We start from the raw sequence: 72,089 nt of genomic DNA on the forward strand, positions 1-72,089 counted from the left end.
ATTGTAATTAAAATAATATGTAAAACACAAAATCTATATCTACTTATTTTTCATTTGAAATTAAAACACAAAAGCAAAATTAATTAAAATATAGAAATATAAATAAAATTATTATAGAATGAACAAAGAGTAAAACGAAGAGAGTATTAAGGTGATACTCCCTCCGTCCACGATATCGTTTTCACTTTGTGGATGGCACGAGTTTTAAGAAAGTGATGGATAGTAATTGATAATAGTAAGTATTGTTGTGAGTGGAGTTTGAGTCCCACTATTATTGTGAGTGGAGATTTGTGGATCATACTGCTATAAATAAAATTGAAAACGATATCGTGGACAAACCAAAATGACAAAAGTGGATATCGTGAACGAAGGGAGTATGATATATAAAAATCATTAAAGAGAGGAGAGAGGAAAAAAATGAAACTTTAAATTATCATATATTATCATTTATATAACTTATTCATTTCAAAACTATCATTTTATGATTTTTACACAAAATTAACGATTTTTTCATGATCTTTAATTTAAGATACATATTGAATATTTTTTTAGTGAATCAAACTTGACAAATTTTTGAGAGAATAAAAAAAGAATTAAAGAGAAGGAGAAGATGAGCAATTTGCTGGATAATATAGATGGAAAAGAAAGAAAATGTGATTGAAAAATATAGTCGTTGCAACTATGTTTTTATATGTTAGGTCCCGGCGGGTCACTGAACTGGTGTATGGGGGAGGGGGAGAATACACCAGTGGGTTATTTTAAAAATCTTTTGCAAAACTGAAGTGAGTATCAACTGATACTGAAAGAGTTTAGACTGAAGTCAACAATAAAAGAGATTTCAGTTTAGGAAAGTGATTAGACTGATACTGAAATTGTTTCAGTATTTGATTTCAGTTTAGGCACGAAGCTTTAACTGATAATCCACGGAAGGTTTCAGTCTAGATTTTGAAATCAGAGAAGTGTTATAAATCTTACTGACTATCTAAGGATTTGTCAGTTAGACTGATAACACCAGCAGCGAGAAATTAAGCTTTAAGAAATAGCCTTTGAGATTAACACTTTGTCAGTTTTAATTTTAACTTTTCAGTTAACCAGTTTCAGTAGGATATAGAGTTTGAACACACCAGAAGAAAAGAAATAAATGAAAGCAATAAACAACACAACAACTTTTACGTGGTTCGGAAAATAAGTTCCTATGTCCACGACTAGTTGATCAAACTGACAATCACTCTGGGCTTATGCTTACGAGTGCACAGCATACCTTAAACTGAAAATGTACAACAAGATTTTAGTGCCAATACACTGGATTGGACTTCTCGTCTCATTCTCAGCTCGCAGTTTGCAAGGACAACAAACGTCTTGCTTGCGGGGGCTAAGAACTCTTGAGTTCTGATAGCAGTCTAGAACTCTCTCTCTCACACTCTCTTTTCGCTCTTTTGAAAAGGGTTCGAATACCAACTAGATTACAGAAAACAGACTCTCAATAATCGGGACTTAGGCTAAGGGTTTACAATGAGATTGCCTAAGATTGTAAGAGAATTTAAGTAATTAGTGAACTGATTTGGCTTTGTATGTTCTCTTTTTCGATTCAAACTTTGGAAAGCAGTGAGTAGGCTGAGTCGCAAATTTGGCAGAGCTTCAGCTAGAGTGTTTGAATCGGTGAATATTGAAAGTGATCCTCGAGTTCTATTTATAGGCGAAGTTTTGAATAGATCCGTTGGTGAGATGGTCTTCAAGATTTCTGCCGTTGTGAGATAAATTTGAATATTTGGCTGAGGCTTCAATCTTCAAGACTCCTGATTGGTTGAGAAATGGGCGTCCTTAGCAGTAGGAGCATGGTGCTTCTGAAAAGTTAGCACGAAATAGGAAACTTTGTTCAGGTGAGGACGATCTTCATATCTTCGCATTTAATACAGTTGTACTTGGCATGAATATGTGGCTTGTCTTGAATTTAAGTCTACAGTTCGAGGAAAAATGTCTACTGATACTTGATTTATGTATCAGTCCGCTATTTCCACGTGGCCTGCATTAGTATTAAGTTATAATTGAATCTTCAACGATATTTCGTCATCTTAAAATACTTCAGTACTTTGTCTTCAGCCTTTTCAGTTTTAATCTTCAGTCAAGCGTCTTCAGTTCGTCTATCTGCAGCCTAGCTAGTAAACTGAACTCTAACACTTGAGTTCAAAAAGTTCTAGTCTAGTAAAGGAAAATCTAAGGGTTTTGGTATCGTCAGGACAATGATATTTCATTAATTTCCCAACATATATTATATAAATGAATACATATTTCACTTTTTAAAAATTTATTTTTAAAATTAAAAAGTTATAAAATAAACTAGTATATTTTCTTTCTCCTTTGTTTCATTAAAAACTATTCTAATTAAACATGTAAAACACAAAATATGCTAGTATATACTTAAATTTCCTTTGAAAAACACAAAAAAATGCAATTAAAATATAGAAATAAAACAAAAGTAATATAGTATAAAAAAAAAGTAAATGTGTATTTAATATTAAGGAGATATGACATTTAAAAAAAAAATCAGTAAGAGAGGAGAGGGACTTTTTATAAAAACTTTACATTACTAAAAATTGAATTCAATAAATATTTACGTAAAAATTACAATGGCCGACTAGTCTAACCCAGGGACGGAGCCGGGGGGGGGGGGGGGTGGGCTAGGGGGGCTAGAGGCCCCTCCCAAATTTTGAGTTTTTTTTTTTTTTAATTTTAAAATATATATTTATACCTATTATAAAATAATTTTTTTTATAAAAGAGTATTTGGTTATTATATTCTCTCATATATATACTTAATTTAAGGATAATTCTGTTATTTAAAACTATATAATCTATGAAATATTGTTTGTTATTATTACTATTATACTTGTCTTTTAATAAAAAATGCCTAATATGTATGAAATGCTAAAAAAAATTATAATGTATTGAAACTAATTTGTAATATATAGAAAATATATAATCTATGAACATGTTATTTGTTATTATTATTATTATGCTTGCCTTTTAATAAAAAATGTCTTAAATATACGGAATGTCCAAAAAAAATTTTGTGATATATTGAAACTATATAATCTATGAAAATATTGTTCGTTATTATTAGTATTATGCTCGTATTTTAATAAAAAAAATACCTTAAATATACAGAATGCCCCCAAAAAAATTCTCGGGGGCGGAACCCCCGTACAATTTCAGCCCCCCCCCCCAAACTTAATTCCTGGCTCCGTCCGTGGTCTAACCCATCTAGCTCGAGGCCCTTTTGGCAAGGCCATTACGACTGCATGCTCTAACGCATATGCACTTAGGTCTTTCTATTTTCACAGGAAAATCGGGTATTTCTAATTTTACACAGAAATTTCTAGAAAATGTGATACTACGTTTGTCCCATTAATAACGTTTTAAATTTACTTCTGAGTTGTCTTATTTATTTATCATATATCAATTCAAAAAAAAAATTATTTTATCTATTTTTTCTATTGTTCCCTCATTTACTTTATCTTCATTTATTTTTTATTATTTTTTTCTGTTTATCTCCTCAGTTACTATCTATATTTTTTAATTTACATGCTCCAATTTTTTGGACATTATAAATGAAATAGAGGAAGCGTGTTTAAACTAATATTTAAACTAATCTTTTAGATTTAGCAAGTGTGTTTAAAGGTGAATTTTGAGAAAATAACATTTTATAGTATTATATTTGAAAAAAAAAATTTATTTGTACACAAATATATGTCAAAGTTAAAAAAAGTCCATTTTCTTTTTATGCAGTGTTAATTCAAATTGGTCGATCCTTGAGCGCTGACATTGCAACCACAACAGAAATCCTTTTGAATTGAGCTGCAAAACTCTTGGAACTAATTTTTGAATCCGACATCGAGCTAATGTCAGAATTCCACCTCATATAGTTAGACCGTAAATGGATAAAGTTACTCGCAAATTATTTGAGATTCCATTTGAAAAAAGTTTGTTCGGAGTTATATGCGCTAGTAAACGAGTCGAGCTCGAGCCTGATTTCGCATTCAATACTTTTATCGAATCGAGTTCGAGCCTAACAACATTCAATTCATTAAGCTCGCGAACATGTTCAGATTCGATTGTTCGTGAACATGTTTGCGAGCCTATTCACGAACCTTCAATCGAATTAGTACACGAGCCTTAAAATGAGACGAGCTCGAGCTTGAGTAACATATTAATTAAGATTTTTTTCTTAAATTTTTAACGAAATTCGAGCTCAAACATCATGTATACGAACATCTAACGAGTCGAGCTCAAACTCGAATTCGATATTAGTAAGTATCACACGCTTGACCCGAGCTCCAACAACAAGATAAAAGCTCGAATCGAGCTCGAACACCCGAGTATTTAACACAAATCGAGCTCGAACCTGCTAGTATTCGGATCGACTTGACTCGTTTACAACCCTACAAATAGCCACCAGAGTCTAACTTTGTATCATCAATTTCCTAACGTGTTCTGGGGTTCGACCCCCTATATGTTCAACATAAAAATTCGTTGAACATGACGTGAATAAATGTTAACCGTTTGATTAGATAAGATCAACGACTGAGATTTGTTCTCTGTTCTTTGAATATTTAGTGTTCTCCATTGAACTCTTCCATATATATATATATAGGAATGGGATCATATAGATCCCAATGCTTATAATAGATCCCTAGATCCATATCTTGACCACACATTTATGACATGTGGCGCATCAAGATGGTGACACGTGGCAAGGAGCTTCCAAGCATTCCAAGGCAAAATCTGGAGGGGTAAAATTGGAATGTAATTTTCGGATTTAATAATTAAAAAAATATATATATTTTTTTAGATTTTCTCAAAATAGATATATTTTAGATGCATATAGTTTCACACAAAGATGCATAAAGTTTTCACATGAAATGCATAACTTTGAACAGAAAAATGCATTTAATTTTTCCAGTTTTGGTATTTTCACCACCCCACCCCATACCACCCCCCAATCCAGCCCACACCAGCCCCCAACCCTCCCCATTACCACCCCCCCAAAATAGGCATGTTTCACATGCATATAAAATCAAACAAAAATGCATAAAGTTTTCACATAAAAATGCATTAAATTATACAAAAAATGCATTTCATTTTAATAAATCTGGTAGTTTCGCCACCCCACCCCTGCCCCACCCCCCCACCCCCCAATTTTTTTTTTTTTTCGAAAACTGATTTTCTGATTGCTGGCCCACCCCCACCCCCCCAAAAAAAATTTATTTTTTATTTTTTTTAAAACTGATTTTCAAAAGCATACGATGTCATTTTCTAAAACGTGCGATGAATACACGTCGATATTTCGACTTGCCACGTCATCTTTAATTTGAGCAAAAATGAAATTTGGGACATCGTATAGGACATCTCTAAAAGCTATCGCATAAGACATCTCTAAACTCGTAAATCGTAAAATTTTTATGGAGTTCGAATATCTAATATTTAAATTTGTGATAAAATTGCTACAACATTAAAGTTCATGTATTTTTTTACACCTTTTAAAGTTCATGTGCAAAACCAAACTACCCACAAAGTTAGTATTTACGCGCTAATAACCCTTAAAAAAATTCATAATCAGGTTCAAGGTGTTTTTCGTTGAAGCAATCGAAAGCTCAAGTTAAACCCAACGTTCGATCCACAAATAAGACGAATGGCCTTTGCTTCAATGGGAAAAAGTCTAAAGCTCAAGTCAAGTCCAATGTTCAATTCGAAAACAAGGCAAAGCCCTCTGTATCAACCTTATAAAGTTCAAAGTTCATGTAATTAAATTTACAAATATTTAAGTTTTACGTAATTTTGTAATAATTAAATTAAATACATAAAATTTATGTTCATACTTGCGCTATGGATTTCAAATTCCCTTAATCAAGTTTCAATCACTACAAGAAAAATGCTGATAGAAACCGGTTTTTAACCGGTTTCTATTAGCACAAACTACCGGTTTCGTAGCTAGCGGTTTCGTAGGGGTAGAAATAAAGGCGCTGATAGAAACCGGTTAATAACCGGTTTCGTAGGTATGTAAGACACCGGTTATTAACCGGTTTCTATTAGCGCATTTTTTAGCGGTGTGTTTTGCATTGATAGACACCACTACATAATAGGATAATAGAAACCGGTTTTTAACCGGTTTTGTAGGTTATTTGTGGGGAAAAAAAATTATTTTGTAGCCCCTATAAAAAGGGCTTTTAATAAAATAAAATAAAATTTATAACAAAAATAATAAACAACAAATAATTAGTTCCTACAGCTTCCTATCATTTTCAACGGTGTCTATTATCTTCTCCGGATTGCTCTCTTTCTCGATCTCGTCTACCAGTTGTTGCAGCTTTCTATCAATCTCCTCAGATGCCTTGTTTCTTCTGTCTTGCTTTACGACTGGGCTTTTTCTTCTGAGCTTTTAGTTGCTCGAATTCCACTATCTTTTCGGGGCAAGCTCTGCAAGATCACACTCCACAATATGACATTTTTAGAATCTTGAAATGGAAAAGAAAGTATTCACATCATACCTCTCCACAAGATCAGCCGGTACAATCGATGCCTCGACTCCGTCCATGTCTTCCCATGAAACCTTAAAATAGTCCCTTCCCTGGATTTTTCGTTGATACAGGACATTTCATTGGCATCTACACTCACAACCAAAACTAATTGAATATACAGCCATGTAGTCTTAACCAAACGGACTGCTCCCACATACCTCATTAATTGGCAAACGGAGTTCTAATTCCGATGAAGTCGAACGAAGGTTAGCAAATTGCCTCAAGTTTCTTTCTGCAATCTTTGGAAGGATGTACTCATCTTGCAATCTTTGGAAGGATGTACTCATCTAAACCAAGAAAAATACAACCTTTAGCAATGCACAAAGACAACGCACAATAGATTTTTCATTCTAGATAGCTGTTGGAAGACAAGTAATCCAATTCCTTCACAATAAAAACGAGCACAATAGATTTTTCATTCTAAGAGTAGAAGGGGAGAACATAATTCAAAAAACATTCACAGACATGCTTTTGCTTTCAAGATAACATTCCTCTTTTGCTTTTATAAGAATATGGCAGCAACAACAAATGAAGCAGATTTTGCTAATATGAAGCAGCAACAACATATTTAATTATCAAAATAGCATGAAAAGTTGTCAGCAAAATTTTAGTCGTTTAGCATGCATGAATAAGGTAGCTCTCAAATTTTTAGTTGTAAGAACTTTGAACTATATCAGTATCTTTTAGCTCACATCATCTATCCACACATAGGCCCCCCCAACATATAGTGTAGAATTATAAAACTAGAAAGCCAATTGAAATAGCATATTGCAAGGCAACAAAAACACATGGAAGAATTAGATCGACCTTTTTTGGCCCAGATTGACGAATTTGATCCAGTATTGGAGCAAGAGGTGGTCAGGTATTGTATTCATCACCAAATACAACCCTAGTACCCACAGGTCTGTGCACATTCATCTTCAACACACAGTTCACCATATGATTAAACCTTTGAAGTAGAAGTAATGAAATTCAAACATGTTAATATAATTTAAAATAATGATGATAACTTACATATCATCTCTAGTATCAATTTCATTTTCTTCTCCCAAAGGTTGGGCTTTCTTTTCTAAAAGAAAACCCTCTTCCCTTTCTCAGGCCTCATCGTAGTTCCTCTTAAGAGTTCAGAAGGATTCACATCAGAATGGCTTTCTGGCACCAAGCAAGATCTTCAGAAACCTTTTTACCCTTAACTTTTTTTGTTTCGAAAATCGAACTCTGGAAGTCAGGGGAAGACCTTTTGATGCAAAATATCCATCTGTGACATCAAAAAATGTTTTATCGCGCTGTTTAGTGACAACCAAACTCAAGAAACTCAAAAGAAGATATAAACACCTGAGAAAGAATGCGGAAGAGAGAGAGGAGGGTGTGAAGGCAGAGTAGAGCGTCCTAGAAGAAATCTGCCCCTAGGTTTTCCTTCAGTGAAAGAGACGCCAAATTTTTCCCTGAAAGTTCACGGCAGGAGGCCAAATACGCCGGTGAAACTCACAAAATCTGACTTCAGTGATGAGGAATTGACGATTTAGTGAGGGATGGAGGCGAGGCCAGGACGTGTAGCGTCGGCTAGATATGGTGGCGCGGGGAGATGGAGGCGGAGAACATCAGTTGTGCGGCAGATGAGATGAATTTCAAGTAGGGTTTTAGATTTGGGGGCAGGCGACAGAGATGATATTTTGTGGTTGCGTCGGCCGTTGAGATAGTCGGGGTGAGATATGGAGGCGGCGCAGGGGACGTGTGGCGTCGGTCGGGGTGGGGCGGCGCCGGAGAGGTCGACTGAAAGGGGGAGCTCGACTGAAACTTCGAGAAGAACATAGTGGGCGGCTGTTGGTGCTGAATGTGTGTTTCAAAGTTTGATTGTCTATTTTTATTTTTTTTAATCTTGAAAAGTTCTTTAAAACCGGTTTTAAACCGGTATAATATGATTTAATTAAAACCGATTTCATAACATACCTACGATACCGCATAAAAGAAACCGGTACTTAAAAACCGGTTTCTATCAGCGCTTTTTTTTAAAATAGAAACCGGTTATATCTACAAAACCGGTTTTTGAAGCTATGAAACCGGTTTTAAGTAAAAACCGGTTTCTTTTAAGTGGTTTCTATTACAGTTTTGTTGTAGTGAATTTTGACGTCAAAATTTGAACTTTAAACTCGCACTAAAAAGATCTGTGCAGGTATTTTTGGAAAACTCTCAGGTAATATTTTAGATTTAGTTACCATTTACACAGGCATGTGGACTTGATAGGGTAAAATTGTAATAATAATAGTATATATATTAATTTGTAAATTAATTTGAATATACATTGTAGTATATATAATTGTGAACAAGTTCAAAACGTTGTGTTCCAACCTCAAACTTAATAATTTAGCGCTAGTTATTATAAAATAAAATTTAATTATGAAATAATTAATATGATAATTAACTTAAGACTAACTGAGTGAAATTGAACAAATTTATATACCCAAATTATAAAAAACTGAACATAGATAGTTGAAATAGGAGAAAATTAAGAAAAAGTAAAGATACTGAAAATGGTAAGCGAGTCGAATATTCAAATTGGTATATATAGAGGACAAAATTATTGGGATGGGGAATCTGAATTTGAGAGATTAGATTAGAGCATGGGAAAGCACGTATACGGTTTGTGGGAATATAATGGCACGCTGGAATTAAGACATGATATATGAGACAATTATATGATTGATTGTTAAAATTGTGATGACAAAAATAGTGTGAGACGTCCAACGTCGACCATACATATAACAACTACCAGTTTTGACAGTTTGAATCCAACTCCAAAATTGATATGGCCGTTAAAATCTCCCCGCAGTCCTAAAATGTATCTCCATCACTCTCTCTCCACCTCCAACAATCCTTCTTCTCTCCTCCTTAGCTTAGCTTGTGTCTCATTTGTCGATAATAGCAATTAATGAAGCAATGTCGTCTGCAGAGAAGAACAGCATGGCGGGCAACATGGTCCACCCGGATCCCAACTTGTCGTCGTCGAGCGGCGACATAGACGAGTACCGCAACAGCAGCTTCAACGGGTACGAGCCGAACCGCAATAGCGGGGAGGGGTCCCCGATGATGATGTCGCCGTGGAACCAGCCCGGCGGCGCGTGGTCGGCCCCCAGCAAGAACTCGTCTCAGCAACTGCAGAACAGCCTGATCGGCTCCCTGGTCCGCGAGGAGGGCCACATATACTCCCTCGCCGCCAAGGACGACATCCTCTACACCGGCTCCGACAGCAAGAACATCCGCGTCTGGAAGAGCATGAAGGACTTCTCCGCCTTCAAGTCCAACAGCGGCCTCGTCAAGGCCATCATCATCGCCGACGACAAGATCTTCACCGGCCACCAAGACGGCAAGATCCGCGTCTGGAAGATCAGCCCCAAGAACCCCAGCGTCTACAAGCGCTCCGGCACCATGCCCACCTTCTTCGACATCTTCAAGGCCTCCATCAAGCCCGGCAACTACGTCGAGGTGCGCCGCAAGCGCAGCGCCGTCTGGATCAAGCACGCCGACGCCATCTCCTGCCTCAGCATGGACAAGGACACCGGCTTTCTCTACTCCGCTTCCTGGGACAAGACTTTCAAGGTGTGGCGCCCCGAGAATTCCAAGTGCATGGAGTCCGTCAAGGCGCACGACGACGCCGTCAACTCCGTCGTGGCCAGCACCGCCGCCATGGTCTACACGGGCTCCGCCGACGGCAAGGTCAAGGCGTGGAAGAGGGAGCAGAAGGGGAAGGCCTGCAAGCACACGCTCGTCAAGACGCTGCTCACTCAGGTACTAATTTCTATGAATTATCCATGATTATTTGCTTGGCATCCTCATCCCCATCTCTTACCGTGTCCGGCATGCAGGAGTCGGCCGTGACGGCGCTGGCCGTGAGCGACTCGGACAAGGTGGTGTACTCGGGGTCGTCGGACGGGGTGGTGAACTTCTGGGAGGTGGAGAAGCAGCTGTCGCACGGCGGCGTGCTGAAGGGGCACAAGCTGGCGGTGCTGTGCCTGGCGGCGGCGGGGAGCTTGGTGTTCAGCGGGTCGGCGGACAAGACGATATGCGTGTGGCGGAGGGAGGGGCAGGCGCACACGCGCCTCTCGGTGTTGACAGGGCACACGGGGCCGGTGAAGTGCCTGGCCGTGGAGAAGGACAAGGAGTCCGCCGCCGAGGAGAAGTGGGTGGTGTACAGTGGGAGCCTCGATAAGTCTGTGAAGGTGTGGAGCGTGTCGGAGATGGCGCCGGACATGCAGCAGATTCAAAATGGGAATTTTGATTGGGATTCCATACCGTCGGCCAAATATTGACGACTCACATCAATTCTTGAGGTAACTATATATGTGTAATATCGATGACTCGTAGATTTCAGTTTCTACTGCTACCTATTGTATTTAGTTGATTATTTTCTTTCCCAACTCTTTTCCTGTTTCCAACTTACTTTTACATCTTTTTATCCTTTATGTTTACTTGTATGATTCCACATTTGCACCAAACAGACATACGATCGATTAATAAATATTCCTTTAAATGCGAATAAATCTGAATTGAAAATTTAGTTTGTTTCAACATTTCATTCCTTTGGTGGAATGAGGCCTAATACGAAGAAACCATGCTTATATAGAAAGAGTACGTACGAGATAAGAATCAATAATGAGGTGGATCGAAGAAATATTTATAAGTTATATCATGGGGATGAAATAAGTAGGCTCCAATTTTAAAGTAGGTCCTATCCTCCAAATGAGCCCTTACATATATTAATAGAAATCAACGTCTCCAACGTATGTTTTGAATCATTTTCATTCTGCTCCAAAATTCATTTTTTACCAAGCATAATACGACGTTATTTTGATGCTTAGGTGGATAAAAGAAATCCCTGATCATTATTATGTGACCGAATTCTCTAATGCTGGATATAAATTTATTTTTTTTTCATTTTTTCTTTTTACCTTAGGGATTTTTAAAGTGAAACTGTGAGTTGGAATTTTTCATGAAAAATATTGAAAGGGGCCACAAATCATGATTAAATATTCTAACTTGCAATTATGTTTCAATCCATATTGAATTAGGTTAATTAAATTAATATGAATTGAATCAAGAAACTCCGGTGATAGAAAAATATAATCACTTGAAAGAAAATTAATGCTCAAAACATGCAGATCTTGAGTGCCTAATGTGCAATTATTTCCAATGGGTGTAATTTGCAACATATTTGATTATAGGTTGTGATTATTTCGTCAAGAAATCTTTTCTTATATAGATTAACTATATTAAACAAAAAAAATATATTTTTGGCCATAAACATTAACCACTCTACGCTTGACTAACACACACAATATATTTTGTGAACAAATCTTGTTCTAAAACAGCTGGTTGAAATTTATGTTCACGTAGGAAAACTTTATCGACCATAACCTATTTATAAAAAAATATTGATGTGGTAAATAACATACTAATTAAATTCAAAGCTTATGTCATTATTATATAGATTTAAAGTTTGTATTTAGCCCACGTTTGGTTGGGTGTTTTTAGAGATTGAAAAGAGAATCAAGTAATTGAATCCATTACTTGTTGTTTGGTTTGGATAATGAGATAAGTATTACCCTTACTTGAGGGTAACTCAATCACCCAATTCGTTACCCCTCAAAATAGAGGGGAAACAAAAGAAATGGAATCCCTTACTAATGATTCATTTCCATTGTTAAACCAAACACTCAATAAAAGTAATGGTTAATGATACCATTTCACTCCTTTATTTGATTCCATTCCATTTCCATTCCTCTACTTGAACCAAACGAGCACTTAGTTGGCAAGTTGAATCAAATATTGTGATTTTGGGTGTAAGTAGCCCCTGTTATATAATTATGTGGCTTCCGCACAATCTTCAAAATGAAAGATAAGACAAACCTAATTTACACAAATTCTGTTGTAGCTCAGGATGTATATACAGTGCGGCCGGTTCATTCCGATTCCATCTAGTTTATCCAGTCTAATTGTTTTAATTATCTTTTACGAACCTTTTTCAGCCCACATATAAAACGTATTATTTGCGTACATTAAAAATATACATATATAAATTATCATTTAAATTTATATATAATATCATTTGTAAAATATCATTTGTTATCAAAAGTATAATTTTCGGTTATTAGAAGTGTCATTTATAATGTATAATTTATTTTGATATAAAGTATCATTTGCTTTTATAAAAAATATCATTTGTGAAGTATAATTATATTTAATGAAAGTATCTTTTATTGTTAGTAAAAATATCATTTACATGGGCCACACATTAAAAAAAATGAACAAAAAGAAAATAGTTGCAGGCCGGGTCGGATCTGGGCGGAGTCGGATCTGTTACACACTAATATAACTCGTATTTAAAATAATAATTATAACTTTATTGTTCTATATCCTATAATCTATAACTCATAAGTTAATGTTTAATAAATATTTCTTCTATTTATAAATAAGTGTCCACCAAGGAGACAATTAAATTTACACTTGTAACCTTATTTTTTATTTTATTCAAATATTAGAAAAGTATTGAATATAGATTTAATGGGAAGAGTATGGATAGTTTATTTAAATTTTTGAAATGGAACACTTATTGAGGAACAAGCAATAAACCAAATGGGCAACACTTATTAATATACCAAAGGGCTCATTTGGTACGGGTGATTAATGTTTATAATATACATATGACACTCTAATATCTTGTTTGATAAGAAATACACCGTCCTTTAAAAATCAAATTAAAGCCCGAAAACATTATATAGATTTGGTATGGGTGACTTTGTTTACTAACCAGGGCGGATCCAAGATTTAATATTAGGGGGTTGAATTTGTTGAACTACAACGTCTTTGAAAACACTTATGCCCGGATTCGGGGCCGGGAGCCCCCGAAGCAATTTTTTTTAGCATTCTGTACACTTTATTTTCATATTTTTTTTAACAATAACTTAATATAATAGATAATCATTCGCAATTCATTTAATTCAACATCAAGTAGATTGAAAGCATATAAAGACATATTTTTATGCACTATTTTTAAAAGAATATTTCATATTCTAAACAAATAAATTAATTTTCATTATTGTTAATTCGTAATTTTACTTTTAACTTGAGAATTGACTCAAATTCAACATTAAAAATTAAATTACAAAGAAAATTAGGATAAAAATAATATAAATGTAATAAATCAATGTACAATATTAAACAAGTAATATGGATAGTTGGATACTATAAACAATAGTATTTTTTTATTGTATTTCTTATTTACACACACACACACACACACACACACACACACACACACACACACACATATATATATATATATATATATATATATATATAGGGGCGCGCTCCAGTGAGACCCCATAATTTTCGTGAAACACTAGGACAATGAATAAGACATATAATACTAATGAATAAAACGTATATCTAATGAACAAGATGTATATACTGATGAAAAATAAAATTTAAAAAATTCGTAATGAATAAGACATATATACTGATGAACAGGGCCGTATATACTGATGAACAATGCAGTATATACTGATGAATAACAAAATTTAAAATATTCTGCTCCCTCCAGGATTCGAACCCTGCGAAAAAAAATCACCCTCCAGATACAATATCAGCCATAGGATTGATAAAATAAACGCACCAGATCGTACCCTAGATCTCACTAAAATTAGGGGGTCTCATTGGAGCGGCCCCCTATATATATATATATATATATATATATATATATACATAATAAAATAATATATATCTATATTAAAAAAGACTAAAAAATTGGGAGGGGGTCTTCAGCCCCCCAGCCCCCTTGGATCCGCCACTGATACTAACTATTATTAACTTTATATAATCTTAATATATTATACTAAACAATAAATTATATTTTACATATATTTTAATGCATACTATCAAATATGATATTGATATGACATATGATAAAATAGATATATCACAGTCAAACCCTTATCCCACATCATGTACTAAACGAGCCTTAGGAGTAATGGATAATTCTAACAAAAAATCCATAGCCCCCAATAACCTTCCCCATCGTATGCCCCTGCTTCGAGTGGCATGAAAGAGTCAATCCCTTATTGTAGAGCTTCGCAACCCTTTCCTTTTCATTTTCATGGGATATCATTTCGCATGTTCATCAAATTATACATGAAAGCTACATGTTGATCCAGACTTTTCTTTAATATGATTTTCATGTTTTGTTTAGTGATTATTAATTTGTTGGTTTCAGCTCTCCTGTGAAATGTAGAAGAATAGAACGAATAACGAATAATATTGAAAGTTTCAAAAAAAAAAAAAAAACGAATAATATTGAAAGGTAAAACTGCTTCACGTACAGAGGCCTACAGCCAACCTGCTGTAACAAACTAATGTGATCACAAAAGTGAACGATTCCTAACCCAAAACTGAACTATACGTAAATCAAGAAAAAAAAATCCTAACTGTTATCAAAAAAGAAAAAAGAAAATCCGAACTCTAATGAGCCCATGCATAACGTATGAGCTTTTATTCTAAGTGTGCGTGTGTTTGCCAAGTGGTAAGGGGTTAATGCCAGAGGTCAAAGGTCTTGGGTTTGAGTCCTCTATGGCGCGGCCTTTAAAAAAAAAAAAACAAACAAAACGTATGAGCTTTTATTCTAACTAAAAGACAATTGACCCAAAAAAATAAAAATAAACTATTTAATAAAAAAAGACTAATTAAAAGTAAAGATAAATAAAAATAAGGTAAGACTCAATCGTAGTCTATAACAGCCCGCAGTCCTCTCGCATACATACGCCAATATCACATGCTATAAACCAGTATTGGTGCAATTCTAGTCAAATTCAAATGTTGATGTAATAATAGTAATAAAATTAATGATTTGAACAAGTTTGCATTGCAGGACGTCATTCAGCTCAAAGTTCATGAGTTAGCTCAAATAGATTACTAATCATATACAATTAGGATTGAAATTTTTTTGTCTTAACAAATTAAAATTCAAATGGTCTGTAATTGAATAGCCCACAATTGGATAAAGTTAGTCCGAGTCCAATAGAATTGGCCTAAAAGCCAGTAAATTGGCCTAATTGATTGAAATTTTTTTCGTTATTTGATTTTTGGCTTTCATTACTTTATTTTTAAAAGTTAGTAAAGATAAGTTTTTTTTAAAAGATATTCGAAAATTGGAAAATGATAATCATTTAGGAAAAATATGTGTATCAATATTTCTTTAAGAGTTACATATTATTGTGTAAGTGGATGTTGAAATAATATTCATTTAATGTGAATATTAGTTTATTATAAATATATTTTTTTAAATAAATATATTAATTAAAATTTTAAAATAATTTTTCTAACCTGGTTGACCTGAGGGTTAGCCCAAATCCCGAAAATTTAGAGTCAGGATGAAGAATTGTCCGAAAAAATTACATGATTACATGAATGAAATAATGATAACTTGAAATAGTTGGCCCGCGCCAAGCTAGTTGGCCCAATTTACATTCCTTGCGGTAACCTCACGAATGTCAAAATGTGTGAAGTGCGCAGATACACGAAACATAACTCTGCACAAATTGAGGAAGTGTCCCATTAACTTGGGCCGAGTCCATAACTCTTTTCACAATTTTGTGTTTCTACCTTTGTTGCATATACAAATGAAATTAGATGCGAACATATAATTATTTTTCACTTTTTCGATCATCAAGATCTGCAGTAATTGCATTACCTTGCTGAATGAATGCATTATTTAAGTTTGAATCATGGAGAAAGTAAAAATTTTACTACTTTTTTTAGAATACATTAGTTTTAATAGGGGGATGCATTAATTTTAACTGTGAGTACATTGTTCTTACTCACAAAAAATGCAGTTATGAATGTCAATCCAGCGTGTAACCCGTCAATCCGAGAGGATTAGCCCGTAAACGAATAGCCCGACACCTGATGGGGTCGGCCCGAAACTAACCCAAAATTCTATAGGGCTGACCCGAAAATACTGTGCCCGCTTAATTATATGAAGGTTTTCTCGTTATTTGATTTTTAACTTCATTACTTTACTTATGAAAATTAGTATCATAAGATAATTTTTTCAAAAGTTTGTGAAATGTATTTTGATTCAATATTAAAAATTCAATATTAGAAAGTTATACTCATCATTTCACTTCTCTGTATTTTCAATATAATATTTAAAACAAAATATTGCATATGTGTATTTATTTATTACAAATATAATATTTCAAAAAGAACTATAGTAGTTAATTTTTTAAAAATAAAATTTTAAGCCCAATCGATGAACTAGCCCGAAACCCGAACATTAGGATTGAAAATTTCTAACCCAATTTTTTTTTCAATCCGATTAAACCCGCACCTGAATAACCTGTAACCTGATAGGGCTAGCCCGAAACTTGGTGGGTTGGCCGGATTGACATCACTTATCATTATAAGCACACCACATTGTGAATATATATACTTGTATACATCGTACTGCAGTGTACTATTTTGCCCGTGGGCAAGCGTAGAAAAGATGCCATCTTTTAGTGATGGACTTCAAAAATATAGAATTGAAATTGGATTAGTTAATAGTTAATGATATAGTGTATGACTAATGGAAGCAAGAGAGCTGGAAACAGTCCAAAGACGAGAAGATAAAGAATTGATAGACACCAGAAAAAATAGATATTTTTTGGGACAACAGTCGTCAGGGATTAGATAAACAAACATGAAGCAAGAATTAGTTGCTCTCATATCAATTCAATTCACTCTAAAGACGTGCCGGGCAGTTCATGTATAAATATTAGTACGTATTCATATGCATGTTAGGTATTAAAAAACATAGTAAAATGTTGGGATATTTTTTTTAAAACGGTCAGGTATTAAAAAAAATAGTAAAATGTTGGGATATTTTTTTAAAAACGGTCAAATATATATGCTAGAATGTAAAGTGATATTTACCTTTATTATTTCTCTTAAATGTTGGGATTTTTTTAATATTATGTACGTAATTTAATTTATGCTTTTTTTTTTATCTTCCTTTATTCCATTGTGGACATACATATATATTTGACCCATTCCAACTTGGTTCTATATATATGTTTTTAAATTCTTTTTAATGTGCGTTCTGTTCATTTTTATTATAAATATATCTTAAGAAAGAGGAAAATTTTGTACGATATATCATTAATTTTTTTTTAATCTAATTTTCTGAGGGTGGGTGCGTTTATTTTGGATTGTAAAATTTTCATTAGAAAATGATGGATAAGAAAAAATAAGAAAATGTTCTCATTTTTTATCATTTCTTTACAAGAGATGAAAAGATGAGAAATGTTGAAAAATATCTTCACACCACTACGCCCAAAGATAATATTATCCAACATTGTAGATAAAATGAGTGAAAAGGAGATGCCCAATAAAATATTACACCTTATCCGAAGAAATTTTTTATCATAGTAAATATGTGAAAATGATGAAAAATGGTGAAAATATATATTTTCTCTTATTTTCCATCAAAGTAAACGCATCCTAAGGAGAAAAATATGAAAAAATATTATCACAATGTCTCTTTATGATAATATTATCATGAATTGGATTGAAAAGAAGGAAGAATGGGTTGCTTAATTTTTATTTATTTTTCATTTTATTTGAAGACTATCTATTATATAATGATAGAATATGTGAAAAAGGTGGAAAGAAGTGTCATTCTATATTTTTCATTATTTTTTATCAAAGAGAATTCACCCTGTGGGGAGTGTTATATGCAGATTTTGGGTAAATATATATATTAGTATTAGTATATGATAAAATATCTGATCGGAAATACTAGCTTCTACTTGAGGGGATACAAATATGATACAAGTATGAAATATCCGTTGCGCACATAATTTTCAATGAATGGTGTGTCGTACTCGTTGTATACAATCTTCATAATAGGTTGGAATGCCGTGTGTGGAATTGTTGAATCCACCGACCACGCCTGCATGAATTATTGATTAATTAACACATTGATATGTGTGTGTGACATGAGATCCAAACATTTAACGAATTATTATTATTAGTGGTAATTCAAACATTTAATTCTAAATTGGAACAAATTTTGAGTTCTGTGTACATATGCTGAGTGGATCCCACCTGCATCCACCAACGACTTTCGGTTTTCTGGTTTAAGGAAAAAATAGATATGTATCAATTGTTATTAATTTGATTTTATTTGCGTAGTCTGATTTTCCGAGTGAACGTTGTTGAGGGACACGTGTTAGACGTTAGAAACTAATGCAAGTATCCCCCGAGGTTCGATGATCATCTTTTAATATTTTGTGGGATGTTCTTTCTTCTTTGCACTAATTTTCTTAGTATGCTCTTAGAGCATTTACACTAGTAGGTGTTAAGAAGATGCGCTAATTGATCGTCCTCATCTTAGTGTGTCTCTTCTTTCCTATATTGGCTATATAAAAAGTGTTATAATTTTTATTTTTATTTAATTTTATTTTTATTTTTATTATTTTAAAATTCAACATTACATTAATTAAAATAAAATATATAAAAATAATTAATATTAAAATTACAATAATTTTTTTTATGGCTCAATCGGACCAAAACGAGACCAAATGTGTTCCTTCAAATCTGAAATGAGGCGAACGTGAAGGTCGCTGTCTCGCATGGAGGATTGTCGAGCAACATACGCTCGAAATTCCGGCGGAGCTCCGGTGCGAGGACGAGTTGTGGCTGAGCTACTTGAAGCTTCGTCGTTGACATCTTCTTCCCATTCCAATGCGTACTCTCCTTCGTCTGGATGATCATATTGTGCAAAATAATGCACGTGAACATGATATCGCTCAACTCCTCCTTCTTCCAAAGATGAGATGGCCCTTTGATGATTGCCTAATGAGCTTGAAGCATGCTGAAAGCTCGTTCAATGTCCTTGTGAGCCGCTTATTGTATCAACTTGAATCTCCTACTCTCCTCGTCCGACGGAAATGGAGGACTCTTCATGAAAGCGGGCCAATCGGGGTAGATGTCGTTGGTCAAGTAGTACTCACTCGTGTAATATGAGCTATTGGCAAGTAATAAGTGCATTGAGAATGTTGATATCGTTGTATAAACTAGGAATCCCAAAAAACGCATGCCAGATCCACAGATCTTGGGATGCGAGGGTAATGGTTGGCTTCCCCTGATCACCTTATGTGTATGTTCCTTGCCACACCATCGGACAATTCTTCCACACCAAGTGCATGCAATTTAGGCTCCCTAACATCCCCTGAAACCCGTGCTTTTCCCCGTGCAGTGCAAGAAGCATTTGGTAGTCGGCGGACGTCGGCCTCCTCAAGTATTCTGCACCAAAGAGTTGGACGATGACTCGACTGAATTTGCTCAAGCACTCCAACGAGGCAGACTCTGCAATCTGCAAGTACTCGTCGTACTGGTCATGAGCTGCACTTTCATTTGCAAGTTGACGAATAGCAATTGTGCATTTCTACAACGGTGTACGCCGGGTCTGCCAAGTGCGTCCGAACGTTGTTGAAAGTAAGGATCGGACTGCACGACATTGACAATGTGCAAAAATAAGGGGTAGCTCATACAAACGGCGCCGGAAAATCGAATCGATGTAGATAGGATTTTCTGCAAAATAATCCTCATAGAGATGTTGTGCTCCGATTTCATGATCCCAATGAATGTAAGCTTTCTTCTTCGGCCTCCTTCGCCCAAGAAGGCTTTCCTGCGGACACAAGTTGGGCAAAATGTTGAGCACGTCGCTCATTGCCGCTTGAGTCGGAGAAAGATGATGATGATGATGGAGAAGCCATTTTGCCTTGAGAGAACAAGAAAATATGGAAGAAAAGAGATGTGTGATTTATTTGAAAGAGTATTTATAGATATTAATAAAAAAAATTGAGAGAGAGACGTTGAGCTGCCAACGATTATTAAAAAAAAAAAATTGAAATGTCAGCCAACGGTCTAATTTTTTTTAAATCTTTTTTTTTTTAATTGGACGCGTGATTAATTAACACGCGCCCCATAAATCCGACTTTTGTGCCCGGCACCAAGGGCTGTGTCCAGCACTCTAGCGCCAACTCCTCCACGCGAGCCGACTCAGAAGGAATATGTATCAAGATAGTTAGAACGACTTAAAAAAAAGGGTAAATATCATGAAAACCCCTGAAGTATATCTGCTTTATCAAAAATACCCTGAAATTTTTAAATGTTCTCTAAACCCTCAAACTATCAGACTTTTATCAAATATATCCCGCATCTATTTTTCGGTCAACAAAAACGTGATGTGATTCGCCGGATGCCACAATATAATTTATATTCTATTTTTTAAAAAAATGCAATGACAAAAACAACATCGTTTCGTACCATATCATCAAAAAAAAATTCACTCATATCGTGTTTGAAATTCACGCTAATAACCTAGAATTAGGAATAAATACGATAGAATATGGTAAGAAATGAAGTCGTTTTTTCAATGTCATTTAAAAAAAATATATATAATATAAATTACAGTGTGGAATCCGGCGAGCCACATCACGTTTTTGGTAATCGAAAAATAGATATGAGATATATTTGATAAAAACTTAATAGTTTGAGGGTTTAGATAACATTTTAAAAATTTCAGGGTATTTTTAATAAAATGAATATAGTTCAGAGGTTTTCATAATATTTACCATAAAAAAAATATGAATCAAGATAATTGGAACGTAGTAGTAATTTTTTACTTTTGTTTTTGTGGGCGGCCCTCTTTATTTCATCCTAGAACGGATCAATAGACTCTAATTATGCAAATGCAACAGATGGATTCAAAGTTAATGTGCGGGTAGTAGTTTATCAACGAGGAGAAATTACATTATGATATTATTCCTAAAAAAATTCAGTTTAATACCTAAACTATTAGCATTTTCACAGTTACTTATATTTTAAAAAAATAGTAACAATTAAAAACTTTAGTTATCAAACTTTTAACAATTACGTCCCGGTATTCGATTTATGGTGACGAAAATCCTACGTGGCACTAGAAACTGACTTGAATTTTAACAAAAAAAATGATTTGACATTAAACTAACGTCGTTTGATGCTAATTTATTTTTATTTTTATTTTTATTTTTGTTATATCCAAGCTTTGCTTTCAGTGTGCCACATAGAACTTTGATCATCAAAAATCGTATCACAAGATGCAATTGTTGCAAATTTTATATTTCAAATATTTAGATGCTGCTTTTTCTTAAAACGAGACGTCATTATTAAAAGGGTCTGTTTATAATTTGGGCATTAAAGTTTAATTTTCTAAAAACAAGACACCTGTGTAAATAAGAAAATTTTCCACACATTGATCATGTATTGTTGTGTATGTGTATTTAAGTATTTTAGTTTGATGAATTAAATGATTGCTAGCCTTTGAGATTTAACTTGTTGGTAAAAAATGATTGAAAATTATTATTAAATGACCAACCCCACCAAAGTTTGAATATACGACAAAGAGAGCGTAGAAAGAAGAAAAGTATACATCTCCAATTAACATGTATGTTTTTGAGCTTTTAAAATTTCTCTTTAATCTGTCCCAATTTAATTTATGCCTCTTCATCAACATCCATCCAGATGCAATGTAGACGAATTTGTCCAAACTTCTCCACTCGCTCTCTTCCTCCCACCTTCAAATATTGCAATTCTTTTAACAAACACCTAATTCTGCATTCATGTACATCAAAAAATGAAATTAAAATTCCACACTTGTATCATCTTTATTGTAATTCATACAGTTCTCACGATCACATACTCATCGGCAGCGCTGTGCAATCACACATGCGGCGGCCGGAAACTCCCGTTTCCCTTCGGCTTCTCCGCCGGCTGCCAAATACAGCTCAACTGCTCCGCCAACGGCACGATTCTCGCCGCCGGCTTCGCCGTTCAATCCGTCAACGCCGAGACCATCTTAGTCAAGCTCCCGGCCCTCTGCGGCCGCTCCGTGGAGGCGCTGCGCCGCCTCTTCACGGCTAACTTCGCCCCGACGTCCCACAACGCAATCCTACTCCACGACTGCCTGAATCCGAGCAGCGGCTGCTTGATTCCGACGACGATGGTGCAGACTCACTTCGAGCAGCTCGACTGCGACGCGAGGAACGCCACCATCAGCTGCTACTCGGAGCCGGATAATGCGACGTCGTTCATCGACTACGGGAATCTCACGAGGAGCGGATGCAGATCGCTCTTCTCGGCGATATCGATGGCGGCTTATTCAAATAGTTCCTCGGTTTCGCTCGATGTTGAGGTCGTCAGAGTGGGCTGGTGGCTCCGCGGCGATTGCCGCTGCTCCAGGAATGCTAGGTGCGTTCCTGTTTCGCCGCCGCTCCTCGGTGGCGACACGCCGGCGTATCGGTGCGAGTGCTTTAAGGGGTTCGCCGGTGATGGATTTCTCGACGGAGTTGGCTGCCGGAAAGGTACAAGTCTGACGTGGTATATATATATGCTTTTTTACTTTTTTGTTCTCTCCGTTAATTATGCTTCTTTTGGTTTCTCTTTTCTTCATATTTGACTTGACCATTCAACTGCTTTCTTTTACTTTTAAAACATGTGGCGTGATATTAGGTAGTCACTCATCATCAGATAGATGATTAATTATGCTCTAACATTTCAAATTGTAAAACATTCATAATTACTTATTTTTTTCTTGTCAAACAAAAAGATAAGACGAATTAATTTAAACGGGAAAAAAAGAGTTTGAGAAACTTAATTTGCTTGTGATCTTTCGTTTCAAGAGGCTTCTTCAATTTCATCAAAAAATAGAAAGAAAAAAAGGCTTCTTTTAATTTTCAGTACCTAGCATCTGTTTAAGTTCAATATACTCCTCTTATCAATATCCACATAATAGATAATTTGAAAAAAAAGAGAAACGAATAGAAAATTCAATCTTCTTCGAAAAACAGGAAAGTTCTACAGGTTCAGATAATTTTATTAATTAATTAATTTATTTATTTTGTAAGTTAATTCTCGGGTATTCCTATATCGATTTATAATATTTACGTATGTTTCAATAAATTAATTTCACGCACTTAATCATGATGACGTGTCATGGAATATTGACTCGTGGGCAGATACACAGGTATTAGAGGTCTACATTATAAAAATTCATTATAAAATTTGATGGTATCATTTGGTGGTTGTATAAATCTGATCCACTATATAATGTGCCAAATTTTCTTTCATCATTCTGTCGTTGAAAATTTGTTTTCTTCATCATCTTTGATTTGATACACACGTAATTTAATAAAATATTAAGTAGTTACTAGAATGAAAAGGAGAAGTCCGGAAAAATGCATTAAAATGGGCAGTTGAATTGTGATGTTAGTATGTTTCAATTTGGTGGATTTATTAGGCGATAGGATTCAATATTGAAACATACATTTTAATTTTACTACACCGGTTAATATACGTTTCTGGTGATAATATAATAAATATGTTACTAGAATACAATTTTTAATTTATAACTTATTGTTTTTACATTTTAATAACACATACGTGCTCATTTTTGTGGTATTATATTGTTATAATATCGATGACGACAATATTGATGTATAATCAGATAATATATGATCACTAGTATATGAATGCTATGACGTTGGATATATTATTAGATATTGACCACTTAATTGCGTTTCCAACCACATTATTAGACTTCGCAGCAATAAGTGCTGCAAGTAACTTGTAACTCTAAATGATCTCATCAGGAAAAATACATATACGTCTTTCCTAATTATAGGCAGGTTTGATTCGTTTAAATAAATGTGTTAATATGAAACATATACTCTCTCATTCTCAAAGCATAATTTGGGTTTTTAATTCATTCTTATTTTACAACCAATATCGCTTGTCCCAAAATCGATGTGATATGACCGTCTGAATTTTAGCTACATCGGATTATTATGAGTTCACAATAATATCAATTTTAGGGTAATTTGGTCTCGGTTGCAAAATAAAAAATCAACTGAATTAAAAGTCTTATGGACATAAGGCTTATTATGGTATGTAAATTAGAATTTGGTTAAAGTTGAGTAAATTACTCACTGTTATCCCATATATTTATGATAAACTAGGAGCTTTGCTAAACCGAGCGTCCAGGGACTTCTGTAATTTACAAATGCTTATTCCACTTTGATATTTTGTTGAATGAATTTATAGGCTTGAGTTCGAATTTCATAGGGAGAATTTTTTTATTTTTTCAATTCATCACTTTTTACAACGAATTAATTCATTATATTACTCACAAAATTCATCATGATTTAATGATTTGTAGTTCTTTATTAAAAATGGGTTTGTAGCATAACCACTCCCTATATTGAAATAGTCATATTCATATGGGTAAAGATTAAAAATAACAGTCACTTTTTTAGTTTCTAGTACTATTTTATCCTTAATTGGCGAATTAATTAACACTAAATTTACAAGTTTATAAGTTGGTGACTGCAAAATAAGGTTAGTTTCAAGGCATGCATTTCACGATCAAGAATACGTTTGAGTGTAAATTTCTATTTAAATAGGGTAATTCACGACCAAATCTATTCTTGGTCTTAAATTGCCCTATTTAAAGGGTAACTCACAATAAAGACTACAATTAAATCTATCCTTGGTCGTTAATTGTCTTATTTAAAGAGCAATTCACAATTAAATCTATATCTATTCTTGATCATGAATTAAGGGATAAAGTAATAAAAATTATACTTTCTTTTATCCTTTTTATATTAGTGACTATTATCTTAAACTAGCTATTCTATTAACTAGTTTAATCTTGATTGAGTTTATACCTCCATTAAATCGAGGTGTTTACTAATTTATCTACTTGTTCTGACAGAGCTTTATTATTTGGAATTTTCGTATAATGATACTAATTATACATATGTCTGACAACAGAATCACAAGCATGCAATCCTTCGAACTACTTGTCTGGCAAATGTGGAGGAACAACCAGAGTTGGCGTTCTAGTTGGAGGTAACTTTCAAACATGAGACATGAGATGCAAGCAAAGCAAGGATATATATAATGATGCCTCTCTGCTTCTCAGGTGTTGGAGCAGGTGCTTTGTTAATGGTGAGTTTAGGTTTGTTGTTCTGTTTCATTCGAAAGAGATCAAAAGTGAGAAGCAGAAGCAAGAAAAGCAGGAAACTGTTGGAAACGACAGGAATAAATATCCCCATATATTCCTACAAGGAAATGGAGAAGGCCGCCGACTTCTTCTCGGAGAAGAGAAGGCTCGGCAACGGCGCTTACGGCACCGTCTACTGCGGGAAACTGAGCAACGACGAGTGGGTCGCAATCAAGAGAATCCGGCACAGAGACGCCGGCGACACCCTGGAGCAAGTGATCAACGAGATCAAGCTCCTCTCCTCCGTGAGCCACCCGAACCTGGTCCGCCTCCTGGGCTGCTCCATCGAGAAGGAGCAGCAGATCCTGGTGTACGAGTTCATGCCCAACGGGACTCTCTCTCAGCACCTGCAGAGAGAGAAAGGCAGCGTGCTGCCCTGGCCGGTCCGCCTCACCATCGCCGCCGAAACAGCTCAGGCCATCTCCTATCTGCACAACGCCACGCACCCTCCCATCTACCACAGGGACATCAAATCCACCAACATCCTCCTGGACGCCCAATACCGCGCCAAGGTGGCGGATTTCGGGCTGTCGAGGCTGGGGACGATGCTGGAGTCGTCCCACGTCTCGACGGCCCCGCAGGGCACCCCGGGGTACCTGGACCCGCAGTACCACCAGCACTTCCATCTCTCCGACAAGAGCGACGTCTACAGCTTCGGGGTGGTGCTGATCGAGATCATAACGGCCTTGAGGGTGGTGGACTTCGGGCGGCCCCAGAACGAGGTGAATCTGGCGGCGCTGGCCGTGGATAGGATCGGGAAGGGGCGGCTGGATGAGATCGTGGATCCGTTTCTGGAGCCTAGTGCTGATTTGTCAGTGCACAAGGTGGCTGAGCTGGCCTTCAGGTGCCTGGCGTTCCACAGGGACATGAGGCCTTCCATGATGGAAGTTGCGATTGAGTTGGAACAGATAAGGCTCAGTAAATGGAGTGTTGCGGTTGCCGAGAAGCCTTTCAATCTGGTGGTTAAGAAGCACGACTACGACAGCAGCGGCTTCTTCGGCAGCACCAATTCCGTAGATACGGTCACCGACTCTTCCCCTGTTTCTGCGGCGGATTCATGGCAAAGTGATCAAACCTCGCCGTCTTCCAATACTCTGCTAAATCGCTCAGCGACCTGACCTAATTTTACTTGTGCTTTTTAGCTATTAGAAAGTTTGTTTTGTGAATTTTGGCAGAATGAGCAGATATGTGCAGTGATTGCTAGTCTGATATTTAACAAGTATATTTGTCTTACTAGCAGATAAATGATTTGTGATGATTGTAAATGTGTTCGCTAAAAGAGTACAACGATAATTCGATAGATAAGGTTATATTGGACAAAGAGTGCTCAAAATGATTATTATTCTAAACTGTAATCCTTTACCTAGATTATGGAATTGTAATATAAAATTATGACTAAAAACATATAAATTAAATAAACTAAAATACGGAGACAACGTGTATTCAAACAAATGAGAAAATATCACAAAACTTAGTTTAGTGATAGGAGTTAGGATTTATTTGATCTCTCTCTTTAGCACTACACATTATTTCCCTAGTTTAAGAATTGTTTTGTTTACTTTTGCTATAGCTTTTGAACTTGGCGACTACTTTGGAGGAAGTGTGGCTTGGTTCCAATTTGGTTATCTATTTCCAATTCAATTTCTTATTTATTTTATGTTTGCCATTGATTGTTTTATTATTTTTAGTTTAATTATGAGTAGCTAAACTTTTAATTCGGTGAGAATAATGAAACCCTAATTTATTAATCTGTGAGACCTAATTGGTTTTAAAATTGGTCCCTATTGATTTCGATTTATTCCTAGGGTTTAAAGATAATTATGATTTTATTTAAGTATGGCCAACTTAGGTTTAATTGGATTACAGTCAATTAGCACCTCCAATCCGTAATTGTTGGAATAGGGCTGATTAGTAATAAAACTACCGTGTTCGTAGTAGGAATAAATTGGTAGATTAATTATTACTAGCGTATCTAGGATAATTGGTCTAAACTGAGTTCCTTCTTCTTAATGCTAGCTAGGTTATATTTTAATATGGGAATAGGCAGGACTAGCGTATCCAGCCGTCTATCGACACAGTAAGTAGGAATTGGGGTATGTCAGTGCGTATCACGGTATCCTATAACTAGTTGGTTGATAGGGATAAATTAATTCTTGCGTCGATGATCAGAGCTTTGAATCAATGTGGATTTATTCGAGCCGAGTTACCTTTTATTGATTATTTCAAGAGTTATTTTATTTGATTTAATTTGCTTTCTTAGTTATAATTAATTTTTTTCCAAATTTAAGGCGTGGTGGCATCACCAAATTTATAGATTTTTGGGGAATTGAATGATTTTACCTGCTCTCTATGGGATCGACCCTGGTTATCATTATACTAATTAGTTTTGATAATTCTGACTAATTAGTTTTGATAATTTTGCAGGAATTATTTGGTGGATACGACGTCCACCAAAACTTCAGTTTCAATAGAATCGCAAAATCAAACAAATTAAGATCAATTAATCATTCTCAAACTTAATTAAACAAATAAAGTTTAAAATTACCCTATAGTGAATAAACCGTAGATTATGTGCAAAACTAATGTCTTCACACTAATCTCTCAACTAATATTGAAAAGCATGTTCCATGTTCCAGTTCAAATGTTAATTATTACTTCCCGATATCAAATTAACACAGTAAATTATTCAAAATTTTTGATAAATCAATTAAGCAAATAATAAAATCTAAAAAATGAAAAAGAAGAAATTGTCTAGATTAATTAATCAAAATATGTTCAAAATGTTATCATTTGTCTCCTCGATGATCTTAGCATAAAGGATTACTAGTCGGACATATTCATCAAAACTAGCAAACAGTAATTGATGGAAAACAAAATAATTCAATAGTAAAAATCGTAGGAAATTTCGCAGAATTTCGCGATCTCTAGACTTGAATCCATAAATTTTCTATTCTCTCTTCTCATCTTCAAAGCTCCACAAAGTAAAAATCTATCTATTATACTAAAGGAAAGTAGTTTGTCAAAATTTTCCCGCCTAAATACATTTGGATAAAATAGTCTTTTCATATTTCTCTCTAAAATTGGTGGCCAAGTCTTTTCATCTACCCAGATTTTTTCAGTTTTCACGCAAGACTGTCTTATCCCTTCTTTCTCGATTTTCTCTATCGGCTCCTCTCTCCTTCCGACTCAGTCTGCGGCTCCTCCATCTTCCGATTTAACTTTCGTTGCCTCCCATCTTTCTCTTTTTCCGATTCAATCTACATTTCCATCATCGCCGCATAAGGAAATAGCTTCATAGGTGACACATATTTCTCCTTCTCCGATGAAAACAGAAATTGCGATAGCAACTCCTCATTCGCCACCGACCTGATGGGATGAGAGGAGATGACTTCTCATTCGCCGAAGATAAAATCAGGAACACCAACCGCGATTCAGCTGACGCAAATAAAAGGTTTGAAAAAACACCGATAATGACTTCTCTTTCTCCCGCTCTTTGCTTTGTTGGTGTTAATGGGTTGTTTTTGTTTATTGTTTTGAACCGAAGAGATCCCCAATTTCTCCAACAAAAATAATAAATTATAGTGGATGATGACTTCTCTCGGTTTGCTTTTTCTGGGGTTGTTGATTTTGATATATTTCTAACAAGTTATTTTTGTTGAGCTTTTTTTGCTAGATGATAGTAGTTGGGGCCATTTCTCTTAGATGATTGTTGCTTATACTGAGGTCGAGTAGCAGGAGATTTGGATATTGAATCAGGAATGAGGGCTTTGAACTTTCTCTTTTCTTTCCCTGCAACTCACTTATATAGTTATATTCAAGAGACGCATCTCTATCTATTTCTCATATCTTTCTATATTGTCTTTATACCTATTCTTACTACAAGTCTTAATCTCTTGAATATAAGTGAGTTGCAGGGAAAGAAAAAAGATGCTACGCTCTGAATCTCTCATTTCTCTCTTTCAATTCTCATGTTGCAGTGCGAACTAATGGTCATAATGATGGGAGGTGATTTTGGGATATCCGCCTATCATGAGGAAGACAATATATTTTGCTGGAAATTTGAGACATCTTGCTTCCATCCTAACGTCAGATGTTTTATGCTTGGACATATTACAGGATAAGTGGCCATCTTCCTATGATGTTAGAACTATCTTAAACTATCTTACACTTTTGAACTATCTTATACTTTTGTCTTGCTGGAATTGGTGTTTAGTAGTTATTGATAGAAAGTGAATGTTTACTGCTAAGTTTAATTTTTAATGCCCATATTGTTTTACTTTTTTATACATTGTTAAGTTTAATTTTCTTCTTTTATCCATTCTCCCTCCCCTTTACTTTTTTATATTAGTTAAAAAAATTGTATTTGTTTGAGCAATTATTTTTTGATGGATTGTTTGTGGAATGCAAGTTTGCTTAATGATGAAAAATGGGGGTTGTGGTGATCGAAACCTTAAACAAATTCTGGCAATTGCTCTTTCCTTTGTTCCATTTTTAGTGTTTGGAACATTACACAAAGAGATTAAAATTTTTATATTTGTAAAATGTAATTGTTGCATACCACTTGTAGCTTTCTCCTATGTTTACTGTGCCTTCATTGAAATATAGGTGAAGATGGAAGCAGTAGTAGATGCCACCACTCCAGTAGTAGACGCCCATATAACTTGTGTAGCTCATGATGTAGGTTTCTTGAAAAAATGTTATTGTATCTGCAAATCCTGAAAGCCCTCTTAGATGATCATTGCTACTTTGATATTTTCATATGCTTATTTGAGTGAATTATGTGTTATATGTTGGCGCCATGAACCCTAAACCCTTGGGTTTACAAGAATTTGACAATTGTAGATCCTTGATACCGGTACTTGGAACTAAAATTCTTATTTTGGACATTTGAATTTACTGTTAGTTGAAATTAAAAAACATATTCACAGGATATATTTATACGCTTTCATATTCTGCTAGCATTTAAGGAGCTGTATATGAGGCAAAGAGGCTAATGTAACTTGCAGCTACCAGGTTGAGCTGGTGAGGTGAAATCAATTCTAAACTTGATCTATCACCTTGAAATACTTTTGTATCTGATTGGATGCAGACTTTTAGTTATATTCAGTAACATTTTTTGTTAATTTGATTCAGAGCCATGTGACGTTACATGCAGCCATCTTTCTAGCCTCATGGCATTCATTTGATGGTCAATCACCAATAAAGGATTATGGTCGATAAATTTAAGGGACAACACCTTCATTCCTTATGTCATTGTATGGGAAAGTTAACATTTATGGTTGTTTAGTGTATTTGTGATCATGATTCAAATCTTTGCTTGTGTATTCATATTGTTGTGTAGGTTCATTACTAAACATGTCTTTTTTTGAAGCTGTTGCAACAGTTTTTGATGCTGGAAGGTATTGAAAACTAGGGTTGAGAACATTGATCTTATTATGACAGAAGTTGAATTGCCATCAAGTGGATATGCTCAGTGCTCTTCTCACTTTAATTATCGAGTTCAAATTATTTTATTTACTTGAGATTATTTTGTAAGATAAAAAAAAAACGTATATCAAAATTGAGCCATTATATTGTAATTTATTGGGGAAAATTAGAATGAAATTAATCTCTCTCTTTTTTTCTTTTTTGTTCTCTCTTTCTTATTGTATCTAACTAAATTATTCTGGTATTATATATTCAAGTAAATTTTAGCTGGGAAGACACTATAAAGAAAGTGATATTAGAAAATAGTTTACCTATATTATGTGCAAATTAAATTATGGCCAAAGATGGCTTATTTTGGGTGAGCAATATGCTTCATTAGTTGAATGATTATTATTGTGGCAAAATGATACGCGACCGTTTTGTTCCCATGCTTAGTTTTTGACATTTTTGTCCACTTTTAAGATGGAAATATGTCAATATATTGTTAGTTGATTTTAACATAAAAATTAATTAATTATACAAAAACTTGAATTCTTTCCAGATATTTTATTCTTCCTTATTTTTCTTATCAAAACTAACTGTTTATAAATTCTAATATCTTAGTATATATATATATATAGGGGTGGGCTACCGTGAGAGCACATCTTAAAATAAGAAATAAGTGCAATTTTTAATGTATGAATTTTATGTAGAACATGTATGAATTAGCTGTATAAAGGTATGAATTGTGAAAAATAAATTTTTGCTACCTTTGGGATTCGAACTCAGGACCATAAATCCATCCAACAGGATTACGAATCAACCGTAGATCTTGATGATCTGAGGGCTGAAAATGATTCTTATTTTATATCTTAAGAAATGCTCTTATTTTAGACATTCCCTATATATATATATATATATATATATATATAAATTGTTTTATATTATTATAAGTGTACTCTCTAAACAAAAATAAAAAATTATGGGCATGGTATTACGTAAAACGTCGTTATCTTACCAATCTGGCAATACTTTTAATGTTTAAAAAAATGAGTTAGTTTTGTTTATATTAGAAACTAACACATTATAATTTTTTTATTTTTTTTATAAATTAAATACATTAAATTAAGTATTAAATTTAAAGACTGTGTGATGGTGAATTCAAATCCATGATCTTTGATTTAGGCATTAATCACTTTATGGCTTGGTCAACTCACGCATACTTTATGAATGATTCATTGATTTGTAATGAGTTATATTACTACTACTTTATGAATGATTCGTTGATTCGCAATGAGTTATATCTATAAGTAATAAATATGTAAATTGTAGGACATCAAATTATTGATTCAGTAAATAGGTAAAATTTATGATATAAATGTTACAAAAATATTTTGTTGTAATTTTAAATCAACTAAAATTAGAAGCTTCTTGATTTGTAGTAAATTGTAGGACATCAAATAATTGATCCATACTTTTATTATTACAGGAAACTTACAATATATTCAAATGTTTTAAATTAATTTACCAATCTCTATACTTCAAAGTTGTAAAATTGTAAAACTAAAACAAAAAAAAGAGTTGACCGTGCGAAGCACGGGGGCAACACTAGTCATAACATAAAAGCTAGGTGTTTTTCTTGAAACGCTCAAGGGTATTTTATAGACTAGAATGAGAAATAGTAAATTTTTCTAAGTTAAATTCGAATTTAGGCCTAAAATCCTCAAATCTCGTCTTTTCACATGGCCTCGACACCATAGACATGCGACCGCGTACCTGAAATACGCTCAAATTAACGCCAAACGCAGCCACATGTTATGTCAAACTATAGGTTTGATTGTGACCGCATGCTTGAAAAGCGCAAGAATGGTGTTGCACGCGGCCGGGTGTTTTGGCCATGTGCAATTATTTAATTTGCACAACATTTTTGTTTCAGTCCATTCTCTCTTGTTTGTGATCTTATTTTTAATTTGTTTTCCATACGAATTCGTATCGAGATAAACTTAAATCCTATTAAGCTCAACATTTTTGATTTGTATCTAATAGTTTTGCATATTCATTCATACAATAAGAAAGTAATAAGTTTTAGACAACAACCAAATTAAAATAAAATTAATCATTAAATACATAATTTCCTACAAAATTAATTTCATATTGATTTTTTTTTAGGGTCAACTACATATTGATTTTAGAAACATAGAAATACGCGCGTTTATCAAAATATATCACGTTGGATTGTCAATAAACATTCAAACTTACACCTTTTTGTCTTTTGAAAAGATAATTTAAAGACTTTATTTCCTTTTATTTATGAGAAAATAATTGTCACATTGTTTCGCAATTGTGAATGCCAAAAGTTCAATTACTCTATATTGAAAACATTAATATAATGGATCAACGATCACGGAACGCATTGTTGCATTTAATTTCGTGTTTTATGAATGCATATAGTTGACATAATTAATATGCCAACTATTTTGGGCTCCTGGCCAACCGGGCCCCTCATGTCTAACCAGATCCACCAAAATTTTCGGGCCCAAATTACTAGTTTTTAGGAGGTGATTGGTATGGTGGAATGGAGGTGGGAATGGAATGGTGATTCCTACCTCCATTCCATTCCTATGCTTGGTATAGTTTTATTTTAGGAATCACCATTCTTAAGGGAATCACCATTCCTTTACATATAGGAATCATCATTCCTTCCCTCCAACATGGTATTACCCATTCCATTCCATTTCTAATTCCACCTAAATTTAGGTTTTGACAAAATTACTCTTATATATTTTGCACCCTCATCCCCAACCCCCCCCACCCCCCCCCTGCCCCCCCAAAATTTTTTATTTTTATTTTTTTTAATTTTTCTCGCCACCCCACCCCCTCACCCCCCCCCCCAAAAAAAATATTTTTTTTTAATTTTTCTCGCCACCCCACCCCCCCACCCCCCCAAAAAAATATATTTTTTTTAATTTTTCTCGCCACCCCATCCCCCACCCCCCCAAAAAAATATACTCCCTCCGTCCACGAAAAACATGCCACTTTGCTTTCGGCACGGGTTTTAAGAAAATGTGAGTAAAGTTGGTAGTGGAGTAAGGGTCCCACTTTAAATGTGAGTGGAGTTGTGTGGACCCTACTACTAAAAATGGAAGTGGCATATTTTTTGTGGACGGACGAAAAAGGAAATTGTGGCATATTTTTGGTGGACGGAGGGAGTATTTTTTTAATTTTTCTCGCCACCACCACACCCCACCCACCCCTCCCTCCCCTCCAATTTTTTTTTCTCCCCACCCCATCTGCCACCCACCCACCCCCCCCCAACATTTCATTTTTTTTTTCTCGCCACCCCTCCCAACCCACCCAAAAAAAAATTAACCTTTTTTTTTAGTTTTTCTCGCCATCCCCCACCCCCAATTTTTTTATTTTTTTAAAAAATTTTCTCGCCCCCTCCCCCCCACCCTTACCCCCAATTTCTTTCTTTTTTTTTTTACTCGCCACCCCCACCCCACCCCACCCCACCCATCCTTCATGATGCCGAAATGCGACAAAGATACATGCCCCATTGGTATTGCAACTCAAGAAGATCCAATTCTTAGGGAAAAGTTTGCTGGTGAACCTGAACATGCAATAAAAAAGGGGTAAATTTGGTATAAAATCATAATAAATTTCTAAATTTTAGTTTTTCCCACAATCTTTCATTATTGTTTCAAAATTCATGACAAATCATTTTTTTTTGGAATTTCCCACGATGACATATTTCGATCAAAAATTTAAATGACGTGGCAATACAATGTAATTACATGAAAATTATGTGACATGACAATCGAATTTCCCCCTGCGTTTTAACGGTGATTGATCCCATTAGAGCAGCGCTTGGGCCGGCCTTTAAAACGTGGAGGCATTTTGCTTTAGTTTTGAAACGTTGAGGTAGTAAACAACGTCAACCCTGACATTAGGGTGTTAAAGGTGACAGGGGTGTCAACGTTGAGGGGGAAAGTGGTACTTAACCCTTAAATATGCCACATCATTCAAGTTCGGCGCCACGTCATTTAAAAAATTCGCCGAAAAATCACACTATGGAAAATTTCAAAAAAAGTGATTTATTATGTATTTTGAAACAAGAATGAAAGTTTGTGGGAAAAACCAAAATTTGAAAATTTATTAATGTTTTAAACCAAATTTACCCTAAAAAAATTGGGAGGTAAGGGGGAGGGAGAGGCGGGTTAGTGGGAGGTGGGTGGGAGTGGCGAGATTTTTTTTTAGAAAATAAAAAAATAAATTGAGGGGAGGTGTGGTGGTGAGTAAAATAAACAAAAATTTGGGGGAGAGGGGGGTTGGGGGTGACGAGAAAAATTAAAAAAAAAGATAGGGGGTTGGGGGGGGGGTGGGGTTGTGGGTGGCAAGAAAAATTTAAATTATTTTTCGGGTGCATGTTTCTGTGTAGTAGTAATATGCATGGAAAATAAGTCAGCTTTTTTTAAAAAAATTTAATTTGATTAATATTCAATTTTTTTTTCTTTTCGATTTTACCCCAGTGCATATTTTGATTTATCCCTATAAATATAACACAAAATTGAGGTGGAAGAGAGATGCAAAATAATGCCAATTTGATAAATTATGATGTAAATGTTAATTTAGCAAAACAAAATAATTTCATTCCATTCCTAAAATTTATTTTTAGATACCAATCATAGGAATTGAATCAAACAAGGAATTACAATTCCATTCCTTTTGTATTCCTTATGCATACCAAGCAAAGGAATCACCAAGGTTTGTCATTCCTTTCCTCCCTTCATTCCATTCCTACCTCCATTCCATTCCACCCTCATTCCATTTCATCATACCAATCACCTCCTTAGGGTGTTACACGACCCAACTTTGATTTTTTTTTTTTTTTTTTTTTTTTTTTTTTTTGCAAAATCTAAGCTTGAATTTGTTCCACATATATATTCAATATTCCGCTACGGGTGATTCTATTCGTAGCGCCCATTTTACTCTTTATAGCCCCTTATCTAAAATAATAATTAAAATTTTATCAATTTACCATATACTTGATAGCCCCAAATTAAATTAATTTATCATCCCCTTCCACTTTGATCTCTGTTTCAGAGAAATTTTCTGTCCGGCACCCTTGCTGGAGCCCATCGGACAGCTTCAGAATGGCGGCAAGACGACGGCGCCGCGGGCGGAAACCTTTCTCCGGTGAGAGTCGGGGGTGCAAAGTTGGCCTCGAAGTTGAACAAACAACAAATAATGCACACAACAATGTAGAGCTCATTCTGAAAACTCTGACGTTGAGGAGGAAATCAAGAATGGAGAGCTCTCTGGAAGAAAGGAAAGGAAACATGAAGTTGAGGAATGGTTGGGAAAAGTCAGATCCATTGAAAAACAAGTTGTTGAGTTGGGGAGTCAAGTAAAATTAGGTTGATTGATGGAGTATCACCGGAAAAATTAAATGGTTGGCCAAACATTTAATGAAAATCTGGAAACAATTTTAAAACTTTTGGAGACTATACAAGTGCCGAATATTGGTGTTTATGGTATGGGGGTGTGGGCAAAACGGAATTGGCAGATCGACTCCAGCAACAATCTTAGGGAGGTGTAATTTGGGTTACATTACAATCTTTCTCAAGAATTTACTGTTATGAGTTGACGAGATAAAATTGCTGCACAAATCGAAAAATTTGGTAAATTAATTTAATTTGGAGGCTATAAAATATATAGGGTAAATTAGTAAAATTCTAATTATTTTTAATTATTATTAAAATGGGAGCTATAAAGAGAAAAATGGAGGCTATGAATAGAATCACCCTTCCGCTACTTATTTCAAAGCAAGCCAAAAGTTACTTTAAAAGCTCGATAACACAAGGCTGTGAGCCGGTTTGCGTCGACCTTTAAGCTCGGCTAGATAAATTTCTCCAGTTTGATTGGAGGTTCGAGTCGACCTGTTCTGCAAACTAAGAGGGTGTTTGGCTGAGCTTATAAGCTCCTCAAAACAGCTTATAAGCTCCTTCAAAATGTTTGACAACATAACTCTTCAACAGCTTATAAGCTCTCCAAAAAATAAGTTTCTCTACCCCAACTTATTTTTTTATAATCTCATATGCAACAATCTTTTTACAAATATTTTTCAACTATAATTTATTATTTTCATCATATATCATTTAAGTTCATTTTTCTTCGATTTTCTCTCTCTAGCAAAAAAATTCTCTCTCTAGCTAGCTTATAAGCTCAATTATCCAAACACTTTGACAACCTATAAGCTCTTAAAATGACATTTTATAAACTCTTGAAACATCTTATAAGCTCTTTAAAATAAGCTTAGCCAGACGTCCTCTTAAATCTTTAAATCAAAATATGATTAGATTGCAAGTAACTTGACTTACTTACAATCCTATTAAATCTTATCGAGTTTTAGCTACTCACCTAAACTACTCATTTTATTTTGGGCGGCAAACTTCTAATGGTGTTGTGGACTGGAGATTTAAAATTATGGATAAACTACGAGGTGTTTACTGTAAAAGATATAGAATGGATAGATAAAAATAATTTAAGTTAATTTATTATTTATTTTGATAAATTGATTAATTTTAAATTTATTTGACCATTTTATTCTTTAAATACTCAATTATATATTTTATCAATCTATAGTAGCACTTTAGGGTGTGTTATTTTTTCATTGATAAATTTCAATGAAAAATGAGTTTTTTTTTCCCCCTCATTTTCTACAAAAGAGAATTTCACTATTTCTCATTCATTATATTCACTCCAAGAAATGATAATATCATCCCTTCATTTTTGGTGTGATATTATTTTCCATCTTTGAAGTGGAAATGAGAAATGTGAATGGTGAAATTATCTTTTGTAGAAAATGAGGGAAAAGAAAGAGAGGACTTACAGGGAGAATTATCGCTCATTTATTGATGATAAATTTATCAACAAAAGATAACACAACCTTAAAGTAAATGCCCTCTTAAGTGCGTTTTATTTGATTACAAATTTATCATGAGAAATTAAGAGATAAGAAAAGATGGAAAATTTTATCATCGCCATCTTTTTTATCCCATATTCTTTGAGATGGAAAATACATAGTTTATCATATCAATACCCTAAAGAAAATATTATCACATCAATCCCCCATGATAAATTGATAATACTATCATCAATTGAGTGAATACGAGAGAAAAAGGGCTGGCCAAATTTTTTCCATACTACCTGAGAAAAACTACCCTTCGTACAGAACATGTGAAAATGGTGGAAAAAATGTGAAAATATATGTTTTCCACCATTTTCCATAAAAGAGAACGCACCCTAAAAAGAAAATCAACTTTTTATTTCTATCAAAATTTTCATATATATTACTAATATAATATTTATTATATTTAGATTTTTAATCAATAATTTGGTCTATTTGACTCAAATAAATTAATAAATTCTATAAATTAATAATTTCTATGGGATATTTATCTGTTTCGTTATTCTAAAAAGACTTTCAAATATATATCAAATACATTTTAGATAAGCTATTGTAATTAATTAATATATTTTATCGCAGTTTAATTCTAATGAATTAGTATATATTTACTACTAATTAAATATATACTTAATATATAATTTACACAAGCACCCTTTAAATTGTGTAATATTTATATAATAGGCAATCTATATTTTGTGTGAAAGACACTTTTTATTTTAGTATAGATAAGTGTTTTATTATTGAATATACATGTTAGAATTAGTTTCATATAAAATATACAAATCTGAAAAATGTAGAAAAATGAAATTATATTCTCAAAAAAGAAATTATGCTCTGTGACACATTACTTATCAGCATTTTTATTATAAGCAAGTTATACCTAATTACAATGATAATCTCACCAACCATGACAATTAAATAATAGTGCTAGTTAGCTTACACAAAGTCCTGTTGAGCAATTACTATCTATTATTATCCATATAACTAATTTAATGTTGAGAACAACAAAACTAGCTTCTAGCTGAACACACTAGATGTAAAACATTTGAATTGATTAGGTTGACAATCAATCAATAAGGGAAACCAATATGTCAAAAAGGTTGTATAAATATTTTTACTTCTAGAAGGAATATGCGGCCATATGGTCAAGAACTTGAAGTGAAAATGAAAGTAAGCGTGAATAATTAATTAAATTTTTATGCAGCAAGACACGACTTATTGTCTTTTGGAAGCTTCTAATGTGGAGAATTATGGCACATGTTATTTTACTTATAATGAAGACTAAGATTGGCCTTGAAAAGTACAACTACAGGCAAAACTTCGGCGGCTATATATATTATAGTCTGTTATGAATTAATTAATTTTAATCAATGTCAGCATATCTGTCGACTAAAATTCATAAAATATAATTAAATGGTTTTTAATTTCTTGATCGGATCAAGATTGAATAGTGAATTTGCGTGTGTGTGCTACCTGTCATTAAAGGTTGTTAATTTTAGCCCAAACATAGCTTTATATGTTCTTGATTGCCTGACCTGATAGGCGGCGGCCGAAGACGACCCAACGCGACGTTGGATATAATTTTATGCAACAAAATATTGTCTCATCTATGTTTGAAAAAAAAAATATTGTCCCATCTAGAATTTTTATTACTACGCAAGCAAGCAATACATATTTATCTCTGTAGTTTCTAAATTATACTGTTTGTATATGAATAGAGTTTTACGAGTTCTCCTTGTAAAACATCGGAACCCAAGTGATACAATAATGACGCCAAATGTTTAGGGGATTAATATTAAGCAGGCATTGTAATTTTATGTCGTACTTCATATAAATTCTTTAAATTTATAATTAGTTCTTTAAAATAAGCTTAGCTAGCAAACACCCTCTAATGATTTGCAAATTTCTTGCTATTAGGGGGTGAGCAGCGGGTCGGACTCGGACTGACCCGTCAGATTTGATGGATCGAATTTTTTGAAATGTTGGACCGACCCTGACCGAATTCTAGGTGTGGATCGACCCGGGGCCGGACCGAACTGAACAACGGGTCCGGTTCGGTATGGGTCCGGTTCGGTCCAGGTCCGACCCGCCGACAATGTAATTTTTTTTCTCTGTTTTGCACTTAATTTTATTAATATTATTATAAATATTAAATATATAAATTTAATACATTACCGGTAGGGATGAGATTCTAGAGAATAATAGGGATTAAGGTATTAAAATTTATTAATATTATTATAAATATTAAATATATAAATTAAATAATTATATTTTATAAATGTATGGGTCGGTCCGGGTTTGATGGGTTCGAGCGGGCGGTCCAGACCCGGACCGATCCAAAATATTTCCGGTCCTATAAATTGGACCCGGACTGGACCACCTAGATATACTTAGCCGGTTCGATTCAGACCGAACCCATCGGTCCGAATAGATTCGACTGGTTCAATTTCGATTTGCTCACCCCTACTTACTATATATGCAGTCCCTCCAAATAATTTGCAAACTTCTTACTATATATGCAGTCATGCGTATATATGATACATTTTGCAATATATATTTAACATTGATGATGTGTTGAATACCCCTTCTAAAAGATAAAATCTAAAAGATACTTATTTTTTATAAAATATATAAATTATACTTATTTAAGAGTTTTTTTTTTAATTTGCACTGATTCTCAATTGGTGGACTCGATCGGTATGATTGAGTATGTTGATAAGAATGTTCGATTGCTCAACTCGCAATGATCGAACATGTTGAGCATTAATGTATTTACCCCTAATGTTTGGCTTGAAAAGGTCGAGCATGTCGAGTACATAAATACGCTAATGCTCGATACACTCAACTCGCAATACTCGAGCATGTAAAGCGCTAGTGCATTTACCATTAATGCTCGACATTCTCAATTTATTTTGGTTGAGCATGTCGAACAAAGTTCGTAATTTCAACAAAATTTGCGAATTTAAGTAAATTGTTAGTTTTTATAGGATATAATATATATATATATATATATATATATATATATATATATATATAGTAATCCCTCCGTCCCACGAAACTTGAGCAGTATTTCTTTTTGAGTTGTTCTGCGAAGCTTGAGCATTTTTCTTATATGAAAAAAGTTTTTCTCTTTATTCACATTTTCACTTATCACATTTAACATACAAAATACTAATTCTTTAAAATTCGTGTAAAAAAGAAATTGCTCAAATTTCACGGGACAGAATGAGTATTTTTTATTTTTATTTTTAAAAATAAGTAAAAGCGACCATTAACTCTTCATTCTATATAATGTACTGCAAAATTGAATCTACGGACACGTGTTTAAATAAGTTGTGCTGAAAAATAAATAGATTGATTAATTTACAATCTAAAAGAGATTTTTCACAAGAAACACGTTCACGCTATTTCAAATGTTCATTTAAGATGTGATTTTAAAGAGTTAATGGGCTCAATCAGGCCTTATTGTATAAAAAAAGGAAAAAGTGTTCACCTAAATAAAAATATGAAAAAAATTAGCCTTTTTTAATATAAATATATAATTATATCTTTAATACAGTTACACACTTTTTTGCAAAAATGTGTAACGTAAAGTGTGTAATTGCGAAAAAGTGTGAAAGTGTAAAAATACACTGTTACAAACTTTTTTAAAAATCGTATAATAATCGCGAAAATCTTGTAATAGTGTATTTTATACTATTATACACTTTTTCACAAAAGTGTGTAATAACGTAAAAGTGTGTGATTGCAAAAAAAGTGTGTAACAGTGTAAAATACGCTATTACACACTTTTTAGAAGCGAAAAAGTGTGTAATAGTATATTTTACATTGTTACACACTAAAAATATATTTTAGTCGGAAATGTTATTATTTCCATATTTTTATTTGTATGACTGAAATTTTCTATGACTAAAAGGTTTTGGCTACGTTAGAGTGTTGCCTCGATTTTCAATCCCTAAACTTTCATTATGTTATTCTTGGGATTGAGATTGAAGCATTGTATCATATTTGATATTCCAATTTGTGTTTTAATTTTCAATTTTGTTTATTTTTTATATATTTTTTATTTAATGTTAATTTTATATGCTTTAATTTAATTTTATGATTATTAATTAGAGTTTATTCCATTTAATTAAGATATATAATTATTTTGTATCATTTAATTTTAATTTTATTAGCTAATACTTCCTTCGTCCCGTGAAATTAATCACTTATTTCATTTTGGAATGTCCCAAAAAGATAGTTCATTTTTTTTACTTAATACTATTATATAAAAATATTATTTTACTAAACTAATCTTATTTAATGTTTCACTTAGATGTGAAAATAATAAATAAGGACATAAAAAATAAAAATATAAAAATTAGAAATTTTTAGATAAAGATTAAATGTATTTTTTAATATGTGTAAAAACTAAAAAGTGAAAGGGGACTAAATTGGAAGGATGAAAGGAGTAATAGGTTGATAAATTGAAACTCAAACTGTCTAAGCTAAACCTTGTTACAAATCCATTCCACCCCAAATTCGATCTTCACATCAACACTATTAGGGCGTTTACGGTTCCAAACAGAAACTACGAATTTAATATGTGCATTAATATAAATAAATAAATAAATTGCAGCTATGCAATGTGAAATTATATCTCTCCTGCAGCGATTTACAAAATCTAATGTAAATAAAAATATATGAATTAATATACAAATTAATTGGACATAGATTCTCCATGTGAAAACAAGATCTTATATGAACAAGTTGCGTAAATCTCGTTTAACATGAGAAATTGAAGTTCCGGTTTAAAGGGATTGATGATCTCTGTGTGTGTGGGTCAAACACCTTGTAACATAAGAATTGAGGAGGAAGAGAAGCACGAAGCTGTTGAGCACGGTGTTGAAGAGCCAAGCGCCCATGCCGTTGCAGCCGCCTTTCCAGAAATGGAGCACCAACACCCCCATATGCCACGCCGAGTTCGTCACCACCAAAGCAATCTGACAGAGCATCACAAACGGGAAATCGCTCCGCCCCAGCCCCATCTCGACGCCGAATCTGTAGCCGTACACCAGCGCGAACACCATGCTCATGGACAGAATCGCCAGCACTTGGAACGACTGCGAGAACTCGAGCCAGAGAAACGACATACAGATGAGAGCGGCGTGGTTGATGAGCTGGAAGAGCGGGAAGTTCCCCGGGCGGCGGAGGAGGACGAAGAGCGTGCGGAGGATGTGGAGGAAGCGGGAGAGGTAGAAAACGTAGGACCAGAAGAAGACGCGGCCGGAGGGGCGGGTGCCCAGGGGGAAGCAGAGGAGCCACTGGAACGGGGTCTTGTTCCGCTGCCAGAACCACCGCGTGTCGCGGATCTCCGCCACCGAGGAGCTCAGCATGCCGGCGAAGATCGTCGCCGAGAGGAGGGACATGGCCAGGCTGTGGAGGGCCGGCACGGGCCCCAGCGCCACCGGCTTCACCCGCCCCACCACGCGGAGGAGGATGTGGACGGCGCTCGAGATGCCAATGTAGGCCGCGATGGAGGTCATCAGGAACCACCACGTCGCCGCCCATGACTCCGTCGGACTCCACCGGAAGTGGACGATGGATGGGTGCTCCGCTACCCAGAAGTTCAGCTGTTGGATCAATTGTCGACTCATTTTCTTGACCGTAGTTTGAATTGTGTTTAATTATGACTCCTCAGTATATATATATATTTGAAAGCGAAGGTTTTAATATATAAGGATTTTGATGAGTTAGATTAATGTGGAATTGCTATGTCACTAATGATGAAATTAGTGGGCGTTTATGAAAGTAGTAGTTAGAGTTTATCCAATCAACAGGTTACTTATGTTTTGGCCTTCTTAAGAATTTCTGTACATTTTCTTTTCTAATTTTTTCATGATTTTTGTGGAAAAGTTTCGAGAACTAAGCATATTCAAGCTCAAACGTTTTGACTTTGAGAATTCACATGAGCTTTTCAAAGTATGCGATATGGAACGGTATAGAAAAAGTTTTGTGTGCTATATTCTTCTTGGAACATGTATACTTGAGTAGAGATCCAATCTTTAGAGCTACATTCCTTCTTTTGGATATTATGGTATTTCAACTTAAAAAGCGGCGTCCATATATTTTTATGGATTCTAGCCAAAATTGTATAATAAAGAAAAATTATTTATATGAATAAAATTATGAAAATAGCAATCATTGTGATCAAAATACCCTTATATCATGTAATAATATAAAATACATTATTACATACTTTTTTCGATTTAGTCGCGAAAAATGTGTAAATGTATTTTTACATTGTTAGACTCTTCGCAGTTACACACTTTTACAAAAATAGTGTGCAACAATGTAAAATACATTATTACACAATTTTTGCAGCTATATTTTTGCAAAATGTGTAACAATCGCGAAATTTTAAATTATTTTTAATAAATAATATTATGAAAGGTATATTGATATATTCCAAAAAAGCTACTAGTATTTCAAGTTTTTAAATAAAAAGTTACTCTTACTTATGATCTATCTTTTATCTTCACTTTTCCTGTTTTATATACTAATTAAAATGGATAAAAAACAAATCAACAAAATCTAGGATGAAACATGACCTTATAATCTGAAATTCAAATACAAAATCAAATTTCACAACAAATTATTCCTCTTTAAACCTAGAAAGCTCCTTCTTTATTTTTTAATCTCTTCCAATTGTACTTAATCCCGAGTTTGAAAGCTGTGTTGAGGTCTTTCATAGTGGTTAATGTAATTTTAATTATTAATATTGTTTAAGAATATATTTTTTAAATTGTAGTTAATGGATTCAAAGTTTTATATCATTGTTCTACATCGCTCGTCCTGAAAAATTTGCTCAATATGGTCAACTTGGTCGAGCTTGTAAAGCAAATTAAGAAAAGATGGTAAATGCATTAATGCTCGACATGCTCAACCACTTCAAGTTAAGTATGTTGACGAGCCCGTTTTTCGTACTCTTTTAAGTGCATTTTTAGGTCTATATCGAGTCGTTTTTGTGTGTGTGTTTGTGTTTGGGAGCAGAGACGGATCTATGCATACCAGTGTGGGGGCACGTGCTCCCACAATTTTTTTTTATAGCAAATATATATATAATTCATATTAAAATACATAATAGATAAACAACTTTTTAAACTCTTAATCCTTAATATATTACACGCTAGGTAGTATTCCCTTCGTTCACATAAGAGTTCCACTTATACTTATTTTTATTTGTCTACGAAAAAATAAGTTTCACTTTTTAAATTATTACATCTTATTTACTTATAAATTGTACTTTTATTTCAATTTATAACCAATAATTATATTTATTTCACTTTTTGTATTAACACTATTATTAAAAAAAAATTGTACATTTATTTTACATTTCTACTTACAATAACTTTAACAATTTAATTAAAATCGTGTTCAGCACACAATGATTTTTTTTTCGTGGACAAATGGAGTAATTTTATTTAACGTATTTTATACTTCTCCTGTCCTAATTCAATAGACCATAAGGTTCGGGCACAAATTTAAGAAATGAATAGTTTATAATAAAACATGTGAGAGAGTAAATTTTTTTAGGACAGAGGAAATATTTATAATTATTTTGTGCCCCCGTATTAAAAAAGTTCTGGATCCGTCCCTGTTTGGGAGGGCACATTGTAGGGCACAGAGGTGTGCGTGCACGTACAGGGCAAAACAAGCTCCATTCCGCAAGAAAGGCAAGTACTCGAAGCATACAAGAAAAAAGCATGTTCTATGCCCAAATCGAGTACTGTGCGGGATCAGGTCATATTCAGGGTGCCTAGAAGTCATGGACGAGACCAAAGAACGAGGGAACAAGGGCAAATTAATGAGAGGAGGTCAAGAGAGATGCAGCAGCAGGCGTACGAGGGCAGAGCACGGCACCATCTGACACAGCTCCGGATAAAGAAGGAGATGCACATACCTTTCATGGGAGATTCTTGCCAAATGCAAGGGAGATCCGCAGATACTAGGGTTTGACGCAGAAGAAAAGTATTTTCCGCCTAAATTTTGTGAAAGAAATTTTGTTTATAGGTTTAATTGTAGTACTTAATAAACTTTGAGGTGTTAGTTGCTATCAACGTTAGATTAGAGGCTTAGTGTAATTGGGGCGGTAACATTAGGGGTGTTTTTGCATATTAACCCATTAATTAATAAATATGCTATTTTAATTTTAAATATTAATCACCCTGTCACTTAGAATGCACGCGCATTCAACAAGTATTTTAATTAAGTGGTCAATATATCAATAGTTTATTATATACTCGTTCTTCAAGCTAAATTGGACACGTACGAGAAAGAGATAAAAAATCTCAATGAGCCCAAGCCCGAGCCCGAGCCCGAGCCCAAGTGTAGGACTTCCTCTTTAATATGGCGGCCCACTTAAATAGTACAAACTGCTTGTTCCACAAAACATAGCCATGAATCCTTTTCAAAATATTTTCGAAAAACCCAAAGCTTGTAATTTGTAATTCCTATTATCATGTTTCTAGACTTGATTCTCAAAATGGTGGCTCTATTATCTTGTGTTGTAGTTATCTTTACATTAATGATATTCTTAATGGAAATAATATTTCTTTAGTTAGTAACATTTTTAATTATTGCTCCCTCCGTCCCATTAAAAGTGTCGTGTATCCCATTTTGAATTGTCCCATTATAAGTAACTATTTTTATAAATGAAATAATTTACCTCCTAGAAAAAGTGTAGGTCCTATTACTTTTAATCAATTTACATCTTTTTAATTTTAGTGTCGAAAAGTTTTGATTCAATTATAGTGGGTAGGGCTGGTAAACCGGTCGGTTCGGTTATAACCGAACCGGTTTACCGGTTAACCGGAACCGATTAAGAGGAATTCCTCTAACCGAAAACCGAACCGGTTTTTCGACCGGTTAACCGATTAATGGTGCTTAAAAATCCATTTCCAAAGCTTGGTGCTTCTGCTCCCTTGCTTGATTCCCCTTTCGTTCATGGTAAGCGTGCAAGAATTCCCAGTTGTTCTCAAACCGGCAAGAATCTCAAAGTTCTCATTTCTAGCATCAGAAGCTCTGCTGCTCCTTCCTGCAGAGAAGAGTTGTTGCTTCAGTTCAATAAACCCCGTCTCACTCAAATCTCTCTCCTCAATCGGAAACATGCAGAATCTATCCAAATCCATTTGATTCGGTTTCACACCAAATCCATCTTCGTCATCATTCCTCCTCCTCTTCACGAACATACCCTTAATCCTCGAAAACCCACCGCTGTTCTTCACCCAAGGGATGAGCGCCGCTGCTGGATGAGATTCCCTCTGCCTGGCGGAGGGAGCGACGCCTGCAGATTGAGCGACGCTGGCGGAGGGAGAAATCGAAGGGAGTCGCGCTGCACTGCTGCTGCTGCCTGCTGGCGGAGAAAGAGAGGGAGACGCCGGTGCCGGTGGGAGAGGCAGCGGCGCCGGTGGGAGGCGGGGAGAGAAGGCCGAAACGTGGAGGGCCGGAGGGGTGGAGAAACGCCGGTGCGGCGGTGCCTGGAAAGTGGAATGGAACAGGAAAGTGGAATGGATGGAATGGAACGGCAGCGGCTGAAACTTGAAAGCCCTAATGTGGCCGATTTTTCAAGTTTAATAAATTAATTAAATTAAACAAAAACCGGTTAATCGGTTTAACCGGTTAACCGACCGGTTAAACCGATTAACCGGTTAACAGTGAGAGAACTAACCGATAACCGAACCGAACCGGGAAAAATCGGTTTTCGGTTAACCGAAAACCGATTTTTCCGGTTCGGTTACGGTTTTAACCGAAAAACCGGCACCGATTTACCAGCCCTAATAGTGGGACGGAGAGAGTATTAAATGATAAATTCCTCATGTTCCAATGATTAAAATTTGATAAAATCTCACATGGAGTCTGGATTTCCATAATCATTCCACAAATTCATTCACATATCAATTGAATTTGAACGTGAAGAAGTGACGCGGTAGGACCCTTATATACAAAGTGTTTTGAATGAATTTAGGGTCTCTTGTGAACTTAAATTTTGGATTTAAATTTTATATCTGTAAATATAAAAACATATGTTTTTTTGTTCCTTTTTACAAATTGTAGAGTTGTAACTCAGAAAATAATTGAAAAAAAAAATCTAATAAATTTTGTGTCGAAATACATGTATTTGTTAGGGCTCTTGTACAATTTGTAGAGTTGTGACGAGGAAAAATAAAAAATAAAATCTTATATTTATAAAGGATTTACTTTTCATGATTGATAAGATTCATAATTGAGTATTCTTATTTTCGTCACTAAAATTTCTCCAATTTCATTATTTCAATTGGATATGAATCATGCAAAATGAGCTCAAATGATACATCTTGTCAAAGGTTCCAATCCACTTAGTATATAGTGGATAAACCTAAATTTCTTTAATTTATCTAAGTTAATTCTTAAAACTAAACGCTACTTAATTAAATATAAACCAAGTATTCCCGGACCTCGTGTACAATTGGTAGAGATTTAATGAAGGATAACAAGGTAAAGAGAATAAATAAATTTAATAAGATTTACATGAATTTAATTAATATCTAATCATATATATGTGTATATATTCTACCATTTGTAAAGTTGCATATCTAGATATACAGAAACTAAAACTATAAAAATATGTATTTGTTGGTCTTGTAAGAAATAAATATGTTTTGGGGCCCTTGCTGAATTGTAAAGAGAGAGGAAAATAAAAATTAAACATGTCTTTTGGGGGCTCATGGTTGGCTCAAGGATTAGAACCGACTATAGTAATAAATAGGATTTTACAATTTTTTTTTGACTTTGGGGAGTTGGGGAGGGGAGCAGTTGGGTTTGAATTCGAGACCTCACTGCATACAGGAGGTCGCACCGCTTGGTGTCCTCTTGAGGACATGATTTTACAATTTTAATTCCATATTACAGTATTTTTAAAATTATACCTGTAGATAACAATTTTAATCTTCTAATTGAATTTATATACACATTAGTCTTTCTTTGTAAATGTTCAATTAGAAAATTTAAACCATTTTTCCGCCTATGTGGTGTTTGTAAATTGTACCGTCTTTAAACCTTCCGCCGCTGCTGGCTTTCCGTGCGCCACCGCGAGGGGCGGACGATATGGTAAATCTTGCCTCCCAAATCAGCCGCCTCTTAATCCTCCGTCGTCACGACGCCCTCAGAAGCCTCTCTTTCACTTTCTCCGACCACCTCGTGGACGCAGTGCTAAAAAATCTCAAGCTTCATCCAGTGGCCGCGCTTCACTTCTTTCATCTAGCCTCCAAAGAGAATCACTTCAGACCTCATTTCAAATCCTACGTCAAGATCGTCCATATTTTGTCAAATGCCCGAATGTTTGATGAAACGCGGTTGTATTTACGTGGTCTCGTGGAGCTGGCGGAGAGGGACCATCTTCCAGTTTCTCTGATATATGATGAATTGGTGGCTGTTTTTAGGGAATTTAGGTTTTCTGGAACTGTTTTTGATATGATGATGAAAACTTATGTGGAGAGGAGGCTGGTGAAGAATGCCTTGTACATGTTTGATAATTTGCCTAAATGTGGTCGTGTGCCGAGCTTGCGATCGTGTAATGGTTTGCTGAGCTGTTTAGTTAAGGACAAGGATTTTCATGCCGTTTCTTGTGTTTATGATCAGATGATAAGAGTTGGGGTTGCTCCGGATGTGTATACTTGTGCCATAATGGTGGATGCTCACTGTAAAGATGGCAGACTTGCTAAAGCACTGGAGTTTGTGGTAGGCGTGGAGAGTATGGGATTGAAAATGAATGTTGTGGTCTATAATAGCTTGATCAATGGGTATGTGGAGAAGAGGGATATGCAAGGGGTGGAGAAAGTGCTGGAGTTAATACGTCAGCAAGGAATTTCCAAGAATTTGATAACTTATACACTGTTGATTAAGGGTTATTGTAAAATAGGGAACCTTGATCAAGCAGATAGAATATTTAGAGAGATGAAGGGAGAGACTGGACTCACATTAGTTTTGGATGAAAAGGTGTATGGTGTATTAATTGATGGATATTGTCGTAATGGAAGACTGGATGATGCCGACAGAGTTAAGAATGAGATGCTGAGTTTGGGATTGGGAATGAATATGTTCATCTTCAATTCTTTGATTAATGGGTACTGCAAACTTGGTCAACTTCGTGAAGCGGAGCGTGTTATAGTGAGTATGGTTGAAGCTAATTTCAAACCGGATGGTTATAGCTACAATACGTTATTGGATGGATACTGTAAAAGAGGGATGATTGCTGAAGCACTTAAGCTTTGCCGTCAAATGACTAGTGATGGTGTACATTCAACAAATATAAGTTACAACACTCTGTTAAAAGGTTTATGCCAGTATGGTGATATGAACGATGCTTTGTCGTTGTGGGAAATGATGCTCAAGAGAGGTTTGGTTCCTGATGAAGTTGGATTTAGTACACTTCTCCATGGTCTTTTCAGAAAGGGAAACTCGAATAAAGCTTTCACATTGTGGAAACATGTTTTAGCAAGGGGCTATGCAAGAAGTACTATTCTGTGCAATGCAATGCTCAATGGGCTATGTAAAATGGGAATGATGATTGAAGCAGAGCAAATTCTTGAAAAGATGATAGGAATGGGTTGTTCACCAGATGCGATGACCAATAGAACCTTGATAGATGGATATTGCAGAGCTGGAGATATTAAAAGAGCTTTTAAAATTAAAGATGCCATGGATGCAGAGGGAATTCCTGCTTCGCTTGAAATGTATAATTCACTGATTCATGGATTATTCCAAGCTGAGAAATCAAATGAAGTATCAAATATGCTCTCTGAGGTCCATGCAAAAGCACTGAGCCCTAATATTATTACTTATGGAGCACTGATAAGTGGTTGGTGTAAAGAAGGGAACCTGAAGAAAGCTTTTGATGCTTATTTTGAGATGAGAGGCAAAGGAATTTCCCCAAATGTGTATATATGCAGCACAATCATCAGTGGGTTAAACAGGCTTGGTCGGACTGATGAAGCAAATATGTTGGTACAGAAAATGGTAGATTTAGATGTTGTCCCAGACCTTAAACATTTTTACCAGTCTTTTAACTTCAACAGACTTCAGACAGAAACACAGAAAGTTGCAAATTCCCTCGATGAAAGTGCTCAAAGATGCATCATTCCCAACAACATTCTATATAACGTAGTTATATCTGGCTTATGCAAAAGTGGAAAGACTGACGATGCTAAAAAAATTATCAGTGATCTGTCGCAAAGAGGCTTCACTCCAGATGAGTTTACATACTCAACCCTTATCCACAGCGCTTCCATCTCGGGTGCCACTGATGAAGCTTTTCTTTTACGGGATGAGATGCTGAAAAAGGGTATTTCTCCTAATATAGTAATATATAATGCTCTTATAGGTGGCTTATGTAAATCAGGAAACCTTGACCGTGCATTGAGGCTTTTCCATAAACTTCACATCAAAGGTTTAGTTCCGAACCTCATCACCTATAATATAATAATTGATGGCTGTTGTAAGAGAGGTAGCACCAGTGAAGCCCTTAAACTTCTGGGGAGAATGATAAAGGAAGGGGTTGCTCCTTCAGTCAAAACATATTGTGCATTTCTCAGTAGTCTCTTACAGCAGGGAAATGTGAAAGAATACCTGAAACTTTTAGTTGAAATGCACAAGGAGGGCCTTGCCACGGACTCTATTAGGCATTGCAGATCATTTGAAGGTAGTGTGGATTTTCCAGTTTTTTACCAATTTCAATACCATGTACTGGCTTTCTCGTATCTAAAATAACTATTTTCTCCTGCATGCTTACTTCGTGTTGTTATGATTTAAAACATTTGAAAAGACTCCAATTTTTTCTATCAAGATGTTACCGTTGCTGCTGAAGCACTGAGCTGAGCTTATGACTGATACTACAAGATAATGTTGTTCATATGCCAGTCTCTCTTGAAAGAGAAGGTAAGTATGATAACAAGCTAAAATTTTGGACTATTCCTATTTTATAGTGAGCGTGACATGAACCTTTACTTTAGTTGTAGAATTTTCCATATTGTATGATGCATCCTGGACACTTAATTATTGAAGTGTTGTTTTTCTTTCAGCTATTAGAGCACTCCCAGCAGAAATCCCAAAATTATGCTCCTATATTCCTCCCTAAAACTTCCCTATTTAATTTTAGGATCTCCATTTTATAATTGCATACACCAGATCTCCTATTTTCTACATAAAAACAATAATTATGTGTGGGTCCTATTAATTATAAGCTTAAAATAAATTTAGGGTGGGTGTAAATTTAAGATTGAATTTAGGTAGGTGTAAAATTTTTTGTGGGCCCCATCCAATTTAGGGGATCTGCTGGATGCATTTTTTATCTCATTTTCAATTGTTTTAGCCTAAATTTAGAATTAGTAATGCATTTAGGTGATCTGCTGGGAGTGCTCTTATGACTGCTAACTTATTTAGTTTTTACATGTTATGCTATCTGGTTTTCAGCCAAACATGTCTCAAATCATTCTACGTTGATTAGGTCTTTGATATATGCAACTTAGCTTCTGCAAGGCTCACCAACTGGCAACTGGCCCTATCCTAAGGGAAAACAGTGATAAACAAGAGAAAATGGGCTAATTTACTAGTAGAAAAGCTTTGAATCCAGCAGCAGCCTTCTCTTCCCCAACTGCCAGGATGCCCCTTGTTTCACAAGTATATGGTGTAATGCCAAAGGCAAGCTTACTTCTTTTCTTCGTTGTACAGTATAAACTGATAATACAATACATCCTTGGTTTGTATTACATAGTTCGGTCCAAAGTCTAGTCAGTTGGAACTCAACTACACAAATATGAAATGGCAAAAACTTGTGTACATCTGTGTATTCGCCCTAATTTAATCCAATTAGGATTTGTTAATCCTATTCCTCATTTTTCAATAAAAAGGGATGGGCCCCAGCTGCATGGTGCGGCTCCAAGATCACCTCATATAAAGTCTGAGATACACTAATTAATCTATTAGTCTGTTAGAAATGAAAGCTGGACTAGAAGCACTTTGATTATTTTGTTACCATTTTTCTAGTTGAACTAGTACTTATTTTTCTATACTGTTTCAAATGTTACTTTTTCTTTCCCATCCCACTATTTGTGGTTTCCATTATGTTTTCATGTTGCTGATCACCGAGTGAAAAGGAGAGATCTAAAAGGTAACTTATAGGACATGGTCACTATTCTCTAAGCTTAATTTTTTTAAGGGTATCATATGACAGGCCGTACTAAAGTCTAACTAATTAAAATAATTAACTAATTGATAATTTCAAAGTAAAATTATGTATTTTTGGGCCCCACGTATTTTGGGCCATGAGAGGTCACCTATCCTGGCTCCCCCCCAGGCCGACCTTATATATGTCATTTCTCCATTTTGGTACTTTTATACTCTATTTGTCCACAAAAAATAATCATAAAGGTGGATGTCACGAGTTTTAATAAAAATAATTATTATATTGTAAATAGAGAAAGGAGTCCACTTAAAAATAGTATTTATAATGATAATTAATTGTATTGTGAGTGGAGAATGGAGCCCACTATGTGATACTAGTTTCCAAAAATAGAAAAGGACTAATTTTATGGACATTCCAAAATGACAAAAAGGGACATTTTTTGTGGACGTAGGGAGTAAGAAATTACTTCATTCGTTTTTTAAAATTATTCTCTTCGTCACAATTATCTTGAGACAAAAATGTTGGGTACAAATTTAAGAAACTAGTATTTAATGTGTTAAGTGTAGTAGATGAAAAAATGAAAATGTGAATAAAAGAAAAAAAAAATTGCAATATAAAGAAATGTATCAAGATAGTTGGTATCTCGTTTTACAAAATCATAAACATTTGTAAGTGACACGAATTTTAAGAAATGTTAGATAGTGTATTGTGAGTGCAAAATGGTCCCACTTTATGTAAATTAGAGAAAAAAATAAAATAAAATGATTGTGGTGTGATAGTATACAAAAATAGAAATGTTCATGTTTTTGTGAGATGACCCAAAATGACAAAAAAAAATATGTTTTTGTGAGACGAAGCGAGTATAAATTATGTAAGTTAATTGTATAATGAGATAAAAACTTGTCAAAAAGTGTATATGTGTTAGCTAAGTGAGAGAGTAGTTAATTTCTTAGAGCACCCGTAGCGGGGCTCTTCTATGCGCCTCAAGCCCCGCCCTTCACGTCCCTTGTGTGTTGTCGCGCCGTGCAGCTCGATGCCCGACTCTTGTCCTTGTGCCCGATCCATTGGCTGAGCTATTAGATGCATGCTATGCACGCGACATATTAAAAAAAAATGAAAACTTTCAATTTGTTTGAATAAGCGGATTTTTTTTCAGTCGATTTTAATTATTTTTTTAGTTTAGTCATTTGCAACGGCTATTTTTTCTTTTTATTTTTTTATTCTCAAATTTCTCAACTCAGATTTAATCGAACATATTTTGGCTCGATTTGGTCCCAGTCATAATTAAATTAATGTAATTTTATTTTAATTATTATAGTTTTTTTACTATTGTATTTTATTTTAATTAATGTAATGTGAAATTTTAAATTTAATGAAATATTCGATTTTAAAATTGAAGAGGTTATTTTGAATGAAATGAAAATGAAATTTTTAGAGCTTATGGGTGTGGAGGAGGGACTCTTTAATGAAGTATACCTTCTTAGAGTTCCTATAGGGACTCTTGAGGCATGAATGCTCTAAAGACCATATATGTCAATGATGTCATGTGTTCGAAATCGCAGTCACGTAATTTTTAAAAAACTATTTGAAATCGTTCTGAAAAGAAGGTTTTGGTTAGAAAAAAGAAGTAAAAAGTTATTGAACTTTGTGTTCAAGATATAAAACTGTAATTATTATGTCAATATCTTTTACTAAAAACTAATTTGTACTGGTGATTAGGGTTCATCCACCTAGGATTAGTTAATTCATAATTAGAGTTTACTAATTCTCAATTACTATGATTTATTATCCGGGTAGATGTACTAATGTGCTTCATAACCGTTTTATTTGATTAATAATTTTTCCGTCTTGTTCTTGTGTGTTGGAAATACTTTGTTGCAGTTAAATTTCCATTTAATTAATTAGATTACTGAATTTTAAATAAAATATAAATATATCATTTATTAGAAAACATTGTTTAATTAGTGAATTCCGGTTGGTCAACAAGTAGAAAACATGTTTATGCTACGTTTCTCTTTGGAAACAAAATGATTTTTTTAAATATTTGAATTTCAATATAATCTTTATCTATTCTTTTTTCTTTTCTTTTTTTTTATTCGAGGAGACGATTAATTACGTTTTGTTTATACTTATGAACATGTCCCCTTCAAACGTGTCTAGCATATGTAAGTTTAACAGCAAGTTTATAGGACGACTTTTGTCAGTTGATTTAATTATTATTACTACTATTTTTTAAACAATGTGAAAAAGGTAAAAGAAAAAAGGAAGAAAGAAAAAAGGCTAAAGAAGACTCCTGGATGAATTAATCGAGCTTGGAATACGAATATTATATCCAGATATCTTTTCCATATTTTCACTAGTTAAACTTGGTACTTTTACGTATATATTTTCCTAGATAACACATGACATTCATCACTACATACAATAGAAGATAAAATATAAATGTGCAATAGGATTCGCTTGATAATTAATACTGATAGGGAGAGATGGATTCATTCAACAATTAAAAAAAAAATGAAAATTTTGAACAGAGGATGTTGCACTGTCATTTTTGGAAAATTCCCAAGACTGCAAAGTTGAATGTGCAAACAAAGCAAAAGTCGAGTATTCTTTGACATGACGAAAGAAAAAAGAATACAAAAACCCATATATTTCACGAGATGAAAGTCGAAGTTTGATGAAGCATTATTATCAACCTCTGTTATATGTCAATATATGTTAGAAGAAATATCAATTCAGATGAAGATTTTTCAACAAACCTAACTTTTTTTAAATGCGGAGAATAAAAATTTAAGGCGTGTGTTTTGTCAATATTATTTGAATAAAAATAAAAGGAGTAAAACGCGGTACGTACTCGGCCTCCGTACTTTTCCCCTGTCTGACAACTCAACTTGCAATATTGGAGTATTTGTGTTTGTATATATATAGACACACGCCTTCACTTTCACAGTTTGAACATAGATTTCAATATTTTGACTTAACAACTCATTGGCTATGCACACTAAATACATCAAAATATACGATGCATTTATTCTACTTAAAATTTAATTAGAGATTAATAAAACTGGTAGGTTCTCTAGTTGAGAATTCCTGAACTTTAATTGGGGTTGATTGATGCATTGGATGTACACAAGTTTTTGTTTATGAAATATGGATGCTCTCTCTCTCTCTCTCTCTCTCTCAATAAATAACAATGACAAAATAACTTATGCGCTGTAAATTAAGTAATTATGATTGGCCGGATTTTTATGATCTGTGTTTGTATTGCAATCTAAGGTTTTGTGAATGAGCTTAATGATGAAACTGCATGAGATATTTGTGAATGAGGTGGTCTTGGGTACACCCGGGTGTACCGTACAACCGGATCACATCTTCACTTAAACTTTGACCCGCACTCTGATTTGAACCCATATCCTGACCCAACTCATATAAATAACACTATTTTGGGTACGGGTCAACCCGGTTGTACGGTACACCCAGGTGTACCCAAGATTTTGTGTTTGTGAATATTTCATCATTTCTTTTATAATTGACATGTAGGATTAACCAAAAATCACGATCAATGTGATACGATTATATTGTTCTAGGCTTCAAAAATAATTATATTATTCCTCCGTCCTAGCTTTTAGTATCCAATTTTTTTTTTTTGATCGTCCCACATTTTAGTATCTATTTTTATTTTTAGTAAAAGTAGGTGAGACTCTTGCTCCACTTTAATTATTTTAACACCCATATAAAAAGTGGGACTTTTATTCTACTCACAACACACTCAACCACTTTATTAAAATTCGTGTCACTCTCAAATGAATAGTAAAAGTTGGGACGGAGGAAATATTTTCTTAGATATTAATATCATGTTTGGTGAGATATATGTATAAAAAATGTATTACACTATCACATCTCTCAGGTGTGATACATAATCCAAAAAATATGGATAACAGATAACGGGCCATTAATTTATAAATTTTTTTGATTTATGAAGCAAACAACATATTAAAGTGTTATAAATATCTATCTCACATTTATTATTCATAGCAAACGAGCCCTCGATGCATGCAGTATATATGATTTATATCAAGATTCCATATTAGATGGCAATTGATAAAACCTGCCGACAAATATTGAGATTTAGGGAAATCGCATCAATAATTCGGTATTAATAATATTAATGCTCCAAGCACTTAGAAAATTAATCGAGCACTAGTGTTAACCAATATCATGCAACACCTCAATTAACGACAAAAACGGCTGCCATGGTGCGGATATGCTGCAACCCTTAATTTTTTTTTTTTTTTTTCATTATGGATTTATTAGAGTTTATAAATATATAATTAGAGCTTAATTAATATTTTTTTACCGTGCGAGCATCCTCAAACTCAATACCCGGAATATTACTACTCCCTCCGTCCCATGAAACATGATACAGTTCTTTTCGGCACGAGAATTAAGAAATTGGTATTTTTTGTGTTAAGTGCGGTAGGTGAAAAAGTGAAAATGCGAATAAAATGTAAATTTTTTGTTATTTTTAAAAACATGTCATGTTTCGTGAGACAGACAAAAAAAAACTGTGTCATGTTTCGTGGGACGAAGGGAGTATTTGTCGTTCAACCTTCCAACGAAAAATAATTCAGCGCAGCCATGCACGGAACGTTTTGGTAATATTTTCTTCAGAAGTCTACTAATAGGAATATGGGTATGGGCCCCACCGAGCTGCCATTCGCGACCACCTTGAGGCTCCATGGCCAAACCTTTATCTACCCATGCAGGATTTTTCATATGGCCAGCCCATCTTCGCACTTTTTTCCCCATCATTAATTGCAGCTTTAACAAACTAAATTATGAGAGACTATTTATTTTACAACTATTTTCGATTTAAGTTTATTAATACATTTATATATATAAATCATTTTTGGCCATTTAATTTAGATGTTATTATTAGAGAAGACTATTACAGTTACATAGCCAAAAAAAACTTGCAATGAGGGTTCGACAATAAGAACCTTCAAATAAAGTTAGAAGTTAATGCATGTGTTTTCTTAATTATGTTACGATAATAAAAAATATCAATCGATTAAGCCGAAGCCCACAACATGCATATATGAGACATTTTATTACTCCCTCCGTCCACTAATTCATGACCTAAGGAGCAAAACACGGGTTTTAAGAAAAAGTGTATTTTTATTAGTTGAGTGGAGAAAGGGACCCACAATTAATGTATTGTTTATTAGTTGAGTGGAGAAAAAGTGTATTGTTTTGGGACCCACCAATTAAATATAAATAAAAACTTACTAAAAATGGATAGGCCTTGAGTTGGTGGACGTCCCAAAAAGGAAAGAAGGCCTTGAATTAGTGGACGGAGGGAGTATAATACTATCAATCGAATAAAATAATTAAACAAATAGGTATAACTTAAGCTAAAAAGTTTTGTGGAAGCTATAAATATTTTCACTTTATATAAATATATGAGTTGTTAAATTATAAGTACACGCATGCACTTTAGTTTTATGTTATAACTTTTCACTTTATATAAATATATGATTTGTCAAATTAAATTATTAACAAAAATGAGGAATTTGTAAGATATCTTTTTAATTTTAGAATATTAACTGCATAATACAAATTCTAGTTGCGGTTCCCAGTGCACATATGTGAAAAGATTGACTCAGTAAATAATTAAATTCTAATGAGTGTATATATGCATGGCAATTCATTTTATTTTTATAGTAATATTTATCATTTTAATATATTATCTAAAATGAAGGGGTGAATATATAAGTTTTCAAATAAGTTTATAGTACTGGTTCGGAAAAACATTTCTACATCCACATGTAGCCTAGCTATAGTTAAATATGATGGAAATCTTAGTTTTACTTGGAGATTCACTTTGTTTTAGAGTGGTAAAGTTTACTAACCAACCTTCCACACTATTACTACCACTCTCAAAGGGTACGTTTATGTATAAGGGTTTGGTTTTCAACTATTCAAGTTATAATGAAGCTTTAATTAGAATGAGAAGCAAGTAAAGCTTTAGCTAGCTTCACTGGGGCTAGCTTTGGTTACGGAATTTGAGGATCTCTCGCTTCATCAGAAATTATTTATAAAGATTGCTTTGTGTGCTTCAATTTTATTTAATTTGGTGCAAGGCTTTTTGTATTATTAATTAGTGTGCAACAATATAATTTGGACCTGTTTTGCTTTTAAAATTAAAATTCCATATATATATATATATATATATATATATATCAGTAAACGTGGTCGATATATCTTCATCATATATACGTATACTGAGTTTTAGAACTCCATTTTGCTTTGTTCCCAAATTATTTATGCTTTTTTCAGGTTGGCATACAACTCTTCAAGACTGGATTAGCTTTAGCATAATTAGGTCAAGTAGCTAGTATTGAGGCTTACTTTATAAGCTCACTCAATACTTTATAAGCTCTAAAAGCTTCGTAACATTTCAGCTTTCTAACCTATCTATACATTAAGACCTTTAATTTGAACAACATCCTTCAAGAATTTTGAAATCAGTTGGATGAGGGAGTCTTCTTCATGATATAAATATGTTTTCCCTTTCAAAGAAAAATGATACAGATTTTATTACTTGAAATGAATATGTGTGTGTGTGTATATATATATATATAATTAATTAAGAATTATTTCTATAAATTAACTTTTATATATGAAAATAATAGAAAATAAATGAAAATGTAAATTTACCTTATAATGGTAATATTAGTTATTGTGCCTTTTTTTAGATACAAGATACATATTATGTCAAAGAAATTGTATTTACAACGATGAATTGATCAAATGACAATCATGCTATTACAAATAAATGACCAAACGAGTACAAATAAATAAACCAAATAAAATAAAACCCACACGCTTTCGGTGGGACATGAACAATGATCTCTTGGAAGAGAGAGTCTTTTGGTGCCTCAACTTTGCCAATTAGGTTATGATCACTTAATTTGCAGCTAATTAAATCCATCCATTCATGCAACACAACTATGACGCGATGAACCACGATTCTCATGTCACTTTATAATTCGAGTGTAATCAACGAATTCTCATATCACTACAATACGAGCGTAATCACAATTATCACATCAATTTATTATCACGTGATTACAAAATATTGTTATATATTGACTATATCATCGCCGTAGGAATCCTTATTTAAAAGAATACGAGTTTGATCATTTACTCTGCATGTCCAAGATTACGTATTCCTATTTCCTAATGATATAATCTTTTATTTCCATTCTATACTTATTTATTGATTGATTTAACAAATTAAAATCTCATATATTTCATACATAATTTTCGAATTAAAACCCAATTGCACACAAAATCAACAATATACAGAAGGAACATAAATAATAGAAATGACAAAAGTTTATGAAGTTTAATTACTTAGAAACATAATATCAAAATAATTCATAGAAAAATCTCGAAATTAAGTCTATATAATAACTAAAGAATTTATCATTGTTCATCCTAGCTATTTTCCATGCGCTGCAAGTGCATGAGTATAATTATAATAACTGATGATGAGGAAGGGTCTAGATTAATATGTTGTTCTAATCTATTTAATTAGACTCACGCAAAATCGAAAGGTAATCAACTAATTAATTTCAAGTAAATAAAATCCAAATACCCAATCGATGTATTGTTGAGTGTTAAACTTTACTTTGATTAATCAATTGATCGAAAAACCTATAAACTTATTCTATGACAATCTTATATTGTAGTTTAAGTCCCTCCTTGGGCCAATTAATTTTTAGTCTACCGGGGTGTTTTATTTTGTTGGAAATTTATTATAAGAAAATGAAGAATGTGAAATGATAAAATTCTCTTTCGAAAATGAAGAAAAATAAAGGAGAAATTTAAGAAAAAAAATTATCCTCATTTTCTTATAATAAATTTACAATAAAATAAAACACACCTTACAAGTAAAAGCTTTCAGATTAGTGTAAGATTTCTCGATTCTATTTGAATGAATGTGATGTGTTCCAAATTAGTCCATCATATGATTCCAAATTAGCACACTAGAATTTCCAATTAGCGTCAATCGATCAAACAATCAATCAATATAACACAAGAAGACGAAGAAAATTAAAATTCGTTGATCAAATAATTATCCAATAGAAGTCATCTAGCTACTGTTTTATAATGGGTTAAATGCGAATAATCTCTCGACCTCTTTATCTATTACTGGGATTTCAATCTCCGTACAGTGCACAAATGCTTTGAAGAAAGTAACTAGATTTGTTCTCCGTGTGAAGTAGGAGAAATAATTTTATATATATTTTTAATTTTAATCATATAGACATATAACTAGCTTCATAACTTTCATAATTTATTATTTATAATAAAAAATAATAATTTAATATTATTAGGGCTGTAAACAAACCAAGCCACTCGCGCTCGTTCAAGTTCGTTTACAGAAGCTCGATAAATAAACAAACCAAACTTGATCTAAGTAGTATTCGGCTCGTTAGCTCGTGAACATGTTCGTCAAGTGATTCAGCTTGAAAAATATAAATTATTAGTAGAAACAACTTATATTTATCCATTAAAATTAATAATAATTATATTAAATCTCTAATTAATTTTGTTTGTTATAAGAAAATAATTAATATATTTATTATTTTGAATAAAATAATTTATTTTCAAAATAAAATAATCAATATTTTGAATATAAATATAAATTTAGAAAGTTCGTATAGGCTCGTGAGCCTCAAAGTATTCGGTAAATAAAGTTCGGGATTCGATTCGATACTAAACACATCAAATTTGAGCACTCCACTATTCGGTTCGATTACACCCCTACATATATTGAACTACTAGATATTTGTTGTCAACTTGAAAAAAAAATTAGAACTACTTCATCAAATTTACATAAATACAGATGAGATTTAAAATTCATACTCCTTAAGTAGTTAAAGTATTGTAAGAAAATAGTAATTATTTCATTGCAAGAAAAATAAACGAAAATGTAATACTTCATCCGTCCAGGAAAGAACTTCATGTCTTTCCTTTTTGGGACGTCCACGAAAGAACTTTCTACCTATTTTTGGACTATACCCCACCACTTATAATTACTCTTATTTTTCACTTTTCACAACTCTCAATATTAATTATAACAAATTTTCACTACTCCCAATACACTTAACTACCTTTCTCTACTCTCAATACACTCAACAATATTTTTTCTTAAACCCCGTGTTACTCCCTCCTAGGAAGTTCTTTCATGGACGGGGGAGTATGATTCAAAGTTTACAACATGCATAAAAAATATAAATAAATATTCATATATCCACATATTTGTACTAATTTAATTGTTTGGGTATTGGACATATTATTTCAACTTCTTTATATATTAATTTAAAGTTCTTAATAGTAGTATAATATTAGCTTGTAGTATTTCAAAAATGAGAGAGAGAGAGAGAGCCTCCTTAATTGAAAGTAACTTACAAGTGGAATGGATAAATTTATAACTAAAGGTCACAACTATAAATTCCACAAATATCTTTCATGTCTAGTAATTGCATATAATCCTTTTCTTATGCAGTCTGACACTTTACAGTAGTAGTCCAAATTATTACATATAGTTGAGATCTATATAAAATCACCGAAATTAATACTAGTACTACTATTTCATTGTAAGAAAAGAAAAAAAAAGAATGGAGAATAATAAGGGGCCCATCTTGGAAAAGCAAAAGCACAGGAAGTTTCATTTCATAAAATGTATAAGATCTAAAATGAGTATGAAACAAATAAATTCCATTTGAAAATCTTTGACTCGGCCCGGCCAGCGATCCAGCTACGCATAACCCTTACCCCACCACCTTACACCTGCATTTTTTGTTTCATTTCAATTTTCAAATCCCAAAAGCGTGTCCTTTTCTTTTAACTCCAAATGTCCTTTTATTTTTACTTGAAACTCAATCCAATTCCATTTCCCCCCTATCCTATCAAATAAAGCCCCCTCTCCCTCTCCTTCATTTCCAAAATGACACCACCACCTCTCTTCTCTCTTTCTCTTTCTCTATCTCTCCTAATTTTCTCGCTCTTGCCCACTTCTTCAGCTGACCAAAATGTTACAGCCTCAATCTCACAGCAATTTAGAGAGGCCCCCCAATTCTACAACGCCGCCGCCTGCCCTTCAATCCTGGGTGGCGCCAGGCAATTCATTTGCTCGAGCGACGCCGTCCACGTCGCAATGACGCTGGACGCGGCCTACATTCGGGGCTCCATGGCGGCGATCCTCTCCATCCTCCAGCACACCTCCTGCCCTCAAAACGTCTTCTTCCACTTCGTCGCCTCCGCCTCCGCCGACGCGTCGCTCCTCGGCTCCACCATCGGCGCCTCCTTTCCGTACCTCAGCTTCAGAATCTACCACTTCCGCGACTCGGCGATGGCGGGCCTCATCTCCACCTCCATCCGCTCCGCCCTCGACTGCCCCCTCAACTACGCCCGCAGCTACCTCGCCGACCTCCTCCCCCCCTGCGTCCGCCGCGTCGTCTACCTCGACTCCGATCTGGTCCTGGTGGACGACATCGCGAAGCTGGCCGCCATCCCGCTGGGCGGCGGCAGGGTCCTGGCGGCGCCGGAGTACTGCAACGCCAACTTCACCTCCTACTTCACCCCGACCTTCTGGTCCAACCCTTCCCTCTCCCTCACCTTCGCCAACCGCAAGGCCTGCTACTTCAACACGGGAGTGATGGTGATCGATCTGGAGCGGTGGCGCGGCGGCGGATACACGATGAAGATCGAGGAATGGATGGAGCTGCAGAAGAGGATGAGAATCTACGAATTAGGATCGCTGCCACCGTTTCTGCTGGTATTCGCCGGAGAGATTGAGCCCGTGGATCACAGATGGAACCAACACGGCCTCGGAGGGGATAACTTCCGCGGGCTTTGCCGCGATCTCCATCCGGGTCCAGTGAGCCTGCTGCATTGGAGCGGGAAAGGGAAGCCGTGGGCCCGCCTCGATGCCAGCCGCCCCTGCCCGCTCGACGCGCTCTGGGCGCCTTACGATCTGCTCAAGCCTCCTTATTCCTTCGATTCTTCAGATTAATTCATATTCATCTCTTTGTTTTTTTTTTTTTCACTTGATTTTTCCAGTTATTACTCTCACGCATTGAAGCTGTACAGAAACGGTGGTGTATCAATACACACAACACATACGTATATATATACGAGGTGAGGTGAGGAGAGGAGTTTTCGTGTTTGTAATTAAATGTGGTTGGGCCTCTCCAGATCGCGGTAGCTATAGAGAGATGTTTTGACGTTCATAAATTTCATTTGTATCAAGTATACAATATCGACAAATAAAATTTCAGTGTTGCTGAATTCGATGACTCTGTTTTAATCTTCGATTTAGGTAAACTGAGTGTTTGCAGCTTGTTTGAAGTTGAATCAACGGTTGCTTTCTTTTTCATCATTGAGGTGCATGAATTATTGTTGATTAAATTGTGGTAAATTTCTCTTTCATTAATTAATTTCTATATTGAGCTTAAGCCTTAAGGAGGATATTCATTATAAGCAGAGATAATAAACTTTTATTTTATGAGTCAGCTACATTCAACTTTTCTTTTCTTCTCTTTTTGAAAAGATGGAAATTGTATAAAAAGAAAATTGTAATTGCAAAGCAAAAAAGATAAATATAAAAAGTATACTTGCAACTTTGTATCTCGAACGGTCAATTAATGTAAAAACGACAGTAATGTCTGTTTATCAAAACTGAAGTTAAGTAAGAACTTGGAAGTGAAAAAGAAAATGATTCAGCCTAACTGGTAGTGCTCCTAATTCACTTTCATCAATAAAATATGTGAAATTACAGATGGCTTACTCTCCAGACGCAGTCATAAAGTCGGCCACTTAGATTATCTGTTAATTAAACTCAAATATTATGATGATTCTTCTTTCAATTGCTTTTCTAACTAATTCGATTTGAATTCTGAAGATGGACAAAAGATAAAATTGCCTAACATGGACAGCTAATTCTAGTTGCTATTCTTATTTAAAATTCAAAATCATATTATATTAATATCATTTGTAGTAGTATTATTTATAAATTAGAGATGATTAATCTAATGAAGTACTATTATATAATGCAAATGCCAACAGTACTTGCTGAGGGTATTTGACTTATGATCATTTTTCTAGTAGATTTGTCTCCTGTGCAGTGTGCATTGACATGATGGCTTTTTAAGTATGAATTTATATTTATAGAATCATAGTATAATTTATTACGAAAGAATATTAATTACAGCAGTTTGGTAGACGAATTTACTGTGTAATAGTAATGGATTTGACATCCGTAACTCTCATTTTCTATTAACTTTTCAGTAACTAAAGTTCACGTATATTCTTTTCTCAAATATTTCCTCTAATCAACGCATTCAATCTCAACACGCATAATATAAGTTTGTACATTGTGCTGATCCACGCCGAGTAATTAATCTAGCTTTTTTTATTCAATAAATCTATGCAGCCACATTGTGGCCACCTACACACTAATATAATAAGGATAATCTTGATTTATTTAATTTATTTTTTTAAATAAAAATAGGATTTAGTTATTTTATTATATTCTCTACATTGTACTTATTTTTTTAATTTTTTTTGCATTTTTTATTTTTTATTTATTTTTTAATAAAAATAAAAAGTTACCAAAAAATTGCAAAAAAATAACTATAATGTAGAGAATATGATAAAATAACTAAATCTCATTTTTATTTTAAAAAATAAGTTAAATAAATTAAATTATTTACTACTTAAGTAAATTGTGGATAGCCACAATATGGCTGTTTAGCATTACTCTTTTTTATTTGTCATTTACAAATTACAACTATGTAATTGCATATAATAATAACTGAAGTGATTGATTATTATGGTGTCACTATCTTTTTTTTGTTGCGAAGCGATGCTAGAATAAAACAGCCTAAAAAGAAAAAATACGTTTTATTTCTGGTGCACCAAACATTGGAAGGTCGTATCATTGAAATTTATGTATGATTGCTTATGACTTTCAGAGTAATATGAAATGATTAAGGAATAAAGTAATGGTAAAAAGTTTGAAAAATTGTTTGGAGATGTGTCGGTGGAACAAAGAGCACATAGAAACAGCCCCACAAAGAAAGATCATTAGATATGTATAAAGTCCACATCTTTCATAAAGGCCAGCCTGACTACAAGTCAAGCATTTATTTTGCAACTAGGGTTGTAATCGAATCGAATCGAAGCGAATATCACCATATTCGATTCGTATTCGTGAAATGATACTAATATTCGATTCGTGATTCGATTCGAATTCGAATACCAAATTCGATTCATTATTCGATTCGTTGCTATTTTCGAATTATTCGATTCGATTCGAGTATTCGATTCGTCTTATGAAAGTACCTTAATTTTTTTTTGAAAAATATTCGATTCGAGGTATTCGACTTGTATTCTATACTATTCGATTCGAAAATATTCGATTCGAAATTCTGAAGGAAAAAAAAAATGTTCAAATTTCCCCCAAATCAAATTTCCCCCAAATCAAATTTTCCCCAAATTAAATTTCAGCGCCTTTAATCCTAGAACCAAATTACCAAGCCAGGAGACAAGATCAACAAGATCGGAGCAGTAGCATCTCCAATTCACTGAAATCTTAAGCAAAACCAGAAACAACAATAGAAACATAAAAATCTGCCAAGCTATTGAAACAAACTCAACAACAAACTCAAGCTATTGAAAATCTTGTGAACCTCCCCTCACTGCAACTAATGAAAACAAAAACAAAAAAAATCATCAACATCTATAGCAAATCTTATGGGAGGTAGATTCCGCGCCGCTGCTCCCGCGATTCCGACTTCTCCGCGGCGACGCGGTGCAGATGCAGGCGCGACGAGCGGCGCGGTGCAGGCTACGCGGTTCAGGTTCAGGCGGCGCGGTGCAAGCGCAGATCTGCGGCGGGGGTGGGGCGACGAGGTTCAGGTGCAGGCGGCGCGGTGCAAGCGCAGATCTACGGCGGGGGTGGGGCGACGAGGTTCAGGTGCAGGCGGCGCGGTGCAGGCGGCGCGGTGCAAGCGCAGATCTGCGGCGGGGGTGGGGCGACGAGGTTCAGGTGCAGGCGGGAGCTGTGCGGCGCTGATTTGAGGAATGAGGTTGAGGACTGAAGTGAGGAGGCGCTGAATTAAGTTTTAGTGAATTAGGTTTAGGTTTTGGAGTACTTTTTAGTATATTCAATATGAGCTGTGCGGCGCTGATTTTAGTGAATGAGCTGTGTATAATTACCAACCTGGCTTCAAGATAATTACTCGATAATTGACTTCACCTGTGTATAATATATATATAAAAATCAACTATTTGATTTTAAATTGACTTTTAAAAAATATATAAATATATATATAAATATATATATATATATATCGAATCGAATATTTACGAATATCGAATCGAATATCAATATTTCATTTAAGTATTTGAATAATAATCGAATCGAATCGAATATTTGTTATCGAATACGAATCGAATAATTTCGAATACGAATCAGGCAATTTCGAATCGAATCTCGAATCGAGCAAAATTATTCGATTCATTTACAACCCTATTTGCAACTATAACTTTCGTAGGGGCCATGATTTCCCACATATTTCGATATTTACTCTCTTTTATCTGAATTCTCGTATTAAAAGATTCCGATGCACAAGCTTCATCACAATTTCCTTAAAAAAGAGTTCAGGGATCACAACTTACCACACTTGACTACATTAGATATAATTATTTACAGATAAGCATATTTACACATAATTATTTAAGCATCACTAAGTAAATTATAAACTAATATTAGCATTATAATCTTATGTAATAGGAATATTCATATAAATAATCAAGCATCATAAGATACATACTATAATCTTATGTTAACAAATCACAGTTTTCTTTAATTAATTATCATCATGCGAAAAAAAAAATTGGGAGAAACAATTCTTTAGTAATAATTAAAAGGGTTAAGGTACAGATACCCCCCTAGAGCGTATACCCCCCCCATTCTCCAACTTGGTACAGATTGCCCCCCAAACTCGACGGAAAGTATACATTTAAGTCCAGGCGTTAGACGGACGTCTAACGCCGTCAAGAAAATAATTTTTTTTTAATTTAATGTTGGGCTCGGAAGTGGAGCAACGGGGCTGACCGTTCGCCGGAGAAGGTCCTCAACGGCGGCAGCGGCGTAACCATCCCCGAATCCAGTAGCAGCACGGCTGCGTCGAGCCGTCGACCAGGAGAAAGGAGCAATGACGGACCTTTCTCCGCTTGCCGGAGAAACGCAGCAGCCGTGGCCCGTGAGAATAAAGGAGGGAGCTACACCTATAAGCTTCGCCGGAAATCGTATGAAGAACGGAGACACTATCATTTTTAATCGGTGGCGCTAGGTCCAGAGAGAAAGAGAGGAGGACGAATGACGACTGACTATACCAGATTCCTCGAGGCGACGCCGGCGGCGACTGAGATGGCAGAGAGTTGCAGCGGCGATCCCAAATTTTGGAAAATTGGGGCTCCATTCGAGTCCAGATTTGAGGCTTCTCTTCGTTTCTTCGGTAGATTTTGAGAGAGAAGAAATGAAGATGGGATGGAGATGGAGATAGCGACCCCTCGCCGGAGTTCAGAAGGGGGCGACGCGGCGGCGGAGATCCCAAACCCGGAATTGCAGCGGCGAAAAAAAAATTAATTTTCTTGACGGCGTTAGACGTCCGTCTAACGCCTGGACTTAAATGTATACTTTCCGTCGAGTTTGGGGGGCAATCTGTACCAAGTTGGAGAATGGGGGGATATACGCTCTAGGGGGTCATGTTTAGGGGGGTATCTGTACCTTAACCCTAATTAAAATCTCCAAGGAAAGAGAGAGGGGAAACGTCAAAGATGATTTTGATAATATTAACAGCATTAAACATGACAATATCTCATAATGACATAATTTGGGGAATATGAAAGTTTAATATCCACAATACTATCCTTTAGCTAGGGACCCGTAGGGGTTCTCTATTAAAGAGACAAACAACACATAAAACCATTTATTCAATAATATCCGTTAATCTAATGAAATACACTTTAAATTAATTACTTTAGTTAACAGTAACACGCAGGAAGAAAGCTTCATTTAATCATATAAAATATATAAATTCATCAAGTGCTTTTATTTTATTTATTTTAACTTTCAAATTTGGCGCTCTTTGAGGATATGCAGGTAACAATCCTCCATGCATATTGGAGACTAACATTAAATAAGCCATTTTTAACGAAACCAACTGTGAGGGTCCCTCAGCTTCTTAAAGGCCACTGAAAAGCAACTAACATACTTCGGTGTTCCTATTTACCAATCTATCAACGAACAGATGCAGAAGTTCACTCACCAACCTTTTAACTAAGGACGACACACCACCGAGTGGAGTGAAAATATTGCACCTGTTTGATGACCAAAGTGAAGGTCGAGCTTCCAGATTCCGTCTGTGACGGAGGATTTTGAAGGACCTCGACAGCTGCATTTCCCTGAGCGGCGTACTTCTCTTATGCAGTAATTGATGATGATATTTTTCTTCAGCAAGTATTCTTTCACAATGAAGTACGCATAACAATCTGTAGCATGAGTCGAACGTGAAACAGCATCAGTAATTGGATGTAACGTAACTAGTTGAATAATGTTACAAGAACAAACTTACATTTGGAAATGTGATCCAGTCGAGAAAATATATGATGTATGCCTCATCTTCGAGCATCAAACAAATGACTGTATACAGAATTGCCTAGTGATTTGTTATCTCTTTCGGAATGTTCCTTCTGAAGAATTCTAAATAACCCAAAATCAGATCCTGAGAATGGCGAGGAAAGAAGAATAGAAAATGAACTGACACTCCCAACAAGTACACCATTCGGAAAACACTCAGTCACACTTTATATACTAAAGAAACTCACAGTTTCTTTTCTTAAAAGAACAGAGACTCACAATATGTACCATAATTAGGTGATGGCATAATTAGAAAGATATATCAGTGACAATTTCTATCAGGATAGCTTGCAGGAATCATTAACAAAATAAACCAATCAAAATAGCCATAAACTGAATAATCAAGAATTGTTTACTGAATATGCTTCCTCTTTAGAGCTTCTCCTCATTTTACTATAACTTCAAATGAAACAAGACAAGCCAACTTAGCTCTTAGCAGTATTACGATAGCTGTTAAAATAAGTTTCAGTAGCACATGTATAATATGATGAGAGTCTCACAGTCGTCCGATAATAGTGTGTAAACATGTCTGATTGAAGAGTGATATAGTAATCAATTGAAAAAAACTAGTGAAGTTCAGCAGCAGCAATGATGCAGTGGGGTCCCTTCGGGAACATCCAAATGGTGAGACTCCTCCATTTATAGAGTGTGGTCAAGGGTTCAATCCCCACCGTCCCCCTTTCCCTAGTCAAAAATAAAAAATGATGCACAGTGGGGAAATCGATTGAAACAAAGATTAAGCTTCTAACATAAGTTACATACTCGAGCCAAAAATAATATTCCCTCCGTCCCACTTCACTTGGCCTAATTCTTTTTGACATGGTTATTTAGGAGGATAAGATTGTAGTGTAAAGATATGTGGGCCCATATTTAATATAGTGTAAAGTGATTACCCAAGAAGGAAAAAGGTCAAAGTCAATGGGACAATCCGAAAAGGAATACATGCCAAGTGAAATGGGACGAAGGGAGTAATACATTATACTCCGGGTCCTTCACTTTCTTCCACTGGAGAAAAATATCCCATGTAACTTCGGGGAAAACATCGATAAACCGGAAAGGGAGATGAAAGTTCAGCTAACAAGTTTAACAGGATAAACCTTTGAACCTTCAGAAGAGTTAATTAACTTGGATATTCGTGCCGCGGGTGGGGAAATGTTTTCCATCTAAAAGTTACTGGATCAACTGTAACACTGTTTTCTCCATGAGTAATGTGTAAAGTTTTAGAAGAAATATATCCCCTGCAGAGAACGTAACTACAAGAATTACCAACTAGAACATGGGGTATCACGTATCACGGCTCAGATGTTAACAGTTATTTTAGACAGGCTAGCAATTTGCTTAACAATCAGTACTTCCAATAGAATATACAAACAAATGAAAACTGTGTCATACAGAAAAAGATGGTCGCATAACAGGAACAAACAAATTTCGATAACAAAAGGCAAATAGGTTCAGTGTAAGTAGGCATCACAATTGCACATGAAATAAACAAATGCAAGTCCAATAGCAAGAGGCATTGTGCTTGTAATTTTGTAACAATCTCCACCTAATTCCTACTACAGGAGTAAAAGAAATAGTCTATATTGGACTAAAACAGCAACATTCTTAGCATTTATTAGAAGTAGGTATAACCTACTAATTGTAACCAAATAAGCAAGTATTTCACGAGACGAGAGGAATTGTACTTGCCAAATGAAGAATTGCATTCAGCTAAAGCAAGTTTGAGATAGAATTTCTCCATCTAAAAGAGATAAAAATACATACCTTTGTTAGTCACTAGACTTTTTTAAGGTAATGTGATTGTCGGGGATGGAATTCTGAAACATCTCAATTCTTTATAAATGGTAACCAAGGCAACCGGTGCAAAAAATTTGAATTTTTCATGTGGTTCCCTGACCAGCTGGAAAGCTGCCAAAAGGGATCCACTGACAAGTCAGATTTTCACTAGTCAAATACAAATAGTAGGTAAATTGCCACATGATATTTCATTCCAGAATTAGCACACACGTAAAAAAACTA

At 34.6% G+C, this 72,089-nt stretch overlaps 6 protein-coding genes and 1 long non-coding RNA gene across 14 annotated transcripts in view; 4 read left to right on the top strand and 3 right to left on the bottom strand.

Annotated features, from left to right (window-relative positions):
- Nucleotides 1–6,183: 6,183 nt before the first annotated feature.
- LOC131010404 (uncharacterized) lies at nucleotides 6,184–8,428 on the bottom strand. The gene is made up of 6 exons (XR_009096546.1): nucleotides 7,910–8,428; nucleotides 7,589–7,832; nucleotides 7,382–7,492; nucleotides 6,733–6,833; nucleotides 6,545–6,661; nucleotides 6,184–6,473 (listed from the first exon to the last, which is right to left on the bottom strand). It is a non-coding gene; the product is annotated as an uncharacterized LOC131010404 (long non-coding RNA).
- Nucleotides 8,429–9,310: 882 nt separating this feature from the next.
- On the top strand, nucleotides 9,311–11,034 carry LOC131010405 (protein JINGUBANG-like). Its single transcript, XM_057937907.1, has 2 exons — nucleotides 9,311–10,360; nucleotides 10,438–11,034. The coding sequence occupies exons 1-2, from the start codon at nucleotides 9,512–9,514 to the stop codon at nucleotides 10,879–10,881; spliced, it is 1,293 nt and encodes a 430-aa protein (XP_057793890.1). The 5' UTR covers nucleotides 9,311–9,511; the 3' UTR covers nucleotides 10,882–11,034.
- A 10,953-nt stretch (nucleotides 11,035–21,987) lies between these two features.
- Nucleotides 21,988–27,030, top strand: LOC131010406 (wall-associated receptor kinase-like 14). The gene is made up of 3 exons (XM_057937908.1): nucleotides 21,988–23,010; nucleotides 25,478–25,555; nucleotides 25,629–27,030. The coding sequence occupies exons 1-3, from the start codon at nucleotides 22,284–22,286 to the stop codon at nucleotides 26,825–26,827; spliced, it is 2,004 nt and encodes a 667-aa protein (XP_057793891.1). The 5' UTR covers nucleotides 21,988–22,283; the 3' UTR covers nucleotides 26,828–27,030.
- A 15,658-nt stretch (nucleotides 27,031–42,688) lies between these two features.
- On the bottom strand, nucleotides 42,689–43,837 carry LOC131010408 (elongation of fatty acids protein 3-like). Its single transcript, XM_057937910.1, has one exon. It carries the CDS (start codon nucleotides 43,722–43,724, stop codon nucleotides 42,879–42,881), a length of 846 nt encoding a protein of 281 aa, XP_057793893.1. The 5' UTR covers nucleotides 43,725–43,837; the 3' UTR covers nucleotides 42,689–42,878.
- Nucleotides 43,838–48,794: 4,957 nt separating this feature from the next.
- LOC131010407 (putative pentatricopeptide repeat-containing protein At1g19290) lies at nucleotides 48,795–52,997 on the top strand. The gene is made up of 3 exons (XM_057937909.1): nucleotides 48,795–51,805; nucleotides 51,950–52,041; nucleotides 52,610–52,997. The coding sequence occupies exons 1-2, from the start codon at nucleotides 49,213–49,215 to the stop codon at nucleotides 51,979–51,981; spliced, it is 2,625 nt and encodes an 874-aa protein (XP_057793892.1). The 5' UTR covers nucleotides 48,795–49,212; the 3' UTR covers nucleotides 51,982–52,041; nucleotides 52,610–52,997.
- Nucleotides 52,998–63,012: 10,015 nt separating this feature from the next.
- LOC131010412 (probable galacturonosyltransferase-like 1) lies at nucleotides 63,013–64,651 on the top strand. The gene has a single exon (XM_057937923.1). It carries the CDS (start codon nucleotides 63,309–63,311, stop codon nucleotides 64,374–64,376), a length of 1,068 nt encoding a protein of 355 aa, XP_057793906.1. The 5' UTR covers nucleotides 63,013–63,308; the 3' UTR covers nucleotides 64,377–64,651.
- A 4,773-nt stretch (nucleotides 64,652–69,424) lies between these two features.
- LOC131010409 (putative pentatricopeptide repeat-containing protein At1g19290) overlaps nucleotides 69,425–72,089 on the bottom strand; it is a 7,497-nt gene continuing 4,832 nt past the window's right edge. For 2 of the 8 annotated variants that reach the window (XM_057937916.1, XM_057937913.1), the window contains exons 4-6: nucleotides 71,835–71,978; nucleotides 70,006–70,133; nucleotides 69,425–69,922 (exon numbers count right to left, since the gene is read on the bottom strand). The gene's annotated coding sequence lies outside the window, so the exon portion shown is untranslated. Of the gene's footprint in view, nucleotides 69,923–70,005; nucleotides 71,309–71,834; nucleotides 71,979–72,089 lie in introns of all 8 variants that reach the window. The other 6 variants (XM_057937918.1, XM_057937912.1, XM_057937911.1 and 3 more) reach the window with 5 other exon arrangements.

This window comes from Salvia miltiorrhiza, chromosome 2, assembly GCF_028751815.1.
Source record: "Salvia miltiorrhiza cultivar Shanhuang (shh) chromosome 2, IMPLAD_Smil_shh, whole genome shotgun sequence".
Classification (NCBI taxonomy): domain Eukaryota; kingdom Viridiplantae; phylum Streptophyta; class Magnoliopsida; order Lamiales; family Lamiaceae; genus Salvia; species Salvia miltiorrhiza.

What these genes read in the sequence shown, in the direction of transcription:
- LOC131010405 (XM_057937907.1), top strand. Translation starts at nt 9,512, where the DNA reads ATGTCGTCTGCAGAGAAGAACAGCATGGCGGGCAACATGGTCCACCCG. An exon ending in TCAAGACGCTGCTCACTCAG is followed by an intron (nt 10,361 to 10,437) that starts GTACTAATTTCT and finishes TCCGGCATGCAG; the next exon opens with GAGTCGGCCGTGACGGCGCT.
- LOC131010406 (XM_057937908.1), top strand. Translation starts at nt 22,284, where the DNA reads ATGAAATTAAAATTCCACACTTGTATCATCTTTATTGTAATTCATACA. An exon ending in CGGAGTTGGCTGCCGGAAAG is followed by an intron (nt 23,011 to 25,477) that starts GTACAAGTCTGA and finishes GTCTGACAACAG; the next exon opens with AATCACAAGCATGCAATCCT. An exon ending in AGTTGGCGTTCTAGTTGGAG is followed by an intron (nt 25,556 to 25,628) that starts GTAACTTTCAAA and finishes TCTGCTTCTCAG; the next exon opens with GTGTTGGAGCAGGTGCTTTG.
- LOC131010408 (XM_057937910.1), bottom strand. Translation starts at nt 43,724, where the DNA reads ATGAGTCGACAATTGATCCAACAGCTGAACTTCTGGGTAGCGGAGCAC.
- LOC131010407 (XM_057937909.1), top strand. Translation starts at nt 49,213, where the DNA reads ATGGTAAATCTTGCCTCCCAAATCAGCCGCCTCTTAATCCTCCGTCGT. An exon ending in GCATTGCAGATCATTTGAAG is followed by an intron (nt 51,806 to 51,949) that starts GTAGTGTGGATT and finishes TTTTCTATCAAG; the next exon opens with ATGTTACCGTTGCTGCTGAA.
- LOC131010412 (XM_057937923.1), top strand. Translation starts at nt 63,309, where the DNA reads ATGACACCACCACCTCTCTTCTCTCTTTCTCTTTCTCTATCTCTCCTA.